The sequence below is a fragment of the Castanea sativa genome, chromosome 3 (assembly GCF_040712315.1).
Source record: "Castanea sativa cultivar Marrone di Chiusa Pesio chromosome 3, ASM4071231v1".
Lineage (NCBI taxonomy): Eukaryota > Viridiplantae > Streptophyta > Magnoliopsida > Fagales > Fagaceae > Castanea > Castanea sativa.
Genome location: NC_134015.1, coordinates 14,814,106 through 14,886,194, shown reverse-complemented (window position 1 = coordinate 14,886,194; position 72,089 = coordinate 14,814,106). Strand labels below are relative to the sequence as shown.

Here is a 72,089-nt window from a genome sequence, read left to right as displayed (position 1 = left end):
CTCGCTCTATCCCTGAGACAAAGAGTTGCATGGCACTCACCCGATCGATGGCAACGAACAACAATCAAGGCGACGAACCACACGCCACCGCTTTGGAAAGGCGAGGTCCAAACGCTTGCGGCGGCGGTCGAGCGCCTCGCTGCGAGAAGTCATGATGCGGAAGAGCGAGTTGCGGCAAATAAGCGCACATCGGGCGCACCACGGGGAAGATCGGGAGGGAGCTAGTCCGAAGGAAGGAACGCGGAAAGACACGAGGCGACAACGCTCGAGCTAGACCCGGCGACAAGAAACCAATCAACGCGCTTGCTTTAGACCCGGTCTTGGACTCACCTAGCCACCGAAATGCGGGAGATGAGGGAACGTATGAATGCAATGATGAACGCCCTTAAGGGGACGAGTATCCGGCAATGCGGGCGACCTAGTCCATAGAACGGATTCACCATTCACGGCGTTGGTGAATTCATACCCCCGTCCTTCAAAGTTTAAAATGCCCCGTGTGGAAAACTATGACGGATCCAAGGACCCGTTGGATCACACAGGTCTTTCGAACTCTAATGCATCTTCGGGGGTGTGCGGACGAAATCATGTGCGGGGCTTTCCTCACCACCTTGAAAGGGCTGCGAGGGATTGGTACGGCAAGTTGACGCCTAATTCCATCGGCACTTTTAAGGAACTAGGTGCACGGGTTCGTGTCACACTTCATTGGAAGTCATCGACACAAGAGGTCTATTGCATGTATACTGGGAATTAAACAACGAGAGGGTGAAACCTTAAGGTCTTATATAGCCCGCTTTAATAAGGAATCCCTCTCGATAGACGAGGCCGACGACAAGACACTTGTGGCGGCATTCACGAAACGGGTTACAAGAGGGTAAGTTCTTATTTTCCACCTATGTAAGAATGACCCAAGACTATGTCCCGATGTCTATTACGGGGCGACGAAGTATATGAACGCGGAGGATGCCTTGGCGGCCGAAGAAGACTACAAACCAAAGAAAAGGGAAAGAGAGGAAGATATGAAACCGGATAACGGACGAAAAGTGGCTAGAACCGGAGATCGACGAGAAGACCGGAGACCCCGAGCCGCCTTCGGGGAGGTTCACAAGTTTCACCCCTCGCCATGGCCCCAATTGACCAAGTGTTAATGCAAATCAAAGATGAAGGAAGCTTGACATTCCGGGCAAGTTGAAGGGAGATCCGAACAAGAGGCCAAGAGATAGATATTGCCGCTTTCACGCGTGACCACGGCCATGATACGACGAGATTGTTTTGATTTGAAACAACGGATTGAAGCCACTTATAAGGCAAGGAAGGTTGCAAAGGTTCGTGAGGAAGGAAAGAACCGATCATCCTCGGGGAGCGAGAATCCTAGACGGGAAAACGAGCGTCCCGGACCACGGTAGCGGACATACGGATGATAATGGGGGGCAACGCCTCGATAGGATCGTCCAAGAAGGCCGAAAGACTTATTTACGGACGGTACAAAGTGTCCGGTCGACGGGACCTTCATTAGAAAGAATACGGCGAAACGGCTCCGGCATCGAGTTTTTTGAAGACGAGGCCGGCGCCTTCACCGCCACCCCCGTGACGACGCGCTTGTGGTTAGCATCCAGGTAGGGGATTTCAACGTCCACCGAGTTCTAGTAGACAACGGGAGCTCAGCAGACATCCTTAACTATCCTGCGTTCCAGCAGATGGGGATTGCAAAGGAGCGCCTGATCCCGGCACGCGCGCCCCTCGTCGGCTTTGGAAGAACCCGGGTCCATCCCGTAGGATCCGTCACATTGGAGGTGACGGTAGGAGACTACCCACGACAGATAACCAAAAATGTCTCCTTTCTGGTGGTGGATTGTTCTTCAGCATACAACGCCATACTCGGACGTCCTACTCTCAATGCATGGAAAGCCATCACTTCAACCTACCATCGATGATCAAGTTTCCCCTTGAACATGGGGTTGGAGAACTACGCGGAAATCGGAGTAGCACGGGAATGCTACGTGGCCATGATGGAGATGGATGACCATGTACGGACAATGAGCATCGAAGAACGAGAGAACGATCAGCGGAACCCGTGGAAACATTGGAAGAAGTCCAACTAGATGATTCAAGGCCCGATTGAACCACGAGAATAGGAACCTCGGTCGACCAAACGATTCGACATGCGATCCTACTTGTTCCTCAAGAAAACCAAGATGTATTCGCCTGGAGCCATGACGACATGCCGGGGATAGATCCGACGGTCGTAGTCCATAAATTAAACGTATCACCTTCGTTCTCTCCGGTCAGACAAAAGAAACGCGTATTCGCCCCGAAAGGATCGAGGCTGCCGACGGAGGAAGTGCGAAGCTACGAGAAGCGGACTTCATACGAGAGGTGTACTATCCGGACCGGGGCAAACGTGGTAATGGTCGAAAAGTCAAATGGGAAGTGGAGAATGTGCGTTGATTTCACGGATTTAAATAAAGCGTGCCCAGGACGGCTACCCGCTCCCACGGATTGACGCTTTAGTCGACTCCACCGCGAAACATGAGTTGTTGAGCTTCATGGAACGCCTTCTCGGGGTACAACCGGAGTAAGTTGGAGAGGACGGATCAAGAGAAGACATCATTTGTGACGAGTCAAGGGCTTTTTTGCTACAAGGTGATGCCATTCGGGCTTAAGAATGCGGTGAGCCACGTACCAACGATTAATGAACAAGATGTTCGAGCACCAGATTGGCCGGAACGTCCAAGTCTACGTAGATGACATGTTGGTAAAAAGCGTAAAGGCGTCGGATCATCTGGGGGACCTCCGGGAGACTTTCGACACTCTTCGAACGTACAAAATGAAGCTGAACCCAAGCAAATGCGCATTCGAATGCTTCTTTGGAAAGTTCTTAGGGTTCATGGTGTCCCGGCGGGGCATTGAGGTCAACCCGAAAGTGAAAGCAATTATGGATCTATCTCCTCCAAGGACGGTGAAGGAAGTGCAAAGCACGACGGGAAAGATAGCAGCCTTAAATAGGTTCGTATCGAGAGCAACTGAGCCAAGTGTCTCCTTTCTTTAGAACGCTAAGGAAATCTTTTGAGTGGACGGACGAATGCCAAAGGGCATTTGAAGAGTTGAAGGCATATCTTTACGCCCCGCCATTACTTAGCCCGTCTGACGGGGAGGAATTATTCCTATATCTTCTTGTCTCGTCGGCGGCGGTAAGTACGGCTACTCATTAGAGAGGAAGGGAAGGTCCGAGCTTGTGTACTTTGTAAGCGCCGGGCGGCGGGGAGAGGTACCCACGGATAGAGAAACTCGCCTTCGCACTTAATGCTTCGCAGCTAGAAAAGCGGAAAGCCGTATTTTCAAGCACACAATAACAATCCTGACGGATCAGCCATTACGGAGAGCAATGCACAATCCTGAAACCGCCGGACGAATGGCTTTGTGGGCTATCGAGCTAAGCGAGTACGATATCCAATACCAGCCACGAACGTTGTGAAAGGACAAATATTGGCGGACTTCATTGCGGAATTCACTACACATGAGGAGCGGGGGTAGAAGAGACGCCTACGTGGAGAATTCATATAGACGGATCCTCCAATAAGCATGCGGGAGGAATCGGGGGTTGTACTCCATACCCGGAAGGAGATAAGATTGAATGTATGATCATGCGGAGTTCCCTGCTACGAATAATGAAGCGGAGTATGAGGCCCTGGTGGCGGGATTGGCGCTTGCAATAGCAAGGGCCGGGGAAAGCAATGGTCTACTCCGATTCCCAAATCGTAGCTAGCCAAGTTAATGGGAGTTATGATTGTAGGAATGAACGAATGAGAAGGTACCTCGAAGAAGTGAAGGGTCGGACGAGTGCCCTCGAATTCACGATAACTCGGATACCGAGAGAAGAGAATCAAGAAGCGGATCAACTCGCAAAGGCGGCTTCGGCCGAACCTATGGTCGTCCCAGAGCGAGGTATTGTCCTTCGTCCAATATTCATCGTTACTAGATAATGTTCGGTGCGGGAATTAATCACTAGAGATGATTGGACGGTTCCAATTGTGGCGTACCTCAAGGACGGCAAGCTTCCGGAACGGGAAGGAAGACGCAAGAAAATTGAAGGTTAGGGCTGCCCGATTCATACGATCAAAGGCATCCTCTACAAAAGAGGATTCTCCCGCCCTTATCTAAGATGCAGGCCATGACGAAGCCGAGACTACGTAATGAGGGAAGTTCATGAAGGGATCTGTGGAAACCACTCGGGGTCGAGGTCTCTAGTACACTGAAGTTACTCGGAGAGTACAGGTATTGCGGCCGACAATGCGAAGGATGCCCATTGTATACGTGAGAGCTTTGCGATAAGTGTCAACGGTTCGGCAATCTTATTAGGCGGCCAACGGAGGAACTCACACCTATGACGGCCCCATGGCCGTTCGCACAATGGGGATTGGACATCATGGGTCCGTTTCCAATGGCGGCAAGACAACTGAAGTTCTTGGTAGTAGGAATCGACTACTTCACCAAGTGGGTGGAAGCAGAAGCTCTTGCTACTATCACGGAGAAAAATATTCGCAACTTTGTATGGAGAAATATTATCTGCCGATATGGGATTCCGAGAGTACTCGTGTCGGACAACGGGAAGCAATTCGACAACGATGCGTTCCGAGACTTTTGTTCTCAGCTAGGAATCAAGAATCACTACTCGTCGCCCGCTCATCCACAGGCTAACGGACAAGTTGAAGTCACGAACCGGTCCTTATTAAAGATCATCAAGACCCGGCTCGAGGGGGGCAAAGGGCATATGGCCGGACGAGTTACCAAGTGTCCTATGGGGCGTACGGAACAACGGCAAGAACGCCAACGGGAGAGACACCGTTTCGATTAGCGTTTGGTGCCGAAGCCTACATCCTGCAGGCGAAGTTGGGTTGACGAGCTACCGTGTGGAAAGCTATGACGAGAGTAAGAATGCGAAGCATTACGCCTACGGCTTGACCTTGTTGATGAAGTCGAGGGCAACGGCGGCTCAAAGGCTGGCTCGGTATCGGGACATGATGGCAAAACATTACAACTCTAAGGTTCGGCACCATAGAGACTTCGGAGTTGGAGATCTAGTGTTACGAAAAGTGCTTGGCGCTACGAAAGATGCATCCACAGGAAAACTGGGTCCCAAGCGGGAAGGCCCGTACCGAATCATTTCATGGCACGGGAAGGGAACGTACTACTTGGAGACAGACGGAAGGAAGTTAAGCCATCCACGGAACACGGAGCACACGAAGAAGTACTACCAATAAGTGCGACGGTCACGATACCCATTGCCTTACTTTCCAGTTTAATTTTAGACAGTTATAGCTTTTACTTTTTAGAGCTCAGTTTTTTCTTTTTCATAAACAATTTGGTTTATTGAACTTATGAGTGGAATTTTTTCTAAAAAATGCATGCTGATGAAAATCTACAAGTCCAGGAGTGAACGGTCTACAAGTCCACAAAGTGGACGGATCACCCAATGGGTGAAGAACCTACAAGTCCACATAGTGGACGGATCACCCAAAGGGTGAAGAACCTACAAGTCCACATAGTGGACGGATCACCCAAAGGGTGAAGAACCTACAAGTCCACATAGTGGACGGATCACCCAAAGGGTGAAGAACCTACAAGTCCACATAGTGGACGGATCACCCAAAGGGTAAAAAAAAAAAAAACCTACAAGTCCACATAGTGGACGGATCAACCAAAGGGTAAAAAACCTAAGTCCACAAAGTAGACGGATAACCCAAAGGGTAAAAAACCTTGTCTAAAAAGTGGACGGATTATCCCATATTACAACTCCATAAAATAAGGCAGACTACACAAAAAGATTAGAAAATCTCGTTCACAAATGGACGGGTTATCTGAATATACGACGGATAATAAGCAAGCAACATGCCATTTAAGGTTTGATGAGTCAAGTTTAAAAATTACAAATGACGGTTCAAACAAAAGTTCACTAAACAGTGATAAATTTTTACAAAAGGAAAAGTGTTCTATTCGTTCTTCGGAGATGAGTTCCCGTCCAATGGACCGTCGTCTTCTTTGAGTAGGAGGTTGAACTTCACCTTCATTGGTAAAGGTGACGGCGAACACTTCATCTGTACTCTCTGACTGGACGGATTGCGCGAGTGTTTGCCCTTGAGCATCAATGTTGATGTGAGATACGTCCAACTAAGGGTACGACGACTTAACGACGGATAGCGTCGTCGAACCCGTACGCAAAGGGTTTCCAAGCTCCGTTATAAGATTCTCGGAATCACGGTATTCTTGGACGGCTATCTCCTTGGCATTGTCAAGCTTCGACACCGTCTCCGTCGAATGCTTATCTTTATTATTCAAAAGTTCACGTAGATGCCCATTCTCTTTCTCCACTTCGCCTCCCAACTTGCTCGAGCACTTGAGCTTTACGGCTCCATATTAATCTTATAGGTCTTCGGCTCATGTAACTCCTCCTCCATCGTCTTGTTTTTATCTCGGACGGTCCATGGATGTCTCATGATTAAGGCAACGGCCAAAAGCCCCTTCATCATCACCGCATGCCTTGGAAGCAAAGAAAAACGATGTCATGATAATGACGGGCGTAAAGGAACTTAGCAACAATACCAGACGGATCCAAAATTACCTGAGCAAGGGTGAAGAGTCCCGTTTCACCCATCGCCTCCGTCGAGTGGTTTCCAAGGTCTGCGTAGTCGTCAGCAGTCAGCATGGACGACATCTTCTCGAGAGCATAGCTCGAGTCTTCCGAAAAGAGGACGGGTGGTTTCTCCCTTGGAGGTGTTGGACCCTTCATTAAACCTTTGCCTTTCCGTGTTTGACGGGCGTTTTCTCGGCTTGTAAGGCCACGACGGGTTCGACGGTAGTCCTCTGTTTCTTCGGAGCACGGTCCGTCTTCTCATGTTGGATTCGTTTGACGGTCTGGTATGGGTCGTCCCTTTTGCTTGACCCGTCTGCTTTTTCTTTCTTCTTTGTTTAATAAGGGCTCTCCTCGGCGGCGTCCATTTACGCAAATCATAGACGGATGAGAGAGGAAAGGTAAAGTAAAGCAAAGAAAAAATGAAAGACGGATATAGTTTTGACGAACTTACGTTTTCGAACTTTGTTATCGTATTGACGGGCAGCGGATGAAGGTTCGGGTCCGTCACAATACCAATTCGAGTATCAGCGTGACGAGTTGAGCCCAAGTTCTTTCCTGCGGTTTTTGTCTTGTTAAAAATTCTCTCCAAAAAACTCGAGCGCTCCAAGTCAACTGAGGACGGTCCGAGCTGCAATAAAGGACGGTTAGACCTAGAAAATAAATTAAATTGACTTCAAAGATCGGACGGAAGCAAAAAAAGGGTACACATGCCGACGGAGGCATTATGCCCCATGTTGTGTCGACGGGCATGTTAGTTACATCTCTGGACGGCACATCCATTCGTCCCCTTCTAAAAAGAAGTAACGACTCTTCCGGTCTCTATTTGAGTGCGGAGTGTCATGACGAGCCTCGATAAGGGACTTCTAGCTACAAGCTATACATCCCCTTGGACTTGACGATCTCTGTTGGACGGTAACAATGGAAAAATTCTTCCACCGTCAACCTTCGGCACCTTCGAGACATCGCCCCCCCATACAAAACCTCAACCCCGATGAACACTCTCCGGGCATTTGGGGAGATTTGGGTGACGGACGGACCAAGGTATTGAAGAAGTCGACGGTGAAGAGAACTCAAGGGAAATCGAGCCCCGCCTTTAAAGCTTGCTCGTAGATCCCAACACCGTCTACCCCTGTAGTAACATTTCTCGGATTTGTTGGGAAGACGTAGACGGATGTTGTACGGTATTTGGTACTTTGTCCTAAGTGTGTTGAGTTGAGATTCGGTCATGGACGACCTAAAATCGTTTACCGTCCGGAGAAGGCAACATGACGAACTCCACAAGGCCATACGGGCCAATTATTGATTGGACGGGAGGATCCACACCGTCCGGCTACTGCGGAGCCGGTCGAACTCTCCGTCTCTAGACCACCATCAAAGGGAAGAAGAGGTACTTGACGGATCCCTCTCTTCACTTGAAGTGTCGGGATCTCTTGGACTGACGGAAACTTTTCATCGTAGCCCGCCCCTCGCGGACAAACGTGGTTACTTGACGCACTAGACATTACCTACATTTATGACGGTACAACCTAAGACACACGGTTCTAAAAAAGAAAACACACTTGAAACGGTGAAATTCAAAGAAAAGACGGAGAAAGGTTTGGAATACGTACCGAATCGAAATGATTTCTAACGAGAATCGACGGACGGATGTGAAATGACGGGAAGGCACGATAGTTGTGACGGTTGTGCTGCGCTCACAAGTTTTTCATATGAAGGTAAAATAAGGGGAGAAAAATTTGGCTTTTTATAGAGCAGAGGGCGCGGAATACGAAGCGACGCCTCGGTTTGGGTAAACAGCCAATCCATGAGGGCCACGTGCTCTTCGCCAGAAATGTAGGCCACGTGTCATCCGTCATGGTATGCCAAGACCGTCCCCATTTAATACATTGCTTTTAGTCATTCCATGGATCCGTCAGATTATAAGGACGGATCCAAGGAATGAAGGGGGCAACTGAAGGGGATAAAAATAGTAAATGGACGGAAACAGTGAGGACGGATCGACACCATGATTGACCCAGCTATGACGGTTAGGTGTTGCTGAATATCCGTCTTGTATAAATTAATTATGGATGCCACGTGGCGTGTCGTTTGATATATTTCAGATAAGCACGCACTTTATCCCCACGCAAACGTGTATATTTAGACTCCTTGCGGCACACGTTTAAGAAGACTCCTATATGGAAAGGAACTTGAGAAGGAAGTTGTATCCTCAAAGAAAGGTAATTCTACCCACTATAAATACCCCAGAAACCCTAAGTATGAAGGTACGCATAATATTCTTAACTCTAGCACTCTAGGGTTAAAGGAACAAGATTCTAACTTGACCTTCGGAGGGTATTCGGCCGACACCACACCGGTGCTCTCTTCTAGGTCCTTCGTTTTCTTTTTGCAGGTGTTGCTTTCGTTTGAGGAGCGCTTGCAACTCACTGGTGATATTTTCGGCATCATCAGTTGTTGTTATGCATTTTTAAATCTTTGTATTGCTTTTCATACGATTTGCAAATCCTTTTTTTTTTCCTTTTTTCCTTGCCTGGCCATTTCTGTCTTCAAGACTGTAAATGTATGCTTCTTTTCAATTCTTTAATACAATTCTATCTTTTATCTCAACAAAAATAGGAGAATCACAATCCAAAATGAACGCACCACCAAAACAATAAAATGCTAAAACACAATTATGAAAAAAATGCCTACAATATAACATACACATAGTTTCGGAGAATTAGCCAAATGATGGTTCAACCATTCAAGCATAAACACAAATAAATAGTGTGCATAACGATAACAAGAAGATCCAAAATTTCAGAAAAATAGAAAATCTAATTTGAAGGACTGTGACTACAGAAAGAGAAAAAAGAGAAATATTTAAGGGATTGTATGGAGAGCCAAGAGAGGTGAGGAGAAGTGGTGAGGCACTAGTGGCTGTGCAAGCACGATGAAGTAGTAGTGGCTGTGGCAGACAACACTTGAAGAGCTAGAGCCAAAATGGGTTTTTCACCACTTATAGTCGTTGTCGCTATCGTGTGGGGGAGGATGACGTTGTCGCCAGGCAATGGAGGTGGCACCACAACGTCACATGGAGGAGGGCGATTGGGTCTAGCGAGATTTGATTTGGGTAACCTGTTAAGAACCGAATCAGGTGTGGGGAATTTGGGTTCTCTAAGGTGTCATTTGAGTTTTGTATTTTTTTAATATAAAAAAATGTCACGATACTTTACGGGATGGCACATCATTACTTCATTAACCACATAAATATTGACACTAACGATAATTAACAGAAAGATTAATAATGCTTATTTTTTAAACTTAAATGACTAAAAGTGCTCACTTGAAACTTGAATGACCAATTATCCTCATAGGACAGATTTCAATGACCAATAGTATAGTTTCACCAAAAAAAACCTTATAAAGCATTAGGGTTAGGGTTTTCTTTCTCTACCACCTAATTTAAATATGAGCTTAATTGGTCTTTTACATGGGCTCTCCTATTTCTATTAGATTTACACAAATCCATAAACAAATAGCCAATTAGAATATGTCACAAGCTATATCAGAAATCTCTCAACTCAATAGATCAAGATAGGTATCAAGGTTTATTAAATCTCGATAAATCGAAGGTGTTGAGATAGATATTGATGAGACTTTCTGTTTTGTTCTTTCTACACTGTAGCTTGAGTAATCTTCATGTCTTTAATAATACCACTTGTTATGTTGTTCTTGAAGTCACTTAGAAACTACCCGACTACAAACATAATGTGATTTGTTATAGGATATACCAATTACATAAAAATATGACCCTTAGTGTTATCCTAAGAAAAGAATTGCAATAACCTTGTAGCAATATTTGTGTTAAACAAATATTATCTAACGACAACATCAATTCGTGCCTCTAAGCCATTGTTCATCAATCGTTCAATTATTCTCCTTATTGACATAAAATACAATCAAATGATTTAGAATTTACTCAAGCTAACAATACCTTAGTTACCAAGCATGACCGAGATGAGAGTGCCACATAATAGAGGTGTGCAATGGTAGTCATATCAATGTTATACTCTTGAGAACTGTTTAGTAATAAGCTGGGCTCTATGAGTCCCAAGGAAGTTAATACTGTACCGTACCGGCCGGTACGGCCGGTATTTCTCATTCCGGTGGATAAAATGGTACCGAAACACCCTAAAATTGTACCGCTCAAAATACCGGTCTATACCGGACTATGCCAGGCATACTGGCGAATATCAGCCATTTCGGGCGGAAAGTAAAAACCGGCCAGTACAAAAAGCTTCTTAAAAAAAAAAAAAATAAAACACACACACACACACACACACGCACACAAAACAAAACATAAAAGCATGGTGCTGTAAATCCGGGTCGGATTAAAAATAAAAAATAAAAAAATTGAAGAAGAAGGAGGTATTTACAGAACCTTATCACCATTGTTAAGAAAACCTCCAAGAAAAATCAATCAATACAAAGAACTGAAATGAAAATAGTAGTATACGATCTAACTAAATCTCCGATAATCTGCCTCCACAAGTCGCTAGTTGCCAGTCAACTTCTGCCCTTGTCGTCCGCTGCAACCTCCAGTCAACAACTGGTGATCGGATCTCTCCAAAGTCCAAACCAGTGGTAGTAATGGCTGTGGCTCTTTTACTCTTTCTCCCTTCCTCTCACTGTTTTGTTTTCATTTTGCTGAGACATATCTTTGTTTTGTTTGATACAACTGCATCCCTTTGGTCCTTTTGTTTTGTGTGGCTGTTGTAGTCTTATTTTGTGTGTACTGACTCTTTCTCCCTTCCTCTCACATGTGTAAACATTGAAATTTGAAACAAGCTTAAAATTTCAATTACATCATTTATTTCAAATTTTCAACTATTGTCACTCACTAATTTTATATTTTTATTAATTAATAAGCTGATATGTGAGCTAGAGATAGACAATAAGTGAAATATTATATGCTTATAAATATGGTTTTAGAGATTTTGTGTGTGTGTGTGTGTGTTTGTATATATATATATAATATAAAATAGTGGTAAACTCGAAACGGTATACCGGTATTGACCGGTACTTAAAATATATTGTACCACTGGCTAAACCGGTACAGCCTCCAATACGGTATTGACTTCTTTGCCTATGACACTTAACAAATTTGTCAAAGAGAATCTTGATCGAATGCACCTACTTGTACCTTACAGTAAGCTTCCAAACAAAACAATTAGATCCCATGTTGGCTTCGAAACAAAACAATTAAATCCCATGTGGGCTTCCAAACAAAACAAAACAAACAATTAGATCCCACGTGTGAGACTTGACAAGTTTGTGGTCGCAAAATAATGCCTCAAAATCAAGAAGTGTGCTATGAATCCAAGCACCAAAAAAAAAAAGGACAACTCCTCCACAATAAAATGACAATGAACAAAATTAAATGAATTTAGTGTCGGATTCATTGTCGCCAACTTTAGTTTGGACGGTGAAATATTTTTGATGTGTTGTGTGTTTGCATATTAGGCGAAGAGAAGTATATTTCCATGTGTTGTCACTGTTGTGTTGTGTTTGCTTATTAGGAATAGGGACAATAGCTTAAGGCTAGGTGAAGAGAATTTCCAGATGCACACGTGCTGCCTTTCTTGACTTTTCCTTTTGCCATTTTTTCTAAGTTTGAAGGTGTGGTTAGCGAAAACTAAAAACCCCGTTTATTTCTTTTTGAAACCAAAAGTCCACTTATTTCATTATTTTATTATTTAATTTATTTTTATTATTATTTATTAATTTTATTGCACATTTCAATACTATTAATAAGTTTCATCATATTATTTCAATTAACTTTTATGTTCACTTGTTTTAAGGGTAACATTTAATGCTTTGTTTTCTTGTCTCTTTTATAATCTATGTGAGCTCAGCTACGGAATGTACATCAGCAAGGCATCCAATAAGAAAGAAGAGCAACGGAATGTACAAAGGCATCCAATAAGAAGGAAGTGTTATAGCTATCTGTTGCTCTTTCGCTATCCAAGAAATGTGTCGTAGTCCAATAAAAGTTATTTCTACAAAGAGTATTATTCAACAAGTGTAAGGGTTCCTCAAAAGAAAAAACAAGTGTAAGCGTTCCTCAAAAAAAAAAAAAATTTGTAAGGCAAATAGCAAGAGATAAATAGTGAGAGTGGCATGTGTAGCAAGGCGTGTGTAAGTGCCGTTTTTAGGATTTTTTTTTTTTTTTCCAAATGATTATTAAAAAAATTAAATTATACAAAATCTAATAAAAAAATAACGATATATATTGACAAAAAAAACACTAAAATACATAAAGTCTTATAATTTTCTTTTACGATTTTTTTTTAAATTTTTGCACGATAATCTCATCATTAATGCTACAACTTATATCTCTTTCAAAATTTTAGTTAAATAAAATTTTTCTTGGATTTTTCTTTTTGTTGGTAAGAGTCTAATATATTGTTAAGTGGACCAAAGTTAAAGAACAAAGTTTGACTACAAAGTTAGAGGACTAAGTTTGAGTTGTAGCCTAAAATTACAACTTTTACTAAACAAATTAACATGGCTACATTTTTTGAAAATCTAACTGTTGAATTTTATGTTCTTTATATTCTTAAAACACATGTCAAATTTCATACCAATCGGATGTTATTTACTATTTGATTCATAAACTAATTTTTTTGCATATAAGCTATTGACCTTTGATCTTCCTGAAGTTTTGTAAGCATGGAGGATATTAAAAAAATTATAATTCAATTGTCCATTTGTTAAAATTCACGTCCAATAAAAAAATATCGAGTAGAATTGTAGTTTTAGTCTACAACCAAGTTTGTTGCCAAGCGGCCCAAACTTTGTCCAAAGTTTAATTATGTTGGGCCAAAAAAAATTTAGAGTGGTTACATATATTTTTAATGATTAGAAAAAAACATTAAGTTTTCAAAATCTATATATAATAAAAAAAATTTCAAGTCAGGACCACCCTGGCTGATGGCTCTAACGTGGAGCTGCCCCTATGTATTAAGCATCAATAAAACATCTATTTTATTAATAACTCCTTTAAGTATCCTACTTAAAGATGGCAATTTTTCCCCACCTTCGCTTAACCGACCCCTCCCGCTTCATCCTGCGCGGGTTTTCCCCGCCCTGCAAAGGTGGTAAGGCAGGGATGGGGCAAGATTTTAGTCTCGCCCTGCCCCGTCCCGCATTACTAAGGGTTATAATTGTAAATTTTTTATACTCTAAAACCCTACTATTTAAACAAACATATCAATGTTAGCTTAGTTTATTCTACTTAATGTGGTTCTTTGCCTTTATTTTGTTATGTGTTATACTATGAAATTTTTTTTTTATGATTGTCTTATTCAACACTTGGATATATTATTCAATTTTTTCTAAAAATTGAGTTGATTTGATGGAATAAATTTAGCTGTAATTTCAAGTATATTTTTAGTAATGAAATAAGTTTCATTAAAAAAATTGTACTAGTTGTAAGACAAATTAACAAAAAGTAGAGTTTTACGAGATAGAGTGGGGCTTCGCGGGGCGCCAAGGGGGCGAAAATGAGGTGAGAAAGTTTTTCCCGTCATGCAGAGTGGGGACAAAGACCCCATCCTTCGCCCAACCCCGCCCCACCCCGCCCCATTGCCATTTACTTGAGTATGGTGAGATTTATCCCAAAGTATTTGACAAGATACTTACCTTTTTGAGTGACAATTTTGCTTTGATAAAGTTTCCACAGCAGCAAATCTCTACCATTAGTCCTTTAAATATCAAAGTTGCACATGTTAATGCCAGGTGTTTTTTTTTTTTTTTTTATCAAAAAAGCTACTAAAAAAGGCATATTCATTGGTCATAAGGGCCATGACTAGAGTACAGTTGCTATACCATCCTTTTGTTTTTAGGGAAAACCTTCAAAAATTAACTCGCTTTCTTATGTTGTGTTCGGTAATCCAGAAAATGAGTTACAAAACATTTTTTTGCTGTTTAACTTTCAAAAAAAAAAATCATTAATATTTTTTGTAATTCTAAATAATTATATAAACAGAAATTTTCATTCTTAAAGACAAACTACAAATAGATTTCATTTTTTGAGCTATTTATGAGCCTTAAATTGGAAACCAAGCCACAAATTCTAAATTTTATGGAAAATTAAGTCAAAAAGAAAAAGATTGGTTTGGAAAAAAAAAAGAGTCAATGTTTGGAAAATGGTGATCAACGATTGATGGAGAAAGAAAGCAAAGAGAAAAATTTACATTGGGCGAGCTTTTTTAGTGTGAAGTTTATTTGTAATGGTTTGTTAAGTATATAATACTTTTTAAAAAAAAAAAACATTTTCTGTTCTTTAAAAGTGAAAAAAAAAATTCTACTTTATTGGGCTTGTTTTCCGTTGATCAAATAAAACATTTTCCGTGATACCAAACTCCAAAATATGTTTTCTACCGAAACAAACAAAACATAAGTTCCAATAAATTTCTAATTTGCAAGATTACGTTGATTAAAAGCTGTTTTTGTCATGCCAAATAGCCTTTTCATGAAAAACATTATTCATTACACATTTCAACCTTAACTAGAATTATTTGTAAGTTAATTCAGAAATCTTTCCTTTCTTGTACAACAGTGGTCTAGTAGAAGAAAAGAGCCATGACATTTTTTTTTTCTTGCTAAACAGCCACGACATAATCAACGATGAAACAAAGGGTTAATGAAATAACTCAATGACGTATTCAATGATGAAACAAAGGTATGAATAACGTTATCTCAAATTTGTTTCATCATTGATTATGTCAAATGCAAGTTTAGCAAAAAAAACGATATCTCAAATGCATGGATAGTTCTACTTTTAATGCAGTTCCCAAGTTTTGCTCTCTAGAATTCTTTTTTAAACGCCCATAATTTTTTTTTTTCCCTGAATAAAAGACTTTATTAAACCACACCAGACACAATTATCTAGGATGCCTCAGCCAAGAAAACATTAACAAAACTTGGTGGGCCAAATCCCGAATCAAAAGAACCAAACAAAGACTGGTTAAGGGACCAATTGACTAGCACATGAGCAGCCTACTAAAATATATATGGTCAAAGTCACTAATTACATTCTTAACTGAGTCAACAAATTCAAAAGTCTCCATAAAACAGAGTTCCCACCAGCTTTGATGGCATTTATACAAACTTTACGGTCACTCTCTATAACACATCTACAAAAAGAGAAATTAAACAGACCCTAAGAGCTCATAATTATTGTTTTTTAAAGCATCTTTTGTATATGTCAATTATACAAGTATGGTATAATATATAGCTTTGATTTCTATATAAGCATGGTTTTAATATATAGCTTGACTTCTTCATCAATATATACTAGTGTGTAACCCCGTATATATGCACGGATACATTTAAAAACGATCACAATTATATGTGTGTGTGTGTGTGATTTAGAATCTAATTGAATCTGGATTTTTTGATTTTTGCATCCAATAATTCATTTGTCACAAAAATTAAAAATTAAATAGGGCACATAACGCAAAATTGAACTTCAATTTAGAATCTAATTGAATTTAGACTATTCGATTTTTATACCTAATAATTCACTTAACACACAAATTCAAAAATTAGATGAGACACATGGCGCAAAATTAGACTCAATTTAAAATTTAAGTGAATTTTCTCCTAGCTTTGCCTCTATATATATATATATATATATATATATATATATATATATATATATATATATATATATATATATATATCTTGACTTCTATATAAATAATGTAATTTTACTTATTAATTTATTATTAATTTCTACATTTTCTTTATGTGCATTTTTTTACTTCATATTTGTATTTAATTTAGTCAAATGGCATAACTTTAAGACATTAAGTGTCTGTTTGGCATGATTAATTTTGCCAACTTATTTTACTATTGAGCTTATTTTTGCTACTATTCATGGGTCCCACTATACTCTTTGATACTACTCATGGGTCTCACTATACTATTTAAGCTAACTTTTACATTTATCTATAGTATTTTCAGCAAAAAAATTTCAAGTCTCAGTAAAATAAGCAGATCCCAAATAGACCAAACTCTAAAACTTACACCATTGCGCACTTTTGACGTGATGATCACTCTACAAGTATAAGTGTTTTGTGGGGTATGGGGAACAACGGCCAGGACTTAAGTCTCCAGGAGGGAACTTCACATATATATACACTTAGATTAGATTAAAGTAGAATTTCTATGTTGTAAAAAAAAAATAAAAAATAAAAAAAAACTTCAAAACTTACAAAGCTTTGGAAGGAAATAAATAAAGAGAGGAATAAATACAGGATGCACATATATAATTGAACATGTGCGTGGGTGACTTTCACTGCAAGTTGGTGCAATTTAAAAGGAAATTAAACACTTAATACAAACTGCTTTTATCTTGAAACTTAATTTCTTTTTTTAATTTTTTCTTTAAAAAATTGTATAGTAATTTTTTAATTGTGCAGTTGGTCAAACTCTCCGAAGAAATCATTATTACAATAATTCCCAAGAATTATGCTCGTAATTCTATAATCGGTGTTTGAATAAAATTTCATTAAAGGAGGAATAAAAAAATCTAAGAAATAATTATTACAATAATTAGTTTAGACTTTTTGATATTATTGGAAATATATTCAAAAAGGAAATAAAATATAATTTTTTGTTTAAATTAAAAAAAGGTCCGACCCGAGACCCAATTAAAGACCCGAATTTTCAGATTGGGTCGGGTTTCGGCTAAGCAAAACCAATTTTATTTGACTGGGTTGTGGGTTTTTGTGAACCCAACCCAATATCACTCCTAGTTAGTAGTCTGACTTTTTTTCTTTTTTTCTTTTTTGTTTAGAAAATGCCACTTTGACCCAACACAACACTATTTTTTTTTAAGTTAGTGCAAATGAGTTCAAATCAAAACATAGAAAAAAAAAAAAACGTAAACAGTGTATTTAAATAGTGTAATGTTATATTGGTAATTGTTATGTGAAACTTAAACAGTAATCTTTTATTCAAACAAAGAAAAAAACTTGCATTACAATTTTTTTTTTTTTTAGATTGTGTTTTTAATTTCTAAATTGGCGTGGAATTTTATTGAATTGAGTAAAAAATTTTAGGTTGTATTATTAGTATTTTAATTGATGTAATTATGAAATATAATTTATACAAAATTCATTTGTTACTATTTTAATTGATGTGCTTACTGTGGGGACTAAAAGGACCTAAGTAAGTATTTGAGCCTTGGGCTTTATTAATGGGCGCTAGTTTGTTTTGGACTAAAAACCCCCTAGAACTGCAGGTCGGCCCATAAGTTGAGAGTTCGAGGATTCATCCGAGGACGTATCTCTCCTCGGACAGACCCACGATGACCCTGGGATTCGTCAAAAAGATTAAGACAGAGTTCTGGAAAAACCGTTGGTTAAGAGGGGGATTTAAGCACCCTCCGGACGCAACGGTGTGAGAAAATATCTCAGAAAAAGGCTGATATCTCCACATTAAAGACCCTGCACCTACCTCCCTAGCCGCATTAATGGGAAAATGACCCCTGAATAGTAGAAGTCAGCCTTCTTGCTATCGTTTGAAGACTTCCAGAGGGTGCTGGATGGGATAGGTGTCTAATAGGGTGATTTGCGTTACACGTGGATAAAGAGAAAAAAAAAAAAAGTATTTAAGAAAGGAAGAGAGTAAAGAAAATGGGGGCTAGACAAATATTAAAGACTGTAACCTTTGAAAGAAGAAAGAGAAGTAATACATAAGTTGTCATCGGCTTACGTCCGAGGAGGTTCTTTTTGCTCTGTTTGTCTATTGTTTGCAAATATTGTAACATCCTAGCCTGTTCATTGAGCTTCGAATATCACTAAACTAGATTGCGAGCCCACACTCTACAAATTTCATTGTTTAAGGCTCATTGGGCTTGAGCCCACGTGTGTTTTTGGATCCAGACGCAATTGTGCACTTACACTTACAAAATAAATAAATAAAATGTTAATTATTTAATCATATTTATTAAAGAGTGATGATTATCACACATTCGCTATCACACACTCCCTTTGAAATCATGTTTCAAAACACAATTTCAGTTAAAATTGTGAAATCATGTTTTCAAAACACGATTTCAAATGAAGTATTCATGGAGTATGTAATAAAGTGTGTGTGTGTGTGTGAACAATATTTTCCCTTTATTAAATAGGTTTAAATAAGTTGCATTTGTGTCATCCTAATTTGTTTATCTTTTTTTTTTTATATAGAAAACTAATATGTTTATTGTAAGTGTACAATTGTACCTGGACCCAAAAGCGAATGTTGGGCTCAGGCCCAATGAGCCTTATACAATGTAATTTATAGAGTATGGGTTTGAAATCTAGGTTCGGGATGTTGGAGGTTTGATTAGCAAGCTAGAATGTTACAATCTGTGCAAGTGATAAACGAATATGACAAATAGATCTCCTCGGACGTAAGCCGAAGACGATTTGTATAAATATTCTCTTTCTAGGCCAAAGTTTAGAATTCTTAGTTCTCTTTTTAGTTTGTCAGAGCCGATCCCCTCCTTTTTCCTCTCTCGTCTCCTTATATACTTCTTCCTCTTCACTGTTCGTCCACGTGTCATACAAATCTTCCCCTTAGATACTTGTCCCATCCACCACCTTCTTGAAGTCTTTAAATAATAACAGGAAGGTCCAATTCTATTGTTCAGAGCTCATTTCCCCATTAATGCGGCTAAGGAGGTAGATGCAGGGTCTTTAATGTGGAGGTAGCAGCCTTTTCCCTAGATATTTCTATCACATACTTGCGTCTAGAGAGTGCTTGGATCACCCTCTTACCCATCAGTTTTTCCAGAATTCTGCCTTTAATCTTCTTGACGAGTCTCAGGGTCATTGCCGAGCCAGCCTGAGGAGACATTCCTCCTCGAACAACTCCTCGGACCTTTATAATGCATACTGACTTGTGGGCCTGGAGGCCTTAACCAAAAACAAACTGATACCTGTCAATAAAGCCCAAAGCCCAAATGTTTATTCGGGAATTTTTACTCCCACAATAGCCCCTCAAAACTTTATTTTTCCCTCCCATCCGAGGAGAAAGATAGAGTTTTGAACCAAACAGTACATATTCCACACGCTCTATAGACCGCCACACGTGTGTGGGTCTTTTCGTTCCCTGAAAATGCCTTCTGACGCTTCGAAATCCGGAATGCGCGCATTTATGGCCACAAGTTACATCCTGTTCCCCACGTTCGACGGTAAGATGAACATCCAATGGTACAGGTTGGCCCTGAAAATTTGAGCGGGATAAATTCAATTTCGAGGCCGCCTCCCGCACGTCAAAACGCTTGGAAACCCACGCTTTCATTCATTTCTGCAAAAATCAATCGTATCAAAGTATCAATCATCACCTTTTCTCTCCAGAAATTCGTGAAGAACCGCATAACCAACTCCAGTAAGTTTTTGCTTTTCTTTACTCCTTCCTTCTCGGATTCTGTCCTCGGCTCCCTCTAAACTTCTTTCTTCTTTAAACTCGTATTTTCGCTCCTCATAGATAGGTAGATTTAAGTGTCTGGTTGATACCGACGCCGGTATGGAAGGGTTTAGGGCCAAGTACCATATTCCCAACGACGTAGGTCTAAAGTATTGCCCAGTAGAAGCCGTAGGCGGCGCCAGGAAAACGGGAGAAGTCATCATTCCAATGATTGCCTTCATAGAAGGTGGAATGACTCTCCCTATGAGAAATGTGACCAAGGAATACCTTCGCAACCATAGGTTATGCCCAGACCAATGCGCACCTAACGTGTTTAGGGTCTTAGGTAGTGTTGACGCTCTGAATGAGCAAATGGGCCTAAACCTCACATGGCACGACGTTGCCTTTATGTACGAGTGCCACAAACTTAAAAACGTAGGATATTACATCAAATCATGGTCCAGCATAGTCAAGCTGATCTCCTGTCTGCCTAAATCCAACAAGGGCATGAAGGACGACTACCTCATCGCCTCAGGGAACTAGCATGACGACCCTCACTGCCCAGTCGTATGGGGATGTCCAGGTGTGACTCCGTAGGAGTTAAATTCCTTAACCCGTGATTCAATCCCACCGCCTTTATTGCTTTAATCCTTATTGCACATTATTGCTTCTGGTCTTCACTTTTATCATTGATCTGACCATGTTTGTCCTTTCGAATGTCTCTTCTCACAGATAAACAACACGTATGCCCACGCCTGAGCTTTTGCAACGTTGCCGACTTAAATCGCGTCCTCCGTTCAGAAGTCTTCGTGAGTGAAGATTTACAAGTGAGAGCAACACATTTGATACTAGGATACGATCCTATATCACCGGACTTTCAAGAGATAGAAAACGCAATTATTGCGAGGGATAAGCGACGTAGAAGGATAAATGTCGCACGACCAGGCTTCCTCTCTGACCATGATCTTCCTGACGATCCCACCATCATTCTGTACACGCGCCTAATCGCAGCAATTCCCCTCTCGGCGCACTACTAGACAACTGCCGTCCCAGAAGAGCAAGCGTCCTCGCCGCAATCGTTAGACGAGGAGATAGACCAGTTTCAACTCGAGGACGTCGAAAGGCCTCGAGGAAACCCGTTTGTCATTCTCTCGGACGAGGAGGACGAGCCCGCCGAGACTTCGGGGATACAAGGTTTAATAGTAGCCCGCCCTGACTCCAGCTTCGAAGAAGAAGAGATGGACGTCTTGAAGGGACTAATGCAGAAGAGGGGCGAGAGAGTCTCCAAAAAGAGGGCAGGTGGGTCACAGGTCCCTCTGTCCTTGCCCCCACCCCCTCCTCCGTCTGATCCGAAGCCTCCTATTACGGAGCCTAGGAAGAAAAGGAAGGGTTAGGCTGATGGGGAGAGGTAGAAGAAACAAAAACAACAACAACAACAACAACCCTAGCAACAAAGAACTAACAAGGGCAAGGGACGTGCCTCGTCAGTGGAAAGTGGGGAGATCAGAGACGTTGCCGAGGTGCGTCGTGCATAGGCTAACTGGTCTCCCGAGCTGAAGCTGGACGGGGCACCAATCTCTTGCCAGTCCAACATTAGGATGTTCCAACAAGGCCATGCCCTCCACCTAGCCGATGCCTTGGAACGTCCTCTCCTGCTGCCTAGGGACATGGAAACCCTAGACAAGATGACTCAGTCCCAGCTGTTCCTTTCGCTAAAAAGGGGCTTGGTAAGTATTTAAATCTTATCTTCATCTTATTTTTCCATCACACCTCATTGTAGGAGACATTTTTATGCGTTTAATATTTTGTTATCTTGTCACAGGCCGTCTAGGAAGTCTTTGCTGCCGAGAAGTGGGTGGAGGATTCTCGGAAGAAGGCTAGGCTTGAACTGGAGCTTCGGCTGGAGACCGAGAAGTCCCTGGGTCAGGCCCTTGCGCAAAATGAGAAGCTCACCACACAGTTGGAGGAGCTAAAAGGGGAAAGGGACGGTGCTGAGGCCAACTTGAAAACGATGAAAACCCAGGTAGAGGGGCAATGCAAGCTTCTTCGTCAGAAGGATGAAGAGTTATCCAAAGCTCAACAAGATCACTCCAACTTAAAGAAGGAGCTCGCCAAGATGAAGGACGAGGCCCGCACCTTCAAGGACTCGCTGGAGGTCGAGAAGAAGGCTGCTTACAAGGAAGGGGTAGCGGTGATAGAAGACCAGCTGACAGAGGAGTTCGCCGCGCTGTGCCGAGAATACTGCCAGCAAGTTTGGGGGGAAGCCTTAAATGTAGCAGGGGTTCCTTCAACTTCCGAGCTGAGGAAGCCCGAGAACATTTGGCTTCCCCTGGACATACAGGAGATAGAAGAGCTTCCTCCTGTCGCCCCTACCCCGGAGACAGCACTTTTCATGCCCTCTCCTGTGATCCTAGAGCCCATTCTTGCTCCTACAGAACCTACAAGTTCCAATAAAGAGAAGGAACATGGTGAAGGTGCTGAAAAGGTCACGAGCCAAATCGTCGAGCCTATCGTCCCTCCACCAGTGGCAACAAACAAAGGAAAACAAATCCAATCCTCCTTTGAAATGGAGCTGAAGAGCACCGAAGTGGCCAGCACTTTTGGGCAGGACCCTCCTTCAAAAGCTTAGGGCCGAGCCTAGGACTTTTCCATTTTTTTTTTTTTTTTGTTATGTAACAAAGACTTTCTTTGTAATGTATATTAGAAGTGATTAATGAAAGACTGGTTGGTTTACTCTTCATTTAACTTGTACTTTTTAATATAAGAGTTTTCATCAACACAAACAAAAAGAAATGAATGAGTGGAACAACCAACTCCACTTTCAATATTGGTAATAACATAACCATAACAACAGTACACATGCTTAGCTCTTACTTTACAAGTTATGCCTAAAGAGTATAATGTGTGTAACACACTAATGCACAATTAGCAACCTAACTTATAATTCAATTCGGGGCATAAAGTGATCAAAAATGTTTCATAAACATCACAACGTTAATATGACATGGATTTTTGCTAATATTTCTAAAGTAAAGGATTCAAGGACCTGACACAAACAAACTTCGTCTTAATGATAAGTGCAATATCGATTTGTACAGGGTACATGGTCCGAGAGCCATACATATTCAAATTCCTACCTGTTACTTAGAATTTGTAACTTAAAAATGTTAATCTCAACAAAGTAGAAGGTCTATGGACCTGGCATAACTAAGGTTCTGTTTAATAAATGATAAGACACCAAGTTCCACAAGTTATGTGGTTCGAGGACCATGCATCACCAAGTTTCTGTTTGATATTTAAAAATTGTAACTTAAGATGTTAATTTCCCCAAAGTAGAAGGTCTGTGGACCCAACATAACTAAGGTTCTATTTAACAAATGATAAGACATCAATTTCCACAAGGTATGTGGTCCGAGGACCATGCATCACCAAGTTTCTGTTTGATACTTAAGAATTGTAACTTAAGATGTTAATTTCCCCAAAGTAGAAGATCTGTGGACCCGACATAACTAAGGTTTTGTTTAACAAATGATAAGACATCAATTTTCACAAGGTATGTGGTCCGAGGACCATGCATCACCAAGTTTCTGTTTGATATTTAAGAATCGTAAGAGATAAACCCAAGTACATATTGATAATTTGAACAACGAATGATAAAAGTGCTTTTTATTAATAATAATACCTTCGTAGGTTGTTTACATTCCAGGGGCGTTGTACAACTTTTTCATTTAGATCAGCTAATCGATATGATCCTATGCCTGCTACAGAGATGATCCGATAGGGTCCTTCCCAATTTGGTCCTAGCTTTCCCCAAGCTGGGTTTTTGGCAGTACCCACAACCTTTCTCAACACCAGATCCTCAGGCGCTAGTGGCCTTAGCTTTACATGGGCATCATACCCGCATTTAAGCTTCTGCTGATAATAAGTCATTTGGACCATAGTGGCCTCTCGCCGTTCCTCAACCAAATTCAGGCTCTTTTCCAGGAGGTCGTCGTTATTTTCTGGACTAAAAGAACTCATCCTTAGCGTGGGTAAACCAGATTCTAAAGGTATCACTGCCTCGGCCCCATAAGTCATAGAGAATGGTGTTTCTCCAGTGGATCTGCGCAGCGTAGTTCAATACGTCCATAAACATGTGGTAGCTCCTCTACCTATCTACCCTTCACGTCATCCAGCCTCTTCTTGAGTCCACTGACTATGACCTTGTTAATGGCCTCGGCTTGTGCATTTCCCTGAGGATAGGCTGAGGTGGAGTATCTGTTTATGATGCCCATGTCACTGCAATACTTCCTGAAAGCTCTGCTGTCAAATTGAACGCCATTATCTGAAATAAGTGTGTGGGGCACCCCAAATCTAGTGATAATATTCTTCCAAATAAACTTCTTGGAGTCGATATCCCTAATATTTGCTAAGGGCTCAGCTTCGACCCACTTGCTGAAGTAGTCGGTCGCCACAAGTAGCCACCTTTTGTTTCCCACAGCCCTCGGAAAAGGCCCTACTATGTCCAACCCCCATTGAGCGAAAGGCCAAGGACTAGACAAAGGATTAAGGACTCCCTCAGGCTGATGAATGTTGGGAGCGAACCTTTGGCACTGGTCACACTTTTTTATGTAGTCCTGAGCTTCCCTCTGCATGTTGGGCCACCAATATCCCTGAGTCAAAGCCTTATGGGCCAAGGACCTCCCCCCAGTATGGCTTCCGCAGATTCCTTCATGCAATTCTTCTAAAAGTGTCTTTGTTGACTCAGGGTGTACACATAACAAGTATGGTCCAAAGAATGAGCGTTTATGGAATTTTTACCCCCCCACATTTATCAAATGAATTGAAATGGATCTTGTTAAATATAAGCATATTTATGGAGGCACCTTGCTTGCTTTATCCATTGCATGATTAAACAACTTTTCTTTGAATACTTAAGTTGATTTTGAGGACCAGCGAGGCGAGGGGAAAGAGCGATCGCAAATCTCACGAATCAATTCAAGAGTAAACGTATTTGGTGACTCTTAAAAGAGCTTTTCTCCTACATCTGATCACAACCAGGTACGTTTGGTCATTTTCTTCCTTCCCTACTCCCTCTTTTTCTACATATGCGATGGTGGGCAAAGCACTCTATATGACTGACAGCGGGTTCATTGATGATTGGATCTATCTACAAAGATTTTGGATTTGCTCATAATGATCAAATTATATCAGGTCTTATTTCAACCTTTTTGGTTATTCTAGATACAATTTTAAAATATTTGATTTTTCGTTATTTAAATCATCCGTGTATACCCACTTAATAATTGTGTTTGTTTTAAGGCAAAATAATTTTACACAATTATTAAATAAATCATATAAATGTCAACTTTTGTAGTCATATATCCTTAACTTTTATCACCAAAAAAAATCCCTAACTTGACACAAACAAGATATGCCAACACAAATTGTTATCCATCATTGCAATGGCAAGATTTTTATTAGATAGTCAACCCGGTAATAATTATAAGAGACTTTAAAAAGTTTACTTGGGTAGAGTTTTATAGTTCAACTTACACTTTTTTTTTTCTTTTTCTTTTTTTTAGAAACAACTTACACTTATTTTCAATAAGGACATTTAATGTTCAAATCGTCTTTTTATCAACTATTATATTATTAAAATATATATATATATATATAACTTTTCTTAGGACAAAATTTAGATATAAAACCTTAAATTTAAAATTTTTTTTTTGAGAGAGCTCAATTTTTATTATTAATTCTCTTGACAAAATATAATACTATTTTTGTTATATTAGTAAACACAAGCACACGTTTGAATTTGCCTAGAAAAGCATATACTGCAACTTTGTTTCTTTCCTAAGTTTTGCAAATTCAACCCCTTCAGTTTTTCTATCAAAAATAGGAAAAAAATATTGAACTGTACGTCCGTTCATGTCATTAGCATCTCTAGTTGCCATCAGTGATGACGTTTTGAGCTACTGTTTCAAAAAGTCCAACATTACTTTTATTATATGCATAGCGATCAATTATCAAAAAAAATATATATGCATAGCGATCACACACAGTAGCTTCTAGCTTGTTCCAGTGGTCTTTAGCTATACTCTGTTACTGTTTTCTATATATTATATCTTAAGACTGTAATGAGAAATGGAAAGGGAAATCCTCCTAGAAACAGATTCACACATTGAAAATCTGGAACAGAAAAACACACAATTTGAAAGATGGCAGAAGTGAACGAACTCCAAATTCCAAGGGTGAAACTGGGCAATCAAGGTCTTGAGGTAAAACCCAATGGTATTCCTTGAATACCCATTTCAAATTTTTGTCTCTTATTTATTTTATTTGTTTGCAAAAAACTTCCACTTTGTATATGTTCAAGCCTCATTTCTTTGAAAACCCATCTGCATAATTTGATCTATTTCAAGTTTTTAAGTTACAATCTTACAATAATCCATCTACACTCTACCGCAACTCAATACTCATTAGTTATTAATTTCAGTCTCAAATCATGAATACTTGAGTAGTGAAGTCACCTATTAGATACTAATGAAAAAAATGAGTGGTTAATATATAACTGGGCTCAAACTCATAGGTTTAAGTTTTCCAATATAAATGGTATTCCTACATGTTATATTAACTACTCTTGGGCAAGTATTTATTCCCTGATATAAATTTTTTTAAAATTAGAATCTATTATTCTGTTAGAACTAGGGATCTTAAGCAGTTGGAAACAGAAAATTGGTCTAACATGTAACATTAGACTTTTGGACAACGAGTAAAAAAAGAACTTTTAACAAATGTTTGTTTCATATCATTTAAATTGTTTTTTCCCTATAGTTAATTTACTGCATGACGTCAATCTAATAAGAAATTAGAACTCCTAGAATCAAGACTCTGTGGCATCAATTTAAGTAGCAATGTACTAGATAAGTTGCAGGAATATGCCAAATTCTAGGATAAATTAACTTTTTTTTTTTGTTTGAAGACAGGATAAATTAACATTTTATTCAGCCAATAAATAGAAGTCTTCTAAAAAAATTTACTTCTCAGAAATTTTATATATAAAAAAAAATGGTCCAAGTGCTACCACAACTCCCTTGTATATAGTTAAAAAAAAAGGTACCCACAGTGCAAGTTACATGCTAGTTTGAATAAAGGAAAGATTAGAAGAAAATTAAAACCGATTTTGGGAGTCGCCAAGTAACTGTGTGACCAGAAGCTGTAAGGTGCAGTTACACGAAAATAAGCTGTAAGGTGCAATTGTATGTCCAGCATATTTTGTAAGAATATTGTGGGGACCAAAAGTTAAGCATGTTAGTTAGAGACAAGGAATATTGCATAAAAAATTTGAAACAATTTGCATGAGGCTATTTAGTTAAGTTACATGCTAGATTGAGAATGAGTTTGTAGAAAAGTGCTACTTGTAAGCATTGGCAGAGTGAGAAACTACTCTTGGCAGCAAGCTAAAGTGGGAATGAAAAAAAAAAAGCCAAGAGTTTAGGGCAATTTGCATACTTATAATTGAATGATGTTTTGAGGTTACAATGCCCTTGAAACTCTGTTATGACCCTGAAAACCAAGCTCAATATGATGAACTAAACAGATTGAGGTGATTGTCAAATTGTTAAGGTAAAATTTAAGTCCAAAGAGATTTGTTTAATCTTCTGAAGACAGGAGCATGACAGATGCTCTCTGTTAAACTTAAAAAGAAGTTAGAATTCTCTTGCCTAGTATTAGTATACTAAGAAATTTCATATATTTGATACGCATACATTAATTTGATTTTGTTTGTGGTTTTTTTTTAATATTTTTATACTGGGTAATCATCTACACTATATAATAGAGACTACAACAAGATTCTGGAATCAACAAAATCCTCCACCTTCATCATTTCTATTTTCAGACATTAATATTTTTATGTATTAAGTTCCTTCAAATCTTGTGTGCTTCATATGTTGTCATGTGGGAGGCTTCAGAGAAATTTTTTTTAAAAAAATGCTGGAGACTTCGGACCTTATATAATCCTGTTCCTTTCTTCTGTAAGGACTCTCGACTTAAGGTTGAACCAGCATAAATAACCTATAACCATGAAAGTTTAGTAATAGATTTAACTAAAAATATAAATCCTCAAAATGTTTTGTAACTTGCTGTTGGTCTTTCCCACAGTTCAAGATGCTCAGGTTCTAAAGTTTTTAAGGAATAGTTTTCTCTACTAAAATAATTCGCTGTGCTTTATTTTCATTCTACAACATATTTGTCAGTTTTTTGTTGTTCATTTCTTTGAATTTTTTACTCTTTTTTCTCAGGTCTCAAAGTTGGGGTTTGGATGTATGACCCTGACTGGAGCCTACAATTCTCCTCTCTCCGAGGAAGATGGAATCGCAGTAATAAAGCATGCTTTCAGTAAGGGGATCACTTTCTTCGATTCAGCTGACATTTATGGACCCCATATTAATGAAATTCTGCTTGGGAAGGTAATTAACACCAATTTTAATTCTACTAGCTCAAGAAGTTAAATGTTGTAGTTCCTATCCGGTAGTAAATCTAAAAATGGTCACTGATGTAGAAATATCTTTTTTTTGATAAGTCACTGATGTAGAAATATCTTTGTGATACTATTTTCTATATCATCTGCTAGAGCATTGATTAATAATTGAGGACCATGTTAAAACTCTGTGATATTATCTGAAAGAAGTTTATATCTTTCAGGCCTTGAAGCAGTTGCCAAGAGAAAAAATTCAAATAGCCACCAAATTTGGCATCCAAACACTGGAATTTCCTAATGTAAAAGTGAATGGTAGCCCTGAGTATGTTCGCTCAAGCTGTGAGGCTAGCTTGAAGCGACTTGACGTGGAATACATTGATCTGTATTATCAGCATCGGGTAGACACAAAAGTACCCATAGAAGAAACTGTAAGTGATTTTCATGCCCTTTCAATCATACGCCTACAAGGGTTGGCGTTTTTGAATTATTTCTTGTTTGTTATTTGAAATTGTCAATTTCTCTGCAAAATTATTATTTCATTGTAGTGATGGTGGTGGGATTTTGGTGGCGAATTTAATTATGTAAAGTTGAATTTATTCAACTATGTGTTGGTTTTATTCCATGTCAAATTTGCTTGTAATTCAGCATTTAGAAACTTTGTATTTAGATGGGAATAATGTAAGGGTTGTGCGTGATAGAGTGTGAAGAATTGATCAAGTGTGTGCAACAAGGAGAACTAGCGACTGGAACTGGTGACTGACTTGCGAGTGGCGACTCGCCAAAATGTGGCATACATGTGAAGTAAACAGGAAATTGAAGGGTCACGACAGCTGGATCACTACAAGAAAAAAAGTATAGTCTGGTCTTTCTGTTAAGTGGCGACTGGGCACCCTGTTTTGCTGAAAACTAACTTTTCACATTCTATCGCATACCCTACTATAAATACCCTTATACCCACAAAATATAGAGAGCTTCCAGAGTAAATTTTGAGAGATAAACCCTAAAGATAAACAAGATTGATTCATCCACAATCTTATACATTTGATTCTCCAAATTCCTCTACTCTCATCTTCTCCATTGTCATACCCATGAGAGGATCATAAACCAAATACTTACCTCACACAAATCAGAGTAGTGAGAAGATTATTGGTGTTTGCTTATTTGGGAAGCAGTTTAAGAGAGAACCAATTCATATTGGTTAATACAATGGGCTAATTGCGGGATCTGGTAAGCTAGAGAAGACAAGGTTCGGTGTAACCCTGTTGGAACAAGAAGCTTGTAGGGCTTAGGTGTATCGGGTAGATTAGGCTTGGAGGATCTATTTCTATTAATGTATCACAACTGATTTTCTAGTGGATCATGTACCTCTTGGAGAGTAGCAGAGAGGTTTTTCGCCAAGTTCTTTGGTTTCCTCTTCGATAACACGTGTCAGTGTTATCTTGTGTTTGCATCTCTCTTTCCCTTTCTCTTTGCTTTTAATTACTGTTGTGTTGTGATTAAAATATGTCTTAGAGTAGTTTGATAATTTGGATATTACTTATAGTTCATTTTCCGCACATATATTGTTTGAATATAAGCTTGCTTTGTAAATTTATAATTGGGGATCTAAACATTCACAAGTGTTTTATACACTAAGTGAACTTTCAAATTAGATACATCTTATTTGAATGTAGATTGGTGAACTTAAGAAACTAGTAGAAGAGGGAAAAATCAAGTATATAGGTCTATCTGAACCCAGCCCCGATACTATAAGGAGGGCACATGCTGTGCATCCCATCACAGCTTTACAAATGGAGTGGTCTCTCTGGACTCGTGATATTGAAGATGAAATAATTCCACTTTGCAGGTTTGTTCTGATCACGGATGATGTTTTATAATTGACTGATCAGATTGCATCTTTCTTAAAAATTTCTCTTTTTTTTTCCTATTCTTTCTTGGTTTCCAATACTATTATCTTTTTTGAATGACTGCTACAATAAGGAAAATTTTATCTTATCCTGAAGCATGAGAATGCTCTCTTGAATCTTGATACATTGTGCATGTAGGGAGCTTGGCATTGGACTAGTTCCATACAGTCCTCTTGGTCGTGGTTTTTTCGCCGGCAAAGGAGTTGTGGAAAGTTTGGCTGCAAATAGCTTTTTGGTACCAATTTCACCAATACTTTGTGTCATTTATTTGTTAGACTTTTAAATAGCCTGAATGATTTTTAAGGCAACAATGATATATTTCTTTGAGCAATGCATTCTTCAGGTTCATTGAATGAAAAATTCCTACAAGGGCAAACACTATATTAGTCCTTGAAATTTAAAGTTCCAATTTCATCTCTAATATTTGAAAGTTTGCAACCAAGTCCCTGAAATTTTGAAAATGTGCAATTAAACATTTTCATCGACCTCACTAATACCATAGATGACACTTCATGTTAAACAGTTAACATGTCATGACTTGGATGAACTATGTTAATATTCCACACTTTATTTCTTAAAGAGTTAGATCTTTGCTGATGTTTATTTAGTTGGAGATTTAAAAGAACTATACATTGTAACATCTACTATTGAAAATGTTTTCTTAAAAGAATCTTCCCTAAACAATTTTTCATGCAAATGCATCATTTATCTCATTTTTTAAGTTATTATACAAGGAAAAATAGGGTACAAAGTGAAGAAACCCATTTAAATATGGATCTTACTAATAATAAGATAAGGAAGAGTTGTTTGAGATGGTTTAGTCAATTGCAAAAGAGACTGATTATTGCATTGATGAGGAAGAGCAATTTGATTATGGTCAAGAGAACAAAAAGAAATAGGAGGAGATCTAAAATAACATTAGTAGAAGTAATAGAAAAAAGGTATATTAATTAAAAACGCAACAAAGAATATGATTTTGGATATAAAAGAATATCAAAGATGGATACACCTGGCCAATCCCAAATTCCTGATTTGTTTTTTGAGGATCCATACCTGACCCTAGAGTTTTGGGGGCTAAGGCTCTAAAAAAATAATTTAAAACCATCTTATATAAGAATTTCAAGAATTTTGGCCTTTCTCTTTAATAATATTAATAATAACATTGAAAATGCTTCAACTAAACTGACTGTCTGCTCTTTCTTCTATAAGGACATGCACCCTCGGTTTCAAGGAGAAAATTTGGTCAAGAACAAGGCCATTTTTAATCGAATAGAAGGACTTGCTAGAAAGCACCAATGCACTCCTGCTCAACTTTCACTTGCATGGGTTCTCCAACAAGGAGATGATTTTGTACCCATACCTGGTAATTGGCTTTCTTTTTCTTTCTTTTTTTGGTCCTGATTAATTGCATTAGTGTAAGTGTGCTACCTAATTAATTTTTCCTCATCTTTTCAAAAATAATTTTAAGTTTTCCTCACAAAAAAGAGACAGAAAAGTGGCTGAAGTTCTATTTAATGCTACTAATACTATTTTCTCTTATGTGCTGCAAATTGAAATTAAGTTGACTCAGTGTGTAATGCTCTACTCTATTAATCTGCAACCTGTAGAATTAAGATAAAGTGCATATTATAGAAACAAACACGGAAAATGAGGAAGAGAGCTCTCAAGTAAATATGACGTGAATGTTGTGACTTGGTGCTATTCTTAGGATTCAAAGTTTGGCATAAAAATAAAATAATAGTCCATTTCATGGCTGGAAATTACGTAGATAATGCCTGTTTTAAACTCATAATGTCATAACAGCCTTAGAAAAACTCAGATTTTAGTTAATGTCAACATATTCATAAACAATGTGTTAGCTTGCTGTCATAACTAAATAAGATTTTATTTTGGGTTAAGGTTTGTGATTGCGTCTTTATGGCATCATTGGCCATAGATCTGTCTAGTTGCTAAATGTTTAAAAGAGTGGTATTTTGGTTTCGTGGAATATTAAAATCATGAATCAATGTTAACTAATATGCTCATATACAGTTGGGTCTGATTTCAGATAACTTTGGAACTGTTTTGCAAGATTTTATTTTCCAATGTGTCAAATCTCTTATATCGTTCGTTCATTTGCCTTGAACTTTTATAGGGACAACAAAGATCAGGAACCTGGATAACAATATTGGCTCTTTGAAGGTGAAACTTACAGAAGAAGACCTCAAAGAGATATCTGAAGCTGTACCAATAGAAGAGGTAGCTGGTAGTATAAGCATGCAAAACATGGAGCATTTTCGATGGCAGTATGGCAACACTCCTCCAAAACTTTAATTCTCCATTACACATGGATGATATCCATTTCAATTGAATAATGCTATGTTTTTTGTGAAATGAATGGCCAGAGATATACTAATAACTAGCTATTTCATTCACACTGTAAAACTAGTTGCATTATTATGTAATCTTTTTTAGAATGGCACCAATGCGGTTGCTCTTTGTCATGCTCTAGTAAATATGTTGGCAGTTTGTTTCTCACTTTTTTTATTATATATTTTTTGGAGTTTGTTCTTCACTATTTTTTTTAACAATTAATCTAGTGAAATAAGGCCTTTGTTTTATTATCATAATTTTTGGCCAAAACATAAGCGAATTAACATATCCTTGGACTCCATTATTGAATGTTGAGCCATACAAAGAGACATAGACTATCTTTTCCCACTAAGGAGCATTGTTGGTCCTAGGCGCAGGATAGCTTGGTCCTCACATAGCTCTGCCAATTCCTTCTCAGGCAAAGTCACCAACACTGTCCTTGCAAGCCCTTCTTCCATTGAAGGCATTACCACAATCAAACCTTCTCCCTCCACATTTCCTACATGACCCGACACATGAACCGGCTTTTCATCCTTGTCAAATGTTGCCGCATATATCAACGATGTCATATTGGTGCTTCCGGCCACCTGGCTAGGTACAAGCATGTGTTCCAAGCTAATACATGTTAGTTCAGGGCCATACATTCTAAAGGGTGGTGCAAACTTCCCTCCCTCTCCCTTTTGTGCTTCAAACCAATTCATAACTGCCCAAAACTCTTCCTCCTTGATGCCCAACACACGGTTGTGCACCAGCTCCACAACATGTCCTAACTCACAGTGGCCTATCTCTTCTCCCTTCAATGATAGTTGTGAAAAATGCAATGCATTGCCAAAGTACCCAATTGGGAGTGGATCTTGCAATAGCTTCCTAGAGTCTATACAAATTGACAGGGAATGTGTATTGTAACTTTTAGGACCTTTCAAACGTGTGATACGTGACCAAAAGAGTCCTGCTAGCAACTCAAAAGGAGTGGCATTAGGACAATTTTCATTGACTTCATAGAGGCATTGTTTGATCACTGAATTGGAAAATTTGAAGGTGGCTGTGGCCATTTTAACTGAGGCCTGAAATTGTTCTTCAGATTTGGTAGCATAGTACTTGCCTAATTGTATATGTTTGTTAGGAACTAGTTGGCCATGGAGTGCTGATGAATTGAAGAAAGGTGGGTGCTCAATTGGTTCTCTTCGGCTAACCTCTGCCCATGATTTGAAGAGTAAGGTTGCACTGGTTAGGTCTGCAAGCATGTGTGAACAACTTAGTCCAATAGCTACACCACCCCCTTCAAAGTCATTTATCTGCAAAAATTGATACAGAGGCCAGTTATTAGCCACCATGCTTCCGGATTTAGATCAAGTGCAATACCTAGGGTATTGCACCTGGTGCAATTGTAATCAAGGGCTGAGATTGAAGGTTGAAAAAGTAACTTTCAATCTTAACCATTAAATAAAATATATTAAAAGAGAGTTAAAGAGTTAAAGTTAAGAAGTAAAAAAAGTATAAAAAAAAATTGTGAGAGGAAATGGGTGAATTGCATCAGGTGCAATACCCTAGGTATTGCACCTGATCCAAATCCCCATGCTTCCGTACACATCTATTTATTTCGGATAATTTGAAAGTGATAAAGAGGAGGATTCAAATCTTGGTTTTTCCTCAAAAAGAAAGCCGACAATGTTAGTGAATTCTTAATCCATACAAAAATTGTTGTTCAACAAATTCTAGGCCAAAATTAGAAGATTCATTCGAACTATATTCATGTATGAATGTGTGACTTGTTACTAAGTGTTCTGAGGGTATAAGTTAAAAATTAATAAATATTTATTTATAAGTTGTAATGCACACTTTTTAAAAAATAAAGTTAATAATTCATTGGTTTCCATGCACAATTTTATTGAGTTTTGTGTACTTTTTTAGATACATACGTATAATATAACTTAATTTTTTTAAAAGCAGGAAAATATTAAGAATATTCTTAATGAAGCATTATATACATTCTAACCATGGCTCTTAAAATATTCGTTAAAAAAATTCATTTTTTTATTATAAAAAATGATTTTGTAAATAAGTGCCCTTGGGTATTTATTAATGAATTTAGAAATATTTTGAAATCATTTTCATGAAAAATATAAAAAATTATTTTTTTAAAAAATGTGAATAATGGACCATGCAAATCATGCCAAAGTGAACCATAAAGAATGTGTTGGCCAATCCACATCTTTAGCCTCAAAAATACCGTGAGAGAGAGAGACAGATGGAAATAAATACCTTGACTACACTCTGGCAATAATAATAATGGAAATAGACAACCTACCCTAGATGATGGTAGGACAACCATAAGTTGCTTGAGCCACTTAATCAAAGTCATGACCCAAATCAAAGTCCCATCTTTCTTGTAGTTGTAGGACCATTGCACGTAGATGTAGTATTAAAAACAAGTGTCAAAGCATTATTAAGTCCCACATTTTTATTACACCCACTTTGCTTGTTGCTACCAAACAGTATGACAAATTATAAAGTACTCATAGTGAAAGTGGACAAGTAACGTGATTCATCATTTCACTAAAAGAGTCTTAACTGTTTAAAATTATTAAGTTAAAATTTTTTTTTAGACAGAAACTAATTATTAACTAAACAATTTTAAACAAATAGGAGTTTTTAAGTGGAATGATAAACAAATGACGTGGTCAACCAGAGAACTGTATAATTTCTCCAACAATACTTAAAAATTATTAGTACTACTAATTATGTACCAAAATTTTGCTTTAATAATTTTGAGTCATGGAATTTCCCGTTATCATAAATTTAAGGAAAATGTTAACGAGTGCCTTAAGAACATTGATTTAAGAACTATTTTTAAAAATATTTTATAGAAAAATGATAAAAACAATTAATTTTGTTAACAACTTTTTATATATCCCATAAAAGTTGTATCAAAACTTTTTTAACGTAGTTTATTAACAATTGCCCTAAAAATATCCGTTAACATGACCCATTTTTTAATATTTATTTTAGAGAATGTAGTTTTATTTTTTCCTTTCTCAACAAGGTTGTTTATAGCTTTTTGAGAGTCTGACCATTTCTCAAATTCGTGTAAGTTCCCTCCCCCACCCCATACACACAAAGCAATTAAGGAAGTATTCCCATAGCAAGAGCAAGGTTGTTTATAGCTGTTTGAGAGGCGGACTATTTCCTAACAAAGCAATTAAGGAAGTATTTCCATAGCAAGGTTGTTTATGGCTTTTTGAGAGGCGGACAATTTCCCAGATGTGTGTCAGTCCCCTCTCTGTCCCATACACACACATTAAGAGGTTGGTTAGAGATTTCAACCTAAAATCTTAAAGAATCTCATGAGTACCTAGAAATCTATATGTCAACCCTTTGTGATTAATGCAATTCCTAATTTTAATGTCGTGTCATATATCAAAGACATAAATGTTAAAATACAAATAACACCTTTTAAGGTTTATTGAAATTCATTTAAGTCCTCTAAGTCTTAAATTTATTTAATATAGACCTTTCATCCAATTTTGTTAAAAATTTGTCATTATAAAATTATTTTTCTCACTTGAAAAATATCTATAAAAATAATAAAAATATTTTATAGATTTTTTATGAGATTTATTTTTTTCAAAATATATTTTTATGTGATACTTTATTATTGCTCTAAAATTACAAAATAAAATAACATTTTTGAAGAAAAAAATAACATGAGTTAACATATGACATGGGGAAACCTACCATTAGATTTAATGTCAAACATATTATCTTATTCGACCTTAGAATTTAGCTTCAAAGAACAAAACGTATAAATGACTCACACATACTTTTTTTTTTTTTTTTTGAGTCCAACACACATACATATTTGATATTACATCAAGCGATATGGAAAATAAAAAGTCAATTCGGGAATATTAAGTGATACTATTTTAATACAAGTAAACAAAAAAAAAGTATATTAGTTATATATTTAATCCTTTCTCATATATATTAAAAGATTTTCTATCTTCTTCTCTTTTTTGGCATAGAAAATATTTTAACAAGATGTAAATACTATAAGAGAACTCCTTAAAATTTAAAATTTTGAATTTTTCTTTTCTTTTTAGGGAAAAATAAAGTGTGTGTATATAAAAATAATAACCTGGACTCGAAAGGGTGACCATGTATTAGGCTCCTGGGGCATGTCCTCCCACACCGTCAGATCTCTCTCCTCAGACCCATCAGCAGATCTGAGCCATTCATCAAGTGTAGCACTCACTTTGGCCCGCATGACCCGAACTCCAGCATCATGGCACTTCACTGCCCAGTTACCATTCTCCAATCGGGTCAACCGACCCGTAACTTTCGGGTACATAGAAATAACACCCGATAGGGACTCCCTTAACGGGTCCAACTCAAAGGACCCAAATGGGTTTTTCTTGTAGTAAAAGACCATGTGGAGAGAATGGAGCCCCATGGCATGATCCAGCGAGGAAAACGGGTTGAACTTGACCGACCCGGATGGTTTACTGGGTACTACCGTTAGTTTTGAGTGGACACTCACTCTGCTCTTTTTGCTTGACATATTTGCCAATAGAAGAAAGAGTATAATACTCTATGTCTGATTTCAGCTATATAGTACTACATATATGTTTGTATGTTGGTTGTGTGTGTGTGTATACACACACAGACATTGAGAGATGGGGATTGGGGATTTGTGGAAACACAGACAGGGAATGAATTGTGGGGTGGTGGGAATTAAAAGAGGGAAGTTGAGGTTTGTTGAGTTTCATAAATGACTTGGTACTTGCAAATTGACTTTTACTTATCCATTTTTTCAAAACCAACAAAAAAAAAAAAATTGAGATCTTCTAGACCACTCATAGTGAATGTAAAGTCCACACTCATTTATTAATGCATAATTAAAAATTTAAAAATAATTACCCGGGTAATGTTAGAGATAATAGTACAAATTTGAATATATGATATATGCTCATAAATCAATTTTTGGTACTAATCACATGAAACTTATTCAAACTTTTATTTCTATTATACTGTTAAGGCTATAGTTGTAAGGATGAGAGATTGAGATTGCGTTTGCTATTGGTTTAAAAAGTTTTTTTTTTTTTTTTATTTAGTTTATTTTTGCTATTATTCATGAATCTTATTGCACATTTTGGGACTATTCATGGGTCCTACTATATTATTTCAACTATCTTTTAGCTTTATCTATTGTACTTTGATCAGTGAAAAAATTTCAGTTTTAGCTAAATAAATGGTTCTCAAATGGACCATGAGAATAGTTGTGTATATGTAAAAAAATAAATAAATAAAAATAAGAAGAAGGTATGCATGTCAATCAAAAGTATTTGTCTTTTACTTTGTAGATTTGATTAAAATGATTTCTTCAACATTGAATGGTATTCTAGTTGCTCATCAAGTGCTTTAACAAGGAGAGGGACAAAATTATTGGAAGATTTAGTTCAATTTTCCTTCTATAGATGTTTTATTGCTTTTAAACCAGGATTCCTTTTGTATTATAGATTAATCTCTAAGAGTATTCATAGCGGTGATATTAAAAAATTTAGCTTTTAGCAATTTAAAAAGTCATTTTATCTATCTTAACACCTCACTTTACAATATATCTGATGTCAAAGGTTTTATTTTTTTTACCACATCATTTAAATATTCTTTCTTTATTCTTCACTACGCCTATTTCTCTCTCTTCCTCTTCATCTCTCTCTCTTCTCTTAAGTAAGAGCCATCAACAAATCCACACCACTTTTAAATTTAGTGCATCCTTGTACCTTTAGAAGATCAAAGAAACATAGAGGGAGAGGTTAGTTTCAGTTGAGAGGGAGAAGAGAGAGAAGGGATGAGAGAAAAAAAGAGAAAAGAAAGAGAGAAAAAGGCGAGAAGAAAAGACAGAAGTTAGGGTCTATTTGGATACCGCTTATTTTACTAAAACTGAAAACTTATTACTAAAATTATTGTAGATAAAAGTAAAAGTTAGTTGAAATAGTACAGTGTAGTCCATGAATAGTACCAAAAAGTGCAGTGAGATCTATGAATAGTAGCAAAAATAAGTTGAATAGTATAATAATTTTAATTTTCAATCTCTTCCCAAACGCACACTTGGTCTAGAATTAAGAGAGAGAAAATTTTTTATGATGAGAAGAGGGGAGAAAAACATAATAAATATTTTTTTTATCACTTGTCACTAAAGTGAACTACTAGAGATAGCAATTCACTGTAATACAATAGGGCCTATGAATAGTATCAAAAAGTGCAATGGGCTTATAAATAGTACAAAAAATAAGTTAAATAGTAAAATAATTTTAATTTTCAATATCTTCCCAAATGCACACTTAGTCTAGAATTAAGAGAGAGAAGAGAGAGAAATTTTTTTATGATGAGAAGAGGGGAGAAAAACATAATAAAATAATTTTTTTTTATATTATTTGTCACTAAAGTGAACTACTAGAGATAACAATTCACTATAACAAGTTGGTAAAATACTTTAAGTTTAGCATCATCAATATAACATGTTTTTTAGTGTTTTGGGTTAGCAATTTTAATACCACAACTATGAATGCCCTAACAACACCACTTCTCTTTAGTTTATTTGCCTTATATGTGTCATCTTTGCGCACTAACGGTGCTGTTATAAGAAGCATTTAAATATTTACTACTTTTCTATGAAAGTGAGACTTTATTGCCAAAGGACAAGCGTAGCATTCCCACAAAATTTTACATTTTCATAACAGTTGAGTTGGTAAATATTTAATAATTTTTATTTAAGCTCATCATTTCGTTTTTTTTTTTTTTTTTACCTACCACTTACAAATATATTATATCACCATATGTCAAAATTTTGTCTATAAACTTGTGTTCAAAAAAAAAAAAATTTCTATAAACTCTCTATTACCAACAAAGGATTGTTACATGAATTACCAAGCCACGTCAAATTAAGAGTTAATAATTAACTTGAGAAAACAAAGTTTTATTTCGGCAAAGTCACGATAGATAGTTGAGATTTTTTTTTTTTTTTTGAGAGAGTTTCAACCTGTGGTGTCTGTTCCTAATGATAGCTCTTTATCATTAGACTAAGACACCAATCAGTTTTTAGTGTAGGCAGGGATTGAACCCTAGATCTCTTATATAACCATCAGAGACTTTACCAGTTGAATTAACTCGAACTCACGATAGTTGAGCTTTTTTAAAACCATTTTTAATTATATTAAATATACGTGTATCTTGAAAGCCATTCGCAAAAATAACAAAGTACTGTGAGTGTGACCCTTATTTTTTTGATAAAAGTACTGTGACCCTTATTGTGGAGACAAAGAGGACTCACATACATTTGAATGAATGAAGTAAAAAGGTGTTGATACTTGATAAAATAAATACACTCTTATTAAAAGAAACTAAATCTAACAAAACCTTAGAGTGGTTATCAAAAAACAAAACCTTAGGGTCCGTAGGTGTACTTGATATATAATATGCATTCACTCTCATTAAAAGACAACACAAGTTATTTGCGTAGTTGACATGGCATGCAATTGAAGGTAGGAAAGAAACTACAACTAACAAATCGTTAGGATCCGTTTGGTTGGGATGGAAAAGTAGAAGAATAAAAAAAGGGGATGAAAAAATAGGAAGATAGAAGAGATCTTAATTTTCTCTCGTAGTATTTGGTTGGAGTGGAAAAGTAGATGGATAAAAAAAAATTAATAAAGAAAAAAAATGATAAATAATATAGATTGTATAAATTTATTTTCAAAGCTCTATTAGAAAGGGAAAAAAAACACATTATTTTTTTATTAAGAAATAGTGTATGTATCAGTACTTCATTATTTTTTTTTTTTTAAAGTACAAGAACCCAAAACAAGATAATGAGAAAAGGGATAAGATGAATAACCTCCAAAACATATTGAAAAAAAAAATCTTGTGATAACTATTGAGAAATTTTTTTTTTTTTTTTAGAAACACACACACACGCATATATAGGGAAAGGGGATGGGATAAGAGAATACACTCACACACCAACACCAAAACTGCATGCGGCAGTTAGTGTCGCAGAGCAAGTGATAAACTCCTTCTCAATATCACACATTACCGATGTGGGACGACTCAACAACATTGAGTATTTTTATTTTTGAGAAACACACACACATATAAGGGAAGGGGATGAGATAAGAGAATACACTCACACGTCAATACCAAAACTGCATGCGGCAATTAGTGTCGCAGAGCAAGTGATAAACCATAACTATTGAGAAATTGATAAAAGAAAAAGACAAAAAAAAAAAAAAAAGGAAAGAAAAAACAGTTTTGTTTCAAAGGGGACAAAATTGTCCAAAATGCAAGTCTTTTTCCCATGCAATCCTTATTGTAGGGAGACTACTTTTCATGGACCTAGGGAGAAAACACCCATGCTGGTGGGCTCTACTAATTTTTCTCCTATTTTATTCTCTAAATAATTACGCAAAAATATCATTTTCTTCTTCATTTTCTATCCCTCCTAAAACCACCCCAACCAAATGGGGTCTTAGATGCTAACATTTTGTTTTCGGAGGAAGGAAAAAAAGGAAATGAAAAAAACAATTATTTTGAAACATTCCTTTTATTATCTTGTTTGAAAGTTTTAAGGAAATGAATGGAAAATTTATTATCTTATTTGAGAGTTTAAGTAAGAGTGAATGAAATAGGTAAGAGGAAACACACATTCCTCCCATTTTCCTCAAAATTGCAATTTTCATTCCCCTAAAAATTGAGAGAAATCAGATGGAATGGAATTAGGTTTATTGAAATTTTTACTAAATCCCAAATACCCCTAACTATTTATCCATTTCAAAATAGGGGTATAATAACAATGTTGTTATAAAATGATTTCATTCAATTCCTTCTATGTTACTCCCAAACAATGCAACTTACATTCAATTTTTTTTTTTCCATTTGTTTATTTTAAAATATCCAAACAAAATTACTTCATTCCATTTGAATTTTTTTTCCCATTCCATTTCATTACTTAAATATGTTCCATTTCTTTCCATTAATGTATAATTTACTCATTTATTCTCATTCCTTTATAAACTCCTAAACGAAGTGTAAGGCTTGAATTTTATCATGAGGCAGAAATGCATGACCTAAACGAGAGTCCCATAACTCTCTGAATGACAAAACCAAAAGCTAAAACTAATGATGGAGGAATATCAAAGGAGTACAATTCAAACAACCTCCACGTATTCTTACACCCTTGTGCCAAGAATAGAAGCAGGGATGGAGCTGTTCATTGACAGGGGGGGGCAGTGGCCCCCCCTAGATTTAAAAAAAAAAAAATCATACTAGTATAAATATTCTGAATTTTTTTAACATTTAGGTCCAAGAAAATTACTCTTGGCCCGCCTTCTCCCCAACAATTTACAAATTGGCCCTTACAACCCAACCAAAATAGATAAATAAAATGAAAAATAAAGTCCATCACTTTAGTTGATGGCCTCTCCGCAAACAAGCAAACAAATTTCCCAAAAACAAGTAACAAATCCTTGAACTGTAAGATATATATAAAAATAAAAAACAAAAAACTCTTTGTCATCCCGTTTGTGTTGTTCTTGAGGAATGAGGAGGCAACTCAAAAAAATTTACCAGTAATATCTGGAAAGTCACTCACTCTACTCTGCTTAGAATGTTTATTTGAGAGAGATGAAGGATTTGTACTTAGACTACTCCCGCTCACTCTTAGCTCTTTTTTGGGTGTGGCCATAAGCTATTGAGTGTGTTACTAAGAGGACTACGAGTGTGGCTATTAATTTTTAAGGGAATACAACTATTTGACTTGTTAAGTTAGTGGGCTACGTGTGTGGCTATTAAATTTAAGGAAATACTTCTACTATTTAATTGGTTAAATTGGTTTAACTTGAAAGCTGAAACATCTTAGGTTTTTTTTTTTTAATTCTCAATCAGTAGAGCTATAAGGTTTGAAATTGATGAAACATTTGAAAATTAATTAAATAAATAACGAAACGAAGTAATAGAAACATAAATTTTTATAAGATAGTTTCATTTAGTTACAAGTCAATAAATTTTTTTAACGTATTTTTTGCACCCCCTAAGTCTAAAGTCTAGCTCTGTCCTTGAATAGAAGTCACATGATTAAAATGAGTTACGTGCCTTTTCCTTTAATTTTTTTTTATAGTCCATTTGGTTGGATGGAAAAGAGAGTGAATGGAAAATGACGGGGAAAAAAGGGAGAAGAAACAATTTTCACTCATTTAGAGAAATATAATGTTAGTTTGGATACAAACGCGTTTGCGTTTGTGCTGGCGGCTACGTTTTTTGTGTGGGTCTCGTGCACTGTTCACGGGACCCAAAAGTATGAATTTTAGCCAAGCAAGTCAATCTCATACCAGAGGCTGTACCGATTTGACCAGTGAAATGATATATTTCAGTACCGGTGAATACCAGTGTACTGTTTCGGGTTTACCGTTACTTTTTTATATTTATAAATATTTATATATATAATTATGTATGTGTGTATATATAGACACACACACACACATATTATAATAAAAATAAAAATTTACCGTAAAACATTACCTCAATTCAGAACAAATTATTCATGATTTTAGACTTTAGCATCAATTAAAAGAAAAAAACACACAATATAAAAAATGGAAAGCTTAATTGTTCATTGCATACTAAGAAAACAAATAATACTAATAAGCCAATGCAAGTAAGTTACCATTCTGTCTTTACAAAAATTCAAAATTACAAAACTAAAAAAAAATAAAAAAAATAAATTTTTTTTCTGTACCGGCCGGTATTGCCCGAAATCAGCCGATATGGCCGGTATTTAAACCAGTATGAAACGTTGGTATTTCGATACTGGTATATGTACTGGTATGGTATCGACCACCTTGATTTCAGCAAATTTATCCTTAAAACTGGGTCCCACGGTACGATTCACACATTTAAAAATTATTTTTCTACAGTATTTTCAATTTTCAGCAATAAGCTCACCAATCTTAATCCCCTCAAATTGGGATGAAAACAGAGAAGAAAATGTGTTTTGAATTTAAAGAGCCATTTCTACTCTCATTATATATATATATATATATATATATATATATAGTTTTCTAATTAATTTAACACACCAGTTTGCTATTTGCAACAGTGAGTGGCCCTCTTTGAGTCAAATTGAAGATAATGCAAGCTCTTCTGTTTCTTTTTTTTTAAATAATTTTTTATCCTTTTTTTTTAAGTAAAGACACAAAGCAAGTTGTGTGCAATTCATATGAGAAGCTCAGCATTTTAGGATAACCTTCTAAAAAAAGATTTCTTTGCATTTAAACAAGTAAAAGAAGATACAATAGGTAATATAATCTAGGTAAAATATCATTTTCGTCTCCAAACTATCACAAAAGTTTGTTTTTCGTCCCTAAACTTTTAAAAGTTTGTTTTTCATCCCTAAACTTTACAAAAACATACTACTTTTCATCCTTCCGTCAATGTCCTTTAGTTTATGTCCTATGTGACATATTGAAGATCTGACATAGCAATTGACTTGGACTAAACCATTTTATTTAAAAATATAGGCGTAAATGCACTTTTGGTTCCTATATTTTGCACTTTTTTTCATTTTGGTCCCTACATTTTGTTTTTACCACTTTTAGTCCTTAAATTAATTAACGCTTGATGTTTAGGTCCTTTCCGTCATCCAACTAATTGCAAAAGCTAACGTGGCTGACGATGGAATAAAAATATAATATAATCATGTTAGAAAAACAATTAAAATAAAATTCTAAACTTGATTTTAAAAAATAAAGGGGTAAATGCACTTTTAGTTCTTATGTTTTGACTTTTTTCCATTTTGGTCCCTACATTTTAATTTTACCACTTTTAGTCCCTAAACCAATTAACGCGTGTTATTTTCATCTTTTCCGTCGGTCAACTGACGGAAATAGCTGAGGTGGCAGCCGGAGGAATTAAAATATTATAAAAAATGCCACATCAGCATCTATTTTTTTTAAAAATAATTTGTCAATTTTAACTAAATAAAAAAAATTAAAAAAAAAACACAAACTCAAATTTAAAAACACAAGAACACAAACCTAGAAAATCAAACCCAAGAACACGAATTCAAAATTAAACCCATTGAATCAACTTCCTTTCCCACTTAAAATCAAATCAATAATGCAATAAAATTTAAGAAGAGAACAAAGACCAATGCGGAAAACTCATCAGTTTTTCTCGTTCTTCCCCAAAGATTCATAGCCAAAATCATAAAATCAAAGAAAACTCAAACACTTAAAAACTCAGAAACCCAAAAACTCAAACAAAGCCTAGTTTATTTCAAACAATCAACAACAAAATCAACCAACCTGGCCAACTCGACTCATTGAATCAAACAAACACACAAACCCAGAAAAATCCAGCCAATTCGGCTCATAACAACGGCAAGCTCAACCAATCCATAACAGATCTAAACTCAAATCAGCTATCATAGATCCCACAACTCCAACAGATTCAACATTGTGAGACAAAGAGAGAGAGGTGTTGTTATCTAATGGAGAAAGTGAAAGAGGAACTGAGGAAGGAAAAAAGAGAGAAAGGAAATAGAGAGATAGTGAGGCGAGACAAAGAGATAGAGAGGCAAGACAGAGAGATAGTGAGCTACTGAGCCCGGACGCCGACGTGACGCAAGATAGTGAGCCCAGAGTCTAGACACCGATGCGACGCGAGATAGTGAGCCCAGTCGCCGATGCGACGCCATCATCATCATCATGCCGACGCAACGTGACGCGAAAGTCTACCCAGTTGTCGTCACAGCAACAAGCCCCCGTAATCCGGATTTGATTTTTTTTTTCTTGTTTCATTTTTTGGGTTTGGGTATTTGATTTTCGGGTTTGATTTTCTGGGTTTGGGTATTTGTTCTGGGTTTGATTTGTTCGGTAAGCAGATCTGCTCGTCGTTGGTTCAGGCGCCGAGCTAGCCTGGCAAGATTGAGATGTACTCGCCAGCCTTCTACGCCACCTGTACCGCCGGCTTTATTCTCAGCTGTGGTCTCACTCACATGGTCGTCACTTCTCTCGATCTCGTCAAGTGCAATATGCAGGTCCAATTCTTCTAGATCCCTTGCTCTCTTTCGTTTTCAGCTTCTTTTTCTTCGATTTGATTCTACTTTACATTTCTTTACTCAGATTAGATCTGTGTGTATCAGTATTTGAGTTTGAGTTTGAGATGAGAGAATAGAGTTTGAGTTTGAGATGAAAGTGTGGGACCGGTTTGAGAATAGTGTTCAGGTTTGGATCTTATGTTAATTTTTTGGATTTTAAAATTTTTGGGTTGGTGTTCTTGTCCAAGAAACTTTTAGATCTTAATTCATGTAAATTTTGTTTTTATTTTTTTATTTAGTTAAAATTAATAAATTAAAATTTTAAAATCATATGTTGATGTGTCATGGATGATGTGGCATTTTTTATAATATTTTAATTCCTCTGATTGCCACCTCAACTATTTCCATTGGTTGACCGACGCAAAGGACGAAAATAATACGTGTTAATTGGTTTAGGAACTAAAAGTGGTAAAATTAAAATGTAGGGACTAAAATTGAAAAAAGTCAAAACATAAGAACTAAAAGTGCATTTACGCCAAAAATAAAATGAAATAAAATAATTAAAATATTTCTTTTCATTAATATTTCGGAAGACATGTTCATGTTCTTCTTCCCAAAACGTGACTATTCATGTTCTTAGCAAATTAATTTTTGTTTTATTTCCTTTTCTCTGTTTTCTTGTATTTTCTTTACAACCAAATGCATTAAAATTCAAAATTCAGTTCAAACAATAATCAACCAATATCATCAGATCTATATATTTGAAATTGAACCTAGAAATTGAACACAGAAATTTGAACCCAACATACACCAATCAAAATCAACAAACCTGCATCCTCTTTGTTCACAAAGTCAACACCAATCTCCAAGCTGGAAACCCACCAATCCAAATTAGAAACACAAAATCAGATCCAATTTGGAGACACAAAATCTAGCAATCATCAAAACACAAACCCAGCAAATCAAACACTCAAAAAGGCAGAAATAACCTACAAACAACTATCCACATTCCACACTAACAACAAACCCAGAATCTTTAAACAAACCAGCTGACCACAACTATCCTCACCAAACCCAGAAATTTCAAGCACAAACCCAAAAAATCAAACTCAAGAACATAAGAAAATCAAACCCAAAACACACGAGCACAAACCCAGAAAATCAAACACAGCTCCCACCCAAATTTGAACAAAATACCCACAAAACCATTAACCCAGCACACCTCAAACTCTTTCTGTCAGAAAATCCCCTTAATCGAACCTTAAGCCCTCCTCACCAACCCAAATTTGAATACCCACAAAACCATTAACCCGGCACACCTCAAACTCTTTCTGTCAGAAAATCCCCTTAATCAAACCTTAAGCCCTCCTCACCAACCCAAATTTGAATAAGGTGAAAACCCAGATCAACAAAAATCATAAGCCACAGACCCGCCATTGGAGTGTGCCACCACCTATCTACACTGAAATCTCCACCACTGAGTTTAGAGATAGAGAGATGAAATAAAGAAAGTCTCACCGATTTGAGACAAAAACTACCCACTGATCTGGAGCACTCACCGATCTGAGGCAGAGACCCACCGATCTAAGAGAGAGAACCGCTGATCTTAGAGCGACACTTATCTGAGAGAGAGAGAGAGAGAGAGAGAGAGAGAGAGAGGTTTCGGGTCTTCAACTTGAGTGAGTTTGAGATATGAGAGAGTTCGAGATGAGAGAGACGAAGATATTGGAAAATAAGTAAATAAATAACAATGAGAAAATAAAATTTTCTAGGCAACGAAGAATATGAACAATCATGTTCTAGTGAAGAACATATCTTCCAAAAATATAATAAAAAGAAAAGAATATATATATATATATATATATATATATATATATTTTAAATCCTCCTAAGTTTATTTTAATTATTTTAATTTATTTTTTCTGATGTGGTTTTTTTTTATATATTTAAAATGCTAATCTGTCATTTATTATTTGTCAAATAAATTTTAGTTATTTTAATGTTTGTTTTTAATTGAATTAATTAATGTGTGTGATTATATTATTTTTTTTATTCCACCGTCAGCCACGTCAGCTTTTGCCATTAGTTGGATAACGAAAAGAATCTAAATGTCAGGCGTAAATTGGTTTTTGAACTAAAAATGATAAAAATAAAATGTAAGGACCAAAATGAAAAAAGTTCAAAATGTAAGGACTAAAAGTGCATGTGAACTAAATATTTTAGTGAGACAAATTTATCCTTCACACTAGCCATAGTCGTGCGTTAATCCTGATAGAAAGTCCCTAACTAGAAACCCCATCGCCCAAACGATTGAAAATTCCAAAGCTTAGAGAGAGAGCGCTTACAGCTTCATTTAATTTTAATCCACTCCAGGGCTACCACTTCAACTACAAACCCATTTCACAAGAAGTATTGCCGCACACACATAGCTCCAAATCAGGCAAAAGTTTTGAGTCCCAAACTATAAAATACTTTAATTTTTTGCTCTATTCAAGAAATTGTTGTTTATACATATCCAAACTTATCAACTAATCAATCAAGGTAGTGGGCTCCAAGTTATCTTTTCTTTTTCAAATCTATAAGCAAATACATAATGAAATGATTTTTGTCAACCAAGGGCTCGAGATTTCATTGGACTCGGGGGTACGGGTCAGTGCCACTGTATCTTGTTTTTGTTACTGGCGCCGAGATCTCTTCTGAGAGAAGCTAGGCGCAGTTGGTCATGAGAACAGGGAAGAAAGAATCATTGAAAGGGGTAAATTTGTCTAACTAAAGTATATAATCCATATGTACCAATCATTGTGAGCCACGTGTCCATGTTTTTTTAAAATAAAATGATTTAGTCCAAGTCAACTACCACATCAATACTCTATTAGGCTATATAGGACATAAACTACTAGATATTAACGGGATGATGAAAAGTAGAACACTTTGCAAAGTTTAGAAATGAAAAACAAACTTTTGAAAGTTTAGGGACGAAAATGATATTTTACCCTATCATCTATTTATCTCCATGCAAGATGATTAGACATGTAAAAATGGCCCTCACCCTCCATTTTAATGTAAAAAATTCGAATAAATTTTAATGAACTCTTTCCTTTTCTTTCCTTTCTTATTTTATTTTATTTTTGATAACAGCCTCCTTCATTTTTTTTATAATTATAAATACTCTTTAATTGATTTTTTTTAATTTATTTTCCTTTTAATATTAATTTTTTTGTCATATATAAATCATTAATGTTAGGAGCTTTTAAAGCATAGGTTTAAAAAAAATATATAAGCAACTCTTTTTTAGCTTTTTTTTTTTTCAAAAAAAATTAAGTCATATGCATTTATATGGGATAATTTTTTTTTAAAATACTAAGTATTTTGACACACACACGGGGAGAGGAGAGAAGGTCTTAAAGAAACTAACAGTGATGTATATCTAAGATGGTCTAACTCTTAGATACACAGCACAGACTTTAAACCTCTTTAACTTACACTCATTTTTCAATGTGGGATTAACCCACTATTTTTTATTTTGAGAATACTATGTATTTTAACACAAACACACATACACAGAGAGATGGGAGAAGGTTTTAAATGAATTGACAATGGTATATATCCAAAAAGGCCTAACTCTTGGATACACAACATAAACTTTAAACCTCTTATGAGATAATTAAGGGTACTAAAATACAATAATTCATTTAACTTGGCCCTCCTTGAGAAAAATTTATGGCTCCGCTTTTAACTAAACATAACCTAAAGATAAGACATAATCGTACTTACCCATGCTCAACCCAATTAGTTTACCCACGAATACTTAATTACCTTACTCAATAGATATCCATACCCAATTGTTACTTGGTTTATTTACCTAAGGATATTCATGCCTAACCCAAACTCGATCTCTATTCTTTTTTTATTAATAATAATTTTAGAAGTTTTAAAAATTTAGGAGTTCTAGTCAAATTTCTGCCATTTACATTATCATTAGTACTTTAAATAAATAACCATGTCTTCAAAAAAATATTTTAATATTACCATCGGTTTCTTCTTCTTCAGACTCACTCATCAAGCTCTCTGCTTTTTTTTTCCTACCTGCGCCTCACATGAATGATGGGTCTGAAGTGGTTTACTGAATGATTTATGTGAATTTTTTTTCTTTGAGATTTAGCTCAAAAACTTGAAGACTGGGTCTCAGTGAGTTTGAGGGACAAGTGGGTTTTCTTTGTTTTGGAGGAAAGTTTGTTGTTTTTGATAATTGCTATGGATTTCCCAGTGTGTAAGCCATCGCAATTATCAAAAATAATTGACAAGACATTATTATATACTAAACTTTGAGCCATCCATGTGTTCTAATTTGCTTTTGATTATCAACAAATTAGAGGAAGGTTTGTTGTTTTTGATAATCCACTATTTGTGGGAAATCCAAAACATCTTATTATTTCGATGAGCTTTGGTTGTATCTGTGGGAAATCCAAACCGAACTCAACATTTTATTCTTCGTAGTAGTTTGTTTTTAGCACCATAAAACGTCACTTTATTTATTTTAACTTACAATTTCATAACACACCCAACATCAATGGATCTATTTTTTTAGCTATTTCATTTAAATATTATTATTATTATTATTATTATTTCTTTTACCTCTTTTTCTCTTCCTTCTTTTTCTCCACTTTCTCCGTTTCTCTCCTCCTCCTTTTTTTTCTTCTTTTTCTCCACACCTTCTCTATCTCTCTCTTTCAACTTCTCTATTTTTTTTCCCTCTCCTCTCTTCTTCATGGGTTATGTGGCTTTTGTGGGTCGGTTTGCTGCTGGTGGGTCGCTTATTGCAGGTGGTGGTGGTGGGCGTTGTGTTGTTGGTGGCGGTGGTGGGTTGTTGGGATGGGTTTAATGATCTGTGGGTTTGGTGGATCGGTGTTGCTTCGATGGCAGTGGTCCTGGGTGTCTAATCCAGTGGGTTTTTATATGGATTTTATGAGCACCATCGTGGTCAGTGAGCTGGCCGGCGAAGCAGAGAGAAGATGAGGGAGGTGCTAGAGAGAAAAAAAATGAGAAGGAAAAAAAAAGAAAGAAAGAAGAGAAGCCAGAGAGAGAGAAAGAAAGAAAAAGAAAAAATATTTTTTTATTGAGAGAAGAGAGAGAAGTTTAATAAAATATTATTAATGGCTATGCACTGTAGCAAGAAGCTAACTTTTTTTAGCTATTGCACCACTACTGTAGCATGCTTTTTAAGTATTAGTGATGCTAAAAATAGCAAAATAGCTATTTAGCATCACTATTGTGGATGCTTTTATTGTTGTGCATTGCAATAAGAAGTTAAAAACTTTTAACTATGGCACCACTATTGCAACATGTTTTTTAAGTAATAGTGGTGCTAAAAATAGCTATATAGCTATTTAGCACCACTATTTAGAAGGATAAAAAAAAGCTGTATGCGTGTGTATATTTGTATTCATACATGCATGGCCTTTAATCATTTTTTTGGCTTTTATCTTCACCAATATACTTCGTGACTCTTTTGTTCTTTACTAAGCTAAAGAATGTTTAGCCTTTTAATTCCTAAACCCAAAAAAAAAAAAAAAATAGTAGCAGATCTTAAACAGCTTTTTCTTGATTGAGGAAAAAAAACAAAAAAAAACTATGGCTATGGCTAAGTGGCACAGAGATAGTCGCAGTGGAGTATCAATAGGAGCAAGCAATGGTGGTTCGGATAATATCTAAATCCTACTCGAAAAATTTGGGTAATATTCAAACCCCACTCGATTATCTTTTATCAACAAAAAATCGGGTATTACTCAAAATATTTAGATTAGGTATACTAAGATATTCATTACCCAATGGGTATGACCATCATTTGATTCATAATAAACTAAATACTAGTATTTTTTTTTCTTTTTATAAACAAATCAATAACCAATTTTTAGTAGTAAAATTGTCAAAGAATCGCAATTCTCAAAGATGAATGATAGATTTATTAGTATATTTTATATTATTAGACTAATTATTTTTCAAAACTTTATCTCTTATTCAATAAATGAGTGTTTCACACAAAAAAAAACACATGCACTTTTTTTTTTGTTGCTATTTGTGGTTGAAAAAAATTACAAGTTATGGTGCCTGTTTGTTTCAGCTTTCCCAACCCAAAAAACACGTTTTGAAACTACAAATATAATATATGCTTTGGTTAGGTATAAAAAGCAACTTTTTGGAAAAAGTTGCGTTTTGGGTTTGTGAAGAGAACACGCATTCGCAGAATGGCTATGAGGAGCATTTTACAAAAGCTCCTACGCGTTGATAAATCTATCCGTTGGGTTATTGGTTTAGTTACCAAATTGCCCTCACTTTTACTTATAACTCTAATTTTGCCCTTTGATAAATCAACAATCCTTCACGTCAGATTTTTGATTCCAACATAAACCCATAAATCAACAATCCTTCACGCCAAAAAAAAAAAAAAAACCATGATTCTTCTTCTACTGCTGCATGCTTCTTCTTCAATTCCAACATAAACCCATAAACCCACTACTGCTGTAGGCTTCTTCTTCTACAGTGTGATTCTTCTTCTGTAGTTGCAACTTCTTCTCTCATATTTTTTTTATGTAATATATTTCTTTCTATCTTGTCTTTTGGATGAAGAAGAAGAACTGTATTTTGGGTGAGGAAGAAGACCTGAAGAAGAGAAGAGACAAGATAGTGAGTGGAGGAAAAGAGAAGATATTTGATGGGAATTGGGGAAGAAATGGGTGGATGAGAAAAAAGGGAAGGAAAAAAAAATTGGTAGTGAGTGGGACATGTGGATATGATGCAGGGAAATTTACTAAATAAAAATTATAATTGAGTTAAAACACAACAAATTTTCATAACAGTTGAGGTATCAAATATTTCGTATGTCAAAATAAAATTAAATAAATTAATAAAATATTAGACTAGGATTGACCACAACTAAAAACAAAGAGTATTGTAAAAATATTGTGATATTTTATTATATCTCTAAACTTTTTAAATTAGTACTATTTTTTTTAAGAAAAAAATAGTGCTATTGATAGAATATTTTTATAATAATTTCATAATAAAGTTTACATAGTAAGTTGTTATTGGTTCTCATCTAGATCTATTAGTGACATTATTTTTTTTTCCTACCATTAACAACTTGTCATACAAACTTTATTGTGAAAGTTTTGTGAAAAAATATTGTGTCCATAACTTGCATTAAGAGAGCTTATAAAAAAAAAAACTTGCATTAAGAGAGGTAATTAAAACAAATAATTCTCTTTATATATATATATATATATCTTTTCTTTTTTGATAATTTATAACTCAAACTGTCACTTTTATAAGTATTAGCCAAACATTCGGTTTTTTTTTTTAAAAGCACTTTTTAATAGTTTTTATCAAATACTCAGTTTTTTCAAAAAACTCAACTTTTTAATAATTTTATATCGCCCTTTTTAAAAACTCAACTTTTTCAAAAAGTCCAATTTCTAAAAGCTGAACAAAACTCATCCATAATTGGGTTCATATTACCTATAAGTGACACATTTTCACATGGTAGTAACAATTTTTTATTTTATTTTTTATAATCACATGCTAATAATAATTTATTATATTATTACGACACCTTGTCATAAAATAATGTATTCTATTATTATTATTTTTGGTTAAAATAATGTATACACTACTACATTATCCAAAATAAGAATAAAGAGTATAATATCTCTATTCATAAGTTCTAACTTCAAATAAATAAATAAAAAGAAAATCTATCTCTATTAGAGAATTTCTTTAGGAAAAAGAAAAAGTGAGAATTTTAATTTTCACCTGCGAGCAAGAAAGGTATAATTGTATAGGAAAAAAAGTACAGTGAAAACAGATTCCTTTTCTTTGTCTCAAAACTCCATCAAATTCCCCTTGTGTAGGAAAAAAGTTTCCCATCAAATTCCACAGACAGAGTGACTGAGAAAAAGCGAGAAAGAGAGAGAAAAAAATGGTTGCTCGGCAATTCCAGGTCCGCCACAACGACGCTGACTTCGTCGTTGACTACGACACCGACGACGGCTTCGAGGTTCTCCATTTCTCACTCTCTCTCTTTCTCTCTCTAAAAACTCTCTCAGTTTTCTCTCTAAAATTGTGAATTGTTGTTTTTTACAGACTCTCAAGTTCCAGCTCTTCTCTCTCACTTCAGTCGTCCCTGACGACCAAAAGGTCCTCTCTCTCTCTCTCTACGTGTTTGTGTATTCAAGAATTTGTGATAAATTGTGTTTGTACAGATCATCGCCGTCGATGAAAATCGAGTCTTATCGGACGACTCCGATCTCATTTCGGTTGCCGAGAGACTCCGACTTGTATCGGTCAACGATGAAGTCAACGAGCAGCCACAACCGCAATCGTCAAGTCACATTGCCGGAAACGACGCCGCTTCGGTAATTTCCGATGAGGAATTAGCTAGAATTTTGCAGGTTCGTCCTCTAATTCAAAAATTTTAATCGAAATTTCACTCTTTTTATTTTAGTTTTGGAAGTGTGTTTTTTCTTGAAAATGCTTTTGATTTTGGTGGTTTATAGGCGGAGGAGGAAGCGCTTATGTTGCAGCAGCATTTTGCCGGAGGGAGTACCGAAGATTTCGAGAAGCAAATAAGACCTTATATTGATAAAGTTCGCATGGTATGTTGCTTTCTTTATCAATGTATGATGATCACTTCAATTTTCAATTTTTTTGTGTTCTTTATTTGCTTGTTTGGTTGCCAAGAAAAAATGTAGGAGGACAACAACAAAGAAAAAAAGAAAGAAAGTAATTTAGTGTTTTGAAATATTGATACACTCTCATTGTTTTCCAAGGAGAATTCTGACATTTTGAAACTCTCATTGTTTTGAAACCAAAAGTTTGCATGGTAAATGCTTTCTTTATCAACTTATGATGATGATAATCACTTCAATTTTCAATTTTTGTGTTCTTTATTAGCTTGTTTGGTTGCCAAGAAAAAATGTAGGAGGACAACAATAAAGAAAAAAAAGAGTAGTAATTCAGTGTTTTGAAATATTGATACACTCTCATTGTTTGTTAAAATTTAATTTTCTTGGTAACCAAGGAGAATTATGACATTTGGTTCTCATTGTTCCAAAACCAAAAGTTCGCATCATAAATGCTTTCTTTATCAATGTATGATGATGATGATCACTTCCATTTTCAATTTTTGTGTTCTTTATTAGCTTGTTTGGTTGCCAAGAAAAAATGTGGGAGGACAACAATATAAAAAAGAAGAAGTAGTGATTCAGTCTTTTGAAATATTGATACTCTCATTATTTGTTAAAATTCAATAATTTTGGTAACCGAGGAGAAATCTGACATTTTGAAACTCTCATTGTTTTGAAACCAAAAGTTTGCAAGGTAAATGCTTTCTTTATCAGTGTACGATATGATCACTTCCATTTACAAAATTTTTCTTATTTTCATCATCACCTTGTTTGGTTTCCAAGAAAAATGTAGGGGGAAAAAATGAAAAGAATTTGATCTCTTCAATATTGATAATCTCATTGTTTGATAATTGGTACAACAAAAAATAAAAGACAGTTTTGGTGCCATTATTTTCCAGTTTTTATGAAAATGGGCTATTTGAAAAAATTGTATCTAGAAAAAAAAAAGAGTGGGGTTTTACCTTTTTAGAAAACTGTACTTAAAAAAATGCATTTTTAATCTGCCCTTCCAAAGGGCCACTTAAACATATTGTTCATTAATATTATTATAATTATTCTTTGGGGTTTGCTTTGTATTTTGTGATTTGTGTCAATTTTCTTGGTAGCCAATGAGAATTCTGACATTTTGAAACTAATTATTCCGAAACCAATATGCCAAAAGTTCTACTTAACCAAGGCTGATAGGACTGAAGTGTATCGTTTTTGTTTGAGTTATATTTATTTATTTTTTGCAACCAATGGGAGGTGTTTTTGAAAAATCAATGTTTTATTGGATATTTATAACTTTTTTTGGTGTAGTATGAGGACCCAGTGTACCAGCAGGCTGCTCGGAAAACAGTCCCTGTTGATGAGCTTGAGGAGAAAGCATTAGTTGCTCTGGCCAAGGTAAGATTAGCTATCTCTTATATTTGAGATTTAAATGGACGAGTCTATTCTTTGGCACATTGGTATGTCACACCTTTTTAAGATAATAACTTGGTGAGGTCATTGGTTCAAGTCCTTGGACCTCAACCAGTGTGTGTGTGAGTTGCTTACGAATCCTAGAACTTGTAATATATTTTTTCAGTTGTCTGATTAAAAATGGAGGGGGGGGGGGGGGGGGAGGACATAAAACTTGTCTATATGAATCTTCACCTACTGGTGTGGCATGCCGAGGCCAGAATCCCTTCAAATCCTTTGCCTAGCAAAAATAACTCCTTTTGATTTGTAACTTCCTTACTTAGGCAGTGAACCTTGCCTCAATTGATGCTTTGAAGTAGTTAAATGTCTGAGAGGTAGAAGTAGTAGTACAAAGGTTTTCTTCTGAGGTGTACTTTACTAATAACGTTGGAGTAGGTCTTTTGACACTTTTTTTCCCTCAACTCTGTCAGTGTGTTGTTTCAATCAGAACTTGTTGTATGTTGTGTTTCTAGAGCCTTGGACTATTCCGGGTTTGTTGTTTGCATTTTGCAGACCCTTTGGCCTAGTATATGTTATTAGTAAGAATGTATATGTGGAGCCAATTACTAGGGTTTACCTGGCAAATTACCAAGTATTTATTAGAAACATTAAATGAATATGTAATGTGTTATGGTAATTTTCTTTTGACCCTACACACTTCCTGAAAAATATATGATGTAGGAAAACCTATGGGGTTAATTATGATTTTTTATGTAATTTTCATTAGTTTAGGTTTAGTGATATTATTTCCTTAATTTTAGGTGTTTTTTTGGGAACTTACCTGCACTATGTAAAACAAAATTTCAATAATATTTTCCAGAGAGTTTTTTTTTTTTTTTTTTTTTTTTTCCTTCTGGTGAATTCCAAGTTTTCCTTGTGGGTTTTGTTAAGCTAGAATGAGATCAACCCCTTTCACGTTTCCAGTCTGTGTCAGAATAGCAGTATAATTATTTGGCACTGGAGCAATTCCGATTTTTGTGAATTTCACTACTTTCTATCAAGAAGTAGTTTCCAATAGAAATTTCTGTTCTCTGCCTTTTTTTTTTTTTTTTTTTTGTTATTATTTATTTATCTGGCTAGGCTTTTCTTGGATATTTGTATTTGTGATGTTGTTGAAATTACATTATGATTGAGGACTCAATAACGAATGATTCTTTTGCAAAGACTGTATTGATCATGAGCAATATATATATATATATATATATATATATATATATATATATATATATATTTTTTTAATGTAATTGGTAATTTTGATATGTTTTTAGGAGGGGAACTTTGAACCATCAAAAGCGGAACAAGATCATGCCTTCCTGCTGCAGCTGCTTTTCTGGTTCAAAATATCCTTCAGGTGTTTTCTCTTAGTTTTCTATTTTTGCTCTTGTACTTCCACACAAACATATTGAATACTGCAATTGCATATCATAGTGCGGACAAACACCCCCCCCCCCCCTCCGACCCAAGAAAAAATCTGCACATCTCTCAACATGGCAATAAAAAGTAGTTGATAGTGTGAATCGTGTTTTTCTTTTCTTACAAATATATTTCTTCTATAACTTCAGATTGCATAGAACTACATATTACAATGGTGTGACATCACACCTGGGCAATCTGGGTAGTTTTGGGAACTCTATCCTACACAAGTAATTTTCTTTGTTAATTGATCTTCAATCAGGAGGCAAAAAAATATGAAAAAGAAAAAGAAATGTCATTAGTCTTTTCCATTTTGATGTAATTAATGAATTATGTGGGATCATAGATATTGCACAAGAATTATGTTTATATTAGTGAACAAAATTTGGTGATGAGAAGATTCTAGAGCTTCATAGTTCTCCAATAGGAAAAGTGGAGGAGGAAAAGAGTACAGTATGTTAGAAACAAGGAGAAGTCAGATACAGGAAGGTTTCACTAGAACTAAACAAGGGGAAAAGGGTCGGGTGAAGGGATCAATTTCTCATTAGCAGTTGAATATCTACCGACTTTTTCTTTTGCTTGATTTTAATGTCATACTTGTGGTATATTATGAAAATGTTTCCTCCATTAAACTTCAATGATGTATTTCTAGTTTGGTGAATAGGTGATGAACAAAAAACACACCCACAACTCTTAAACCTTGATCAGCAACAAAAATTTAATGCCAAAATAATTGACTTTAAAGAGAGAACTGAATATGAAGCCGCTATCATGTCTTCCCTAATTTTGTTAAATTCTTGATCCAGCCCATTGGATTTTGAATGTTTATATATTGATTTGCAACCAAAAAAAGAAAAAAGAAAAATAGTGCCCAATTTGGTTAATTTGAACCCCTTGGTGTTGTCATCTAAAAATGAAGTAGTCACTCATTTTTATATGGTAATTGCTAACTCAATGGGAAGCCAATCAAAGTTTTCAGTCAAATGTATATATTTTTTGCTTTTGATAGAAGTGCATGTTTTTCTTCCAAAAACTGGTTCTCTTGTAAGTAGTTTTAGATGGGGGCCAATTTTGGGTGGCATGTGACAAGAAGGAAAATCTATTTGCAAAAATCCCATCAAGGAAATTTAGGGGGTGTTTGGTTCCCTCAAAACTCACATTACTCATAACCCACAATTCATAACTCACATCTTATAAGTCAGAACTCATATTCATTTCGCTATTTCCTCATAACTCATTCTCACTGTGTTTGGCATCCCAAATACAGTTGGCTTTTTCTCTTAAAAAAGCTAATTTAACTGACCGTCCTCTGCTGTTTAGTCAGAACAGTAATGTTGTCCTCTACTTTAAATCACCTGTGTGACTGTTCCTGTACTCCATTACATCTCAGAACCCAGCAAGGAGCAACAAAAGGGAAGAAGTGAAAGCCACAGCCATCCATTAGGCATGGGATTTTAAAACCAAATCATTTTGTCAATTTTTTTCCTGCCAAGTTTCAAAACTCACGGCGGGTTTTTTTTCATTGTATTTTCTCAGTTTGATTTTCTTACCAAGCTCATATATAGACTTGGCATTCTCCACATTCCCTACCTGAACATAACCTGCCAAAAATCAAATTCCATGAAACCAATTCCAAAACAGGATTTTCGTCAAACAACTTATGTGCATCACTCATATTCCCACATGGTTTTTCATCTAAATCAAAGCCCAATTTCTGAACATAAACATCTGAATCAAAACCCAATTTCTCCACATGGTTGTGCATCTGTGACTCCATAAAAATACCTTAAGAACCCATAAAACCCCACAAAAATTTTAAACATAAAACCCAAAGAACACAACATCAAGAACACCAAAGAGGTTCAAAACAAAGAAGATCACCTGAGCTGAGTTGGGGGGAATATTTGTTGGATTGAGAGAGATGAGAGGCTGAGAGAGATGGAGAAAGTGAAATTAGAGAAAGAGAGAGAGATTCGCATTCTCCTGAGCTGAGATCAACTAAACAACTGTTGGACTGAGGTAAGAAGAGAGACTGAGAGATCAGAGATGATATGAGGAGAAAATTTTCTGTGAGGTGAATGGTGTGTGTTTTCTTCTACTGCATATTAGATAGAGATGAAGTGATTTAAGTGCCATCTGACTTGATAGTGACCGGTCAGTTGTGTGGGTCCCAGCAACTTGAAATTTTTTACAAACTTAACTCATTTCTTAAAACTTGAAAACTAACAAAACTTGTTTTCAGTTTCCATTGCTGTAACTCAATTTTTTGAGTTATGAGATATAAAAATTGAAAACAAAAATGAAACCAAACAAGAGAACCTAAGGTGGGACCCACGAAATTTGAGAATTGAGTGATGAAATGGCTAAACCAAACACCCCCTTATTATCCAGTTTTAGGGCCTCGTTGTTAGTGAGGATTGTTTGAATGGTTCAGACATTTTTGATGCTTGATGAACTTACCTGAGTTGGTATGGTGGTTCAGTATCATTTTGAATATCAAGTTTTATGTGGAGGTTGTTGAAATCAATTTAAAGTTCCTGTATCTTAGGGAAAGTGGTGCATTGCCTGACAGAGTTATGGGATACTCTTAAAAGATTTTTTTAGTGTCAAATTTTGCCAGTTTGGTCACAGGATCAGTTTGTTGAGGTTTAAATCTAAAAAACGTCAGTATGACTTGGGTTTTAAAATTTGAGAGGTTTTAGTTGCTTTAGAAGTGGAATTGTAGAGTTCCTTAGAATACATTTATTTATTTTTGATAAGTAGTTCCTTAAAATACATTTATGGAAATTTATAATCAAGTAATATATGCGAACTTTGCTTTTGAAAACTCGAAGACCTATAAGAATACTATGTCATTGCCATGTGTTATGTTTATCACTTTTTTGTGTTTGAGATTTATTTTTTTATTTTTATTTCCTTTAGTTATGCAGAGTTTGTTTTAAATCTCATTATAGCAGATTTTTTTTTCTTTTGCAATGAATGGCTGACAGGCTGAATCTTGCTTTTGTATGTTTACCATATGCTTTGGAATCGTAGGTGGGTCAATGTGCCTCCTTGTGATGTTTGCGGCAGTGAAACCATACCTCAAGGCATGGGGTCTCCAGATGATTCAGAAAGTCAATATGGAGCATCTCGAGTTGAACTATATCGGTATGACTATTAATCTACTTTTTCCTAATATGATTGTTCTGTTCTAGATTTCAATTTTAGTTTTTGTCATATGTGGTTTAATGACTTTCATTGGAACCCACATTATGTGTGCGTTTGGATACCGCTTGTTTTGCTGAAAACTGAAAATTGAAAACAATAAATAAATAAAATAAAAAAATTGATTACTGTTCATTGGCCTGATTGCACTGTTCATGTCCCATGAACACTGCAACAGGTGTTGGACTTAAAAAAAAAATAAAAAAAATAAAAAAGCCAAAAAACGCAACTTCTAAACGCAGACGCAAACTACCCAAACGGAGCCTATATGTAAGCTATCTTTATTTTTAATGTATTTCCTAGGACATACCAATAAGCAAAGAATTAATGGATTTCCAATATGGAATTGGTACTTATTGATTTTTTTCCTCAGTGGGGAGAGGGGGAAGGGATGTCCAGTCTTTCTACTGGGCTACTTGCTATGGGAAGTCTATGATGTAACTTCCTGTATTGTGTAGTTCAACTGACTGGCACATATATGTTACTGTTACTATGGTTAACCATCTTGTTTGTACATAATCATTTTAAAGATGAGTTCAGCTGAATAATGCTTTAAACCATCCTTGCATGGTCAAGAATGAGCAAACTTCTTGGCCAGGGCCCGAGTCTCTACTTTTCATTAGAGATTTCTCATGTGTCTTTGCTATTTGTGTCACTTATTGTTTGTGACCAATGTTTGACTAAAGATCTCGCGTTAGGATCAATTTCCTGCTTCTATTTCCTAAAAAATTCTGCATTTAAATTGTAATGTTGCTCTTCTTGAAGTTCTTTAAAGCCAGTTTCTTAGTCTGTAATCTATGTATTGGTATATAATCAAGTTAAGTGTTTCTATACTTTGTCTGATTGTCAATTGGAGAACTTGTGACAAGCATTTCATACATTGACCTGATTGATGTTGGCCATCTTCTACTTTTCTGCTTATGAAAAGCCTTCAGTGGCAAATAGTTGGTCTATCAGAAATGGATTTCTGTTATGTCTTTACTTAATTTTATGTTCTTTGCCAATGCCTTACCTGTTGGTCCACTCCTCCATTATCTGTCACTTTCTTCCCAGGTGCAAAATTTGCTCAAGAATTACTCGTTTCCCACGCTATAATGATCCTTTAAAGGTATTTATTAGTTTCCTGACTTAAGGAAGAAGTTTATGCTTTATTTCATAGAATTTTCATTTCTCCCTATCCTATATGCAGCTTTTGGAAGAAGTTTATGCTTTATTTCATTGAATTTTCATTTTCTCCCTATCCTATATGCAGCTTTTGGAAACAAGAAGGGGGCGTTGCGGGGAGTGGGCCAATTGCTTTACGTTTTATTGTCGAGCTTTTGGCTATGAATCACGTCTGGTTAGTCAGTTCTCAGCATGTTAATAAACTACCAAACATCTTATAATTATTCACGCTAAAATTCACATTTCCTTTTGCATTGAGCAAATCTGTATTAGAGCCCAGGTTTTTTGGAATAATGAAATAAATCCAAACAATAGGATATACGTTGGCCCTTAATCGAATGGGATGGAAAATCACAAAGTTTTGCACCTTAGGACCTATGCTATATGGACACCTTAAAATCCCCGAATTATGTGTTGTGCTGAAATGACATGGATATAATCCTATAAGTGATAAAGCATTGTCTTTCACATCAAACACTTGTCTAAAAATGTTGTCCAATAGATTCATACCAAAATATGGTAACAATAGTATGGATACTTGTATGATAATTTTAATATATCTTTTTCTCGCTTAGCATCTCATTTGTTAAATCAAGCTTGGGATATGAGAAGTTTTCTGCTCTTAATTTTTTGAATATAGATCATGTTGGTACCGTATAATTTTCAAAGTATTTAGGCTGGTGTTTCTATGCATTATGACCTTTAATGGAATTTTTAGTTATTGGTTATGTGGAAGTACTTGAGGCTTGAGAGAATAGAATTTTTCTTGGTACTAATAACACTTCATTTTTCAGATATTGGATTTTGGTGATCATGTTTGGACAGAGTGCTTCTCACAGCTTTTAGGAAGGTAGGCTTCATTTACCAATTGCTGCTCTTCAGTTTCTTCTTTTGGAGCATTCAGAAAATATTCACTATTGTGCTAGTGGATATTTTCTAACAACCACTATTGTGCAGATGGATGCATCTTGATCCTTGTGAAGGAGTATATGACAAACCATTGTTATATGAAAAGGGGTACTTCTAAGTTTTGCCAACCCAAACTTACTTCTTTGCTGTGTTGTCATACCAGACGAGCTCTTATGTCCATTCTTCATTCATATTACATCAGAACCCATGCCTTTCTTGTAGGTGGAAAAAGAAATTAAATTATGCAATAGCCATTTCAAAAGATGGAGTTTGTGATGTTACAAAACGCTACACAAGGAAGTGGCATGAGGTAACACTAAAAATAGTATTGTGGCATTTTCATAATCAAGATTTTCATTAACACTTTTTTTTAATAAAATAAAAAAATAAAAGATCTTCTTTTAAAAAGAGATGCACACTATTAGGTTGAATTGTTGATGAGGATGTGTTGTCTAAATTCACAGGTTCTGCCCCGACGAAACATCATTACAGAGCCTGCCTTGTCTGCTCTCCTTGCTACTATAACACAAGAATGTAGAAGAGGCATTAGTTCTCAGGCTCTTTCTGAGCTTGACAAGCGTGACCAGATGGAAAGCGAAGCGCTTGAGAGAGATTTACATTCTACAGATGATGCATCAATCTCATTACCTGGAAGACTAAGTGGGGACAAAGAATGGCGCAAGTCTAGACTAGAACTTGGCTCTGATTCTCTAAGTTCTTCTTCTTGCCCAGTTCGTAAATGCATAGATGAGCATGTTACAAGGATTTACAATGCATTTTGTCCTGTACTTTCTCAGTTTGTTAAGGAAGAAAATCCTAAGATTAAAGCCATTAAAGCACTTGAGTTTTTTAAAAAAATTCTCATGGATCTCAAGAATACCCCTTTTAAAATGAGGAAGGCCTCCATAAATTCAGCATCAAATACTGTACAAGCTATTGTGCATCAGTTGCTACCTTCTTTTGCTGAGTTACTTAATGCTCTCTCTCTGAAGAGTAAGGCAGACCCTGATGGGAGGGTTGACATTTGTCTGGCTGGTGATCCTGTTAAAACCTCTTTGGGATTGCCTGTTGTGTTGGATGCTTTGGATGACATGATCCAGAACCTTAAAAAAATTGACAACTTTGTTGAAGATTCTCTATCATTGCCACTTCTGAAATTAAACAGAATACATTCCGGTTTTGTCCGTGCAAGTGGAGAGGAGCTTCCTGTGGGAATTGTGAGTTCTTTTTTCCCTTGCTTTTGTGTTTCATCTGTTCACTAGTTTTAGAATATACTGCATGTGCACCTTAAATGAATCTCCATGTGACTCCCCCATCTTCACAAATTTCAGGCCACATCAGCATTTGATGGAACTTGCAATTTTAAATGGGAAGAACCTAATGGTGCAAAAGGTACTACATAACAAATAAATATTTCACCCCGTTGTTGCGTTAGAACTGAGATAAATACAAGCAAAGCGAAAAAAAGGAAGTATAGGATTATGTGAATAATTTCTTTCATGATTTTGAGAAGGAATGCTTAATGCTTCTTACTAATTATGTTCTATCATTTTTGTTCTGCCATCCATCAAGTTACTGTACCTGGCACTGTCATAGTCCCCAAGGATAACTGACCATCACTATGTTGTCTACATGTCCCTAAATCTTGAGATGAGTTTATGTAATTCTAAGGATAAGGAGGCCTTATTTCTATGTTTTAGATACGTAACTTAATAGGTGATAATTGGTCTATGCCACTGCAAAGTGATCAAAAGTCCCAAGCAGCAATGTAGATTTTGGATTGAGCTATACTGGTAACGTTAGTAGGGTTCAAAGGTTGATTAATGATTGATTGACCTTGGCCAACATATAATTCTAGTGATGCATTGTACAAAGGGGGGAGCTTTTTTATTGCAGAAAATGTGAACAAATTATTGTGTTTACCTGATTAATGGTGTTTAGCAAATTATTTGATCTTGTAGGTTGTTGGATTATGTACGAAGTAGCAGACGATAAGATGCACGAACTTGTGGGATATGAGTTAATGTCAGCCAATGATGTACCAGAAAGGGATCCAAGGGATTGGTATGTTCTCTTAGAATATCCCATTACTAATTGATGTCTAATGCATAATTACTGGCTTACATCTGTCTCAGTGCATGCAACATGGAGCATATCTTTGTGCCCTAGCCTTTGTTTTGTTTTCTATTGTTTTCATTTTGTATTTCAAATGAGTATATTGAAGCTATTATGAATAGCAGTATGAAAGAGAAAAAACAGCTTCCTTCTGAGCTTTCCTTAAGATATTTTAAATTGCTGTTCTTCTTTAATTTTGTGAACTCCATCTTCAACTATAAATTTCCTTGAAGATCTTTTGTCTTTACCCACTGTTTGCATCCAGATTTTGTCAATCGTCTAATATATATATATATTTTTCTTATTTAGGGTTGTTGAGGGAAGCAATGATGGTAGATCCAGCTGGCACCTTCTGGATAAACAAACTTGTCAGATGTTTGAAGACCGTTTCCAGCGTAGAACATTTAAGATTACACCAGTAGGGCTTCAATTCAATGTTTTCAGGTAAAAATATTTTCTCAAAATCTGTTCAAGCATGTTCATCATCTGGTCTGTCCTTGAATTATTGGCTTGTTTAACAGGTTTAGGTTTTTGGCGGTTCGAGATATTAAAGAGAATTCACGGCTCCAACTCGGTAGCATTGACCTATATGCAAAAGGCAGTTAATTTGTATAGACTGGAATTTGGTATCCCAGTTGGATTTTTTTATCTCTTTCTTAATTGAGATGATGCATTGCTTTTATGATCACCTCATTGGAAAGTAAGGAAAACTCCAAGGGAAGTTAATGAAGCATGAAAATGTTCTTCTGATTGGTTGTAATCATTACTTTCGTTTCGTCCGCAATTTGCAAAGTCTTGTAGAAGATCTAAGCCCTATGGTCTTAGGGTGTATGTTAGATGATTATAATGTTTGTTTTTCTCATTATTTGGCCAACACTGAAATACGATAAATGATTGATTAAAAGCTATGATATTATCCCTCACTGCCGATTGCTGACTGTATCATGTACTGTAGAGTCCCGGAATATTGTTGGAATGATCTGCAACTTTGAATTTTTCTTCTTCTTTTTACCCCTGAACATCAACGCTTTTGTCTAATAGAAAGTCAAAATTTCCGGCGGATTTTCTTGTTGAGATGTTTCTTGTCATTCTCAGTATTATTCTTGTAAAAGTCTGTTTTTCACCTCTGTGGCATAGGTAGTATTGTCATCAATTTGAGAGGGGCATAGGAGGACTACCATAGGTGGCCTATAATGTGCATTTTGGCGAATTTATGTGAAGTTGATGTTTCTGCAATCAGTAGGCTAAATTAGAAGCAGTTGAAATGGCAATGACTAAGTTGAACTAGCTGAGTTTCTCTTACTTTGGGTTTCTCAGTTTCCATTTTGATTGGCATTATTATAAGGGAACATTATAGCAGGTACTTCCTCCATTGCCAACTTTGAAATTTATCTCCATTGAAAACAAAATATAAGACGTAATTTAACAATAGCATATGCAGATTGCAGAAGGCCCAAGTGAAAGCGATTGTGAACACACACACACACACACTAAAAGTTTTCAACTAAAAGACTCAGCCACAATTCAATTTAACCATCAAGTATCAACCATCCTAAGCACTGACAACAAAGGTCTTCCAGTGTTAATTATCGCATATCTAAAAGCCTCACAACTCACAAGACTCTTTATTTGACATCAGCCTACTCACTCCATTTTCACCTGAAAGTTGACTCCCTGATGAACAAAGGCGCTTAACCAATATCCCAGAACATCCACTCCAGGCAACACTAGTCAAGGACTTGCAAGCTACAACTAGAGTTATGTGAATTATTAAATAGCAGCTGTATTTAAGAAGACTACTATTTCCATCTGCCCCTGATATAGACTACATTTACTGATATTTGCTTAGAATTCCCAGGCAAGGATATAAGTCATGTTGACTATATTGCATGAATGAGAACCCCAACTAATGAACTGGACAACAGTTAACTCTACAACTTTTAGTTATGATCATTGTTAGCTAAAGTAGAATCACAGCTGAGGCCAACCTTGAAGATGGGGAGTTGCCTGAGCATGAACAATTACAAAAGTTCAGAACATAGCACAGCAGCTCAGAACATGTATAGTCTTCAAGTTCAGAAGATAAAAAATATTTCTAACATATAAAATGCAGACTGAACAACAACATATTCCTTCTTTATGTATATAGAAATGTCAATATATTCCTGAGCAATACATCAGAAGGACCAGTGTCATGCGCAATGACTGAGAAGCATACAGAGACATGCATGTATGGTTAACAAAGTGAAATCTTGAAAGTAAAGGGGAAAAAAACATAACAGAAGCACCACCATTGCAATTCTAATGATTCAGTTAAGCCATCAATATCAGCATTCTAGACTAGCATGCTTGTAAGGAAATTCAGAGTATGTGAGCAAAGATAGTAAAATAAACAAATGAAGACAAAAAGTTACAGCACACATATATTTATATCAGTGCAATTATGAACTAAATAACCAAGATAAGAGAAGCTTACAAGACAACATACTTATGGCGTTATGGGTATCAAGTGCCTGCCACTATTGTAAAGAAAAAATACAAAACATCATGTTGTGGATGTCACCACTAATGAGAAGAAATTTCAATAAGAGTTGAAGTACAACATATACTAAATCTTTTCTCTTCAGATGCTTTTAATCATGGTAACTGAAGCAGACGTCTTAATGATATCTTAAAATTTTCAAGCAGGAATTCCATCCATTGGCACTTTCTTCTCCCATAGTAATTGGTTGGAGGGTGACATATTGGGTTCAAGACCCATTGGGTGCAGATGTAACTTACCAATAATAAATAATTATATAAAAAAAAAAGATCTACTGTTCTGGCATTTTTTTTTCTTTCTTTCTTTTTCTTCTTTGGGAGAGGGTAATAGTATGTTAAAACCATAGAGATAACTTTCAGCTCATTAAAATCACAACTAAAGGTCCAAACTCAGAGAAAAATCTGATAACTAAAATCCGCAAATGCTATAATGTTAGCTCGGCATCTGAAAATGTTTCAACTCAAAACAAGCAAACTGACTAAAAAATTTTAGTAAATGCAATGAACCAGAAGAAAACAGATATGTGACATTAAGATGAAATGAAAAGAAATGCAACATTCACGTTTAGTCTATGAACTGAAGCAATGAAACACAGTCATGCAGCAAAATTGATTACTTTGAGACATATTGACAAAAATAACAGAAAATCCACTATAGTCACATTCAAGATTAAATATAAGCCGAGCTTCATCTTCAATATCAGTGATCTTAAAACAGCCATGTGACATGTGAGGAAATTTGACAGGATATTATGAGAAAAGCTCCTAGACTAAGTAAAACAGGCTAGTGAAAGATAAGAGGTGGTGATGCAAGTTTATATCTGTATTAATATTAATCTTGATTCACATACACAGGAGAGAGAGAGAGAGAGAGAGAGAGAGATTTTGCAGGAGGAATTTTACAGAAAATGGCCTCAACTCAGAACACAAGGTATAATGGTATATAAAAGGATTCTGAGGCTTACCAAAGAGAAGACAGAGTCAAAAACTATTTAATATGGTAGCAAGGATGCACTATTTTTTATCAAAATACTACACTTTGTCTTTCAAAATCTTTCACTTTTATATCTTAAATCCCATTTATTATAATCTCCATTGCACATACTAAACTTTCTTCACTTATCAAAAAAACATAACTACACTTGCTTTTTCACTAGTTGCCATTGACTATGCCCATAATACCTAGTGTTCCTGAGTGCAAAATGTAACAATTAGTCAAAAGTTGAAAGAATATCTGATGCCCTTACCAAAGTTGCAATTTACAGAGACACTAATGAAAACCAGAGTTTCTGACAGCTGAATCCTGAAGGAATGTAAGGGTTTCCTGTGCCATTTTTACAAGATTGTTAAATAATGAAGTCGCAACAAAAATGTTAGGTACCAACTGGTGGCCACTGAAGAACCTGCAATTGCCATGTTACTGTTCAAGAACATGTCAGAGCAGTGCTCTTTGTATCTAACATGCTAACAGTCCAATTTTCTCTTAAACACCCCCCCCCCCCCAAAAAAAAGGAAACAAAAACAAAAACAAGTCAACATTTTTAGCTTCATTCATGCCCAAGTTCACGTGTGTACTAAGGAGCAATATGCAAACAGAAATCCATAAAGATGTAAAGCATTTTGAGAATGGAATAATACCTTTATCTTTATCGGCTAATTTCAAAAGAAATCAAGAAAATCCTATAATATAACTCATTGAAATTGCGAATAATTATTTCACTCATAAATTCAAATAACATATTAAAAGAGAATAGATTTCCAAAGTTTAAACCATAAATGCATGCCCAAAACTCACATTAGCATGAAATCTTCCATTAAATAATTTCACTTTATCCCATTCCCCTCATTAAACATTATTCCAATTCTAGTGATACAATTCAAAATGCTCAAGTAATGCCAACAAGTGCCCGGATTACCCATCTAAGAGTCACAACTATAAGCCCAAAATCATTAAAGTATATATATATTGAACAACAACAGTCACATAAAACCTCAAACAATCAAAAACCACAAAATCTCACTTATTCTTCACCTCCACCCCATTCTTTCCTGCAATAATCACTGCAGTTGCCATATTCAAAAACAACCCATGTTCCACAACCCCTTCCAATGTCGAAATCTCCTTCCCAGCCGCCAATGCATCTCTTATTGGTGTTTTGAAATACAAGTCCACAATATAATTGGAATTATCTGTAACGTATGGTTTCCCACCTTCACTCAACCTCAACTTTGCCTCAACCCCTTCTTCTTTAAACAACTCTTGCAACCTTATCAAGTTATACTTCCAGCAAAACTGTACCACCTCAACTGGCATTGCCAACCCACTTCCTCCTAGTCCCGTCACTAGCTTCGTATCATCTGCAACCACTACAAACTTGGCTGAGGCAGCTTCCACCATTTTCTCTCGCAAAAGTGCTCCTCCGCGGCCTTTCACGAGGTTTAAATCCGGGTCAACCTCATCGGCCCCATCTATGGCGAGATCAAGGCTAGGGTGGTCGTCAAGAATTGAGAGAGGGATACCTGTTGAGTAATTCAGATAGTTAAGTTCCACACCGGATAATAGTCATAAGAACAATTGAATGACATAACATTGTTGTTCTAAAGCTAATAACATTAAATTTCCAACCATGTTGTAGTTTCTCTCCATATTATATCAAGTAATCATCACCAGAAATTCTCCATTAGTGAATGTTATCAAATTTCTAAACGTTGTGGTATCCCAACATGTTTTATCAAGTACTCAACACAAAAAATCCTCCACAGTAAATTTCTAACAAACCCAGTTAGCAAAATGTTATCAAATTTCTACAATGCCTTCTGTGGTTGCCTTGACATGATATGTAAACAACTAACCACCAAGAATTCTCAAAACTAAATTTCTAACAATGCCCAGTAAGCAAATGCTATCAAATTTCAACAATGCTATAGTGTGCCTCAAAATGTTATATCAAGTACTCAACACCAAGAATTCTCAATATTTAAATTTCTAACAAAATACCCAGTTGGCCAATCTTATCAAAATTCAACAACGATTTGGTTTCTCAACATGTTATATCAAGTACTCAACACCAAGAATTGTCAACATCAAATTTCTAATAACATCCAATTGCCACTCTTTGTCGAATTCTCAATATTTAAATTTCTAACAAAATAACCAGTTGGCCAATCTTATCAAAATTCAACAATGATTTGGTTTCTCAACATGTTATATCAAGTACTCAACACCAAGAATTGTCAATATCAAATTTCTAATGACATCCAATTGCCACTCTTTGTCATCAAATTACCACCAATGCTGTTTGCTACAGACAGTGTCTCAATTCAAGCATGTTCGTATTAAACAAAGTACTGACACCAAGTAAATTCTCTCAGTAAAAAAGTATCAAAATTTGAAAAATACCCAGTTGGCGAGCTTGCTCCTCGGTGCGTTTGGAGGTGGGGACACCAACAATGTCAGAGAGCTCACCAGTCTTGAGGAGATGGCCGAGCTTGGCAACGACAAAGGCGGCGGTGGAGCCGGTGCCGAGGCCGAGGACCATGCCGGGCTTCACGTACTCCACAGCCTTGTCTGCAGCCAGCTTCTTGAGGTCATCTTGGGTGAGAACTGGTGCAGAAAAGGCTTTGATGGAGTTGGGTCTGTAGGTGTGGGTGGTGGTGCGCAGGTTAAGGGGCTTAGAGGTGCGTAGGATAAGTGGGGTGGTGGAGGTGTGGTGGTGGTGGAGAGAGGAGAGGGAGAGAGATAAGGCAGAGGCCATTTTTGTTGGTTTTTTGTATTTGGGTGGAGAGTGAGGAGACTATGAGAGAAAAAGATACAGAAATTTGTGAGTGTTTGTTTGTGTTTTGGTTCTCTTCTATCTATGAATTCTGTGTATCTCTCATTTTGGTTAGTTGATTGGTTAGTTGGCTTTGGGATGTGGGTTTTTTTTTTTTTTTTTTTGGTATTGTGGGGTTTGGTGGGTATTGTTTTTGGAAGAGATACTATATGAAAGAGACTTTGTTGGGTAGGTAAAGTCATAGGTGGTCTTGGTGATGAGGATCATTTGGTGCAGATTGGATCTTGGGGATTTCTTTCCTTTTCTTACTTTTTTTTAATAATAATAATAAAAAAAAATAAAGGCTTTCACAGTTTTATATTTATTTATTTACTTCTCTCTTTCTTAATTGTTTTATAATGCTGCTCCTTTTGCTGCTACCTAATGGCAGTTATGCTAATCCCATCTATGCTTTCTCCATTTGAGTATTTGCTGTTACCTGTCGTTCAAATTCAAACACCTTAATCCTTTTACTATGAGAGTCTGTGACCCACAACAACTTTGAGAATTTAGTGTTTGTTTATAAAATGTAAAAAATTAAATAAAATAAGTAACTCATGTCATGTGAGAGAACTACAAATAGTAGAAAAAAATAAGTAGATAATTTACATAGGACCTGTAACATAGTAAGAAAAATTGCAATAATATTATAAGTGCATCACAAATGTGCACTTAATGTAAGCCCATGTGGTTGGGGCTTCTTTGAACTTTGAGTTGTAGGAACATTTAGTGAAATCTTTTTTAAGAGTGTTTAGTTTGATTGATTTATTTATTTTTATGTTTTTGGGGTAAATTATAAATTGCATCCTCTAAATTTTGAAAAAATTCTTGCAAAATTTGTTCAAAATTTAATTTAGTTTTGTCACTTCTAATTTATTCATTTCAGTCCCATAACTTCCATTTGTTTTCAATGT

At 36.0% G+C, this 72,089-nt stretch overlaps 4 protein-coding genes across 4 annotated transcripts; 2 read left to right on the top strand and 2 right to left on the bottom strand.

The window, feature by feature from the left end:
• Positions 1-26,103: 26,103 nt before the first annotated feature.
• On the top strand, positions 26,104-33,005 carry LOC142628280 (putative aldo-keto reductase 1). The gene is made up of 7 exons (XM_075802368.1): positions 26,104-26,340; positions 28,366-28,533; positions 28,769-28,972; positions 30,218-30,390; positions 30,590-30,686; positions 31,661-31,814; positions 32,586-33,005. Exons 1-7 carry the CDS (start codon positions 26,281-26,283, stop codon positions 32,762-32,764), a joined length of 1,035 nt encoding a protein of 344 aa, XP_075658483.1. The 5' UTR covers positions 26,104-26,280; the 3' UTR covers positions 32,765-33,005.
• A 22-nt stretch (positions 33,006-33,027) lies between these two features.
• LOC142628279 (protein ECERIFERUM 2-like) lies at positions 33,028-37,463 on the bottom strand. Its single transcript, XM_075802367.1, has 2 exons — positions 36,939-37,463; positions 33,028-34,098 (listed from the first exon to the last, which is right to left on the bottom strand). The coding sequence occupies exons 1-2, from the start codon at positions 37,359-37,361 to the stop codon at positions 33,139-33,141; spliced, it is 1,383 nt and encodes a 460-aa protein (XP_075658482.1). The 5' UTR covers positions 37,362-37,463; the 3' UTR covers positions 33,028-33,138.
• A 16,274-nt stretch (positions 37,464-53,737) lies between these two features.
• Positions 53,738-65,760, top strand: LOC142628171 (peptide-N(4)-(N-acetyl-beta-glucosaminyl)asparagine amidase). Its single transcript, XM_075802196.1, has 17 exons — positions 53,738-53,946; positions 54,033-54,086; positions 54,152-54,340; positions 54,446-54,544; positions 55,874-55,960; positions 57,283-57,365; positions 60,464-60,577; positions 61,688-61,742; positions 61,887-61,973; positions 62,593-62,648; positions 62,756-62,815; positions 62,930-63,017; positions 63,172-63,924; positions 64,039-64,099; positions 64,669-64,771; positions 65,132-65,266; positions 65,344-65,760. Exons 1-17 carry the CDS (start codon positions 53,869-53,871, stop codon positions 65,426-65,428), a joined length of 2,187 nt encoding a protein of 728 aa, XP_075658311.1. The 5' UTR covers positions 53,738-53,868; the 3' UTR covers positions 65,429-65,760.
• A 3,367-nt stretch (positions 65,761-69,127) lies between these two features.
• Positions 69,128-71,390, bottom strand: LOC142628348 (putative ribose-5-phosphate isomerase 3, chloroplastic). The gene is made up of 2 exons (XM_075802462.1): positions 70,764-71,390; positions 69,128-69,883 (listed from the first exon to the last, which is right to left on the bottom strand). Exons 1-2 carry the CDS (start codon positions 71,116-71,118, stop codon positions 69,381-69,383), a joined length of 858 nt encoding a protein of 285 aa, XP_075658577.1. The 5' UTR covers positions 71,119-71,390; the 3' UTR covers positions 69,128-69,380.
• Between the last annotated feature and the right edge of the window lie 699 nt (positions 71,391-72,089).

Bases quoted from the DNA above. Each gene is read 5' to 3' on its own strand.
- LOC142628280 (XM_075802368.1), top strand. From the start codon at position 26,281: ATGGCAGAAGTGAACGAACTCCAAATTCCAAGGGTGAAACTGGGCAAT. The intron at 28,534-28,768 runs GTAATTAACACC...TATATCTTTCAG, and splicing joins ATGAAATTCTGCTTGGGAAG to GCCTTGAAGCAGTTGCCAAG. The intron at 31,815-32,585 runs GTAATTGGCTTT...GAACTTTTATAG, and splicing joins TGATTTTGTACCCATACCTG to GGACAACAAAGATCAGGAAC.
- LOC142628279 (XM_075802367.1), bottom strand. From the start codon at position 37,361: ATGTCAAGCAAAAAGAGCAGAGTGAGTGTCCACTCAAAACTAACGGTA. The intron at 34,099-36,938 runs GTTATTATTTTT...CAATTTTTGCAG, and splicing joins GGTCACCCTTTCGAGTCCAG to ATAAATGACTTTGAAGGGGG.
- LOC142628171 (XM_075802196.1), top strand. From the start codon at position 53,869: ATGGTTGCTCGGCAATTCCAGGTCCGCCACAACGACGCTGACTTCGTC. The intron at 61,974-62,592 runs GTTAGTCAGTTC...TTCATTTTTCAG, and splicing joins TTGGCTATGAATCACGTCTG to ATATTGGATTTTGGTGATCA. The intron at 62,816-62,929 runs GTACTTCTAAGT...CCTTTCTTGTAG, and splicing joins CCATTGTTATATGAAAAGGG to GTGGAAAAAGAAATTAAATT.
- LOC142628348 (XM_075802462.1), bottom strand. From the start codon at position 71,118: ATGGCCTCTGCCTTATCTCTCTCCCTCTCCTCTCTCCACCACCACCAC. The intron at 69,884-70,763 runs GTATTTTTCAAA...ATTACTCAACAG, and splicing joins GGAGCAAGCTCGCCAACTGG to GTATCCCTCTCTCAATTCTT.